Source organism: Colias philodice, chromosome 21, assembly GCF_061535455.1.
Source record: "Colias philodice isolate Cphi_HAF_F1 chromosome 21, ilColPhil1 Martin Lab GWU primary, whole genome shotgun sequence".
Lineage (NCBI taxonomy): Eukaryota > Metazoa > Arthropoda > Insecta > Lepidoptera > Pieridae > Colias > Colias philodice.
This window is the reverse complement of record NC_143106.1, coordinates 7,238,045-7,310,133: the sequence shown is the minus strand read 5'-3', so window position 1 is coordinate 7,310,133 and position 72,089 is coordinate 7,238,045. Positions and strand designations below refer to the sequence as shown.

Sequence of the window (72,089 nt, the reverse complement as noted above, 5' to 3'; positions counted from 1 at the left end):
TTGTGATCAAATTCTTTTCAATCTGGGATGAAGAACTAGAATTAGGTAAGTACCCAACTTAAGAAACAAAAAGATTTCTGCAGAACTCATAATTCTCTCTATCTAGAATCTGGATGAGCATTGAGCATCTATATTTTTATATAATCTGGATAATTATAGATGGCAGGATTGTGAAAAGCGATCAGTATGAAGTCTATGAGTAAATAAAAAGTAAATCATCTCAACCGTGATTTTTCCTCAGTACAGAGCACGCTTAACAATAGCATTAACTTAAACTGACCATCCGTTCAAAACTTGTTATTGGCAGAATCCGTCCTCACTGGGATCGGGAGGTGCCATTTGAAAAAAGAAGAAGAAGAAGAAGACAGAAAAAAATATAATACATGCGTACCAATAACAAGATCTTTTATTTCCTGTGCAGTTACACATGACCGATCTTCTCGTATAACACAGGCTGTTGGTCTTTCTCCATCTTCTGGATGAGCAATACCAACCACACAAACGTCTTTAACACCTTCATGAGTACGTATTACTTCCTCTATTTGTCCAGGAAATACCTATATACAAATTATTTCAGTAATTTTATATTATTTTATGTTATGCTCCATGTAAAATTTCCTATATTTCTGAACAAGTTCAATTTTTATAATTCAATGGGGATCATTAAATATCTATTTCTTATATTTTGGCAATGTTGGACCTAAAACTTACTTAACCTATTTTGTGTAAAATGTAACTTACTGAACAACCTTTCCATTTAATGATTGTTTTGATTCTATTGCCGAAATAATAAAAGCCATTTTCATCTCTGTAGTACAGATCACCTGTTTTGAAATACCCATCTTTAGAAAAAACTTTCTGGGTTTCTTCGGGATCATTGTAATATTCCTGTAATTACACATCTGCTATTAATTATATTTCTGGTAATAAATATCTATTTTTTTGATTTAACTATGAAAATTATCATCATATGAGACTTGTGTCTCAGCAGTGAGAACGTATAAGGGCTGATGATGATGAATTTAACTATGGACAATAAGTTACAGTAATATTTTTTGGTATTGTAGGTATTATTTTGATGATTTTGACAGCGATATAATTAAAATAGCTTCATAAGACCTTGAGGCATGGTCCTTTAATCCACATTTCTCCAAGTACGTTGGGTTCCGTTACTTCATTCCCCGATTCGGGATCTACTAGCTAAAAACAAAGGAATGAATCATATTAAAAAAAGTAAAAAAAAGTCAACACTCGATGCTATTCAATATCAAAATATTTCAAAATCATACTTTATGACTAAAACATGGCAGTAAGGTTTTTCCACAGCTACCAAGTGGGCACCCCTCAGTATAGTTAAAGATATGTCCAACGGTTTCTGTTTGCCCTACATTTTCAAATAGTCCTGAATCTTCTCTCATACAATTCTAAAAAGATAATAAAAATTGTATAGTGTTTGTTAGTAATTAGTGTCTCATCTTTTGACAATCATCATGAGTAATACAAATAAATTTCCAATGCAGTTTATAGTTTATAATTATTATTCAACTTTTGAATGATATAAGCGGGTGAAGATTTTTCAAAAAAAAAAAAATATATAATTGAAAAAAAATCTATTCCCTTTTTTTCTAATCAAAGTTTAATGTGATCGGTAAAAAAAATAGGATTTATTTATATTTAGAATTAGTCCTAAAGATACCTTTACTTCCAAAAACAATTTATCACTAATTTTTTCCCCAACTCCTGCGATTACGCCGAAACAAGTGAGGTCAACTTGGTCCTTCCTTTTGATTACCTCTGCCAATATGTGGGGATTTAGATGAGTAGATATCGGCTGAAATTAAAATAATTATTTAGTTCATATTTTAATGCATCGACATCAACATCTTTACTAAATTTATATTTGGATTCACAAATTGCTAGGAGTTCGAAAATTTCATGAAAAATACGTGATAAAAATATAGTTAATCTTTAATAAAGAAACAATATAAAAGATAGACATACCTTATATTTATTGATCATGTTAATAGTAACATCTATATCATCGGGAATTGAACTTTGAAGTTTGCACTGTCCCAGAAGAGGTAATGAAATTAATGCAACGTAGTTTCCTATTCCATTTACTGGTGATAATTGTAACGAATTTGTTCCCCTTCTAAAAGAAAAGCATATTAATATAAATTACATATAGTTCATAAAAAATATGTATATTGTTAGATGTATTTTGGTATTTATAAAAGAGCGGTCCGCCTCGGCTTCGCCCGTGGTAAGTTAACGTTTTCTCTCTATAAGAACCATTCTCGTAGGAATATCATAAAAAAAAAATTAACGAAAATCGGTCCAGCCGATCTCGAGTTTCAACGTCTTAACGATAAACTGCTTTATGAACCGTTGGTAAATGGTAAAGTCATGTTATGACGATTAAAAAGTGCTTTTAAAAGACGTCTATTTGAAAAAAGAAATGTTGGAATTTGAGTTTAAAAATAAATAAAACGTTATCCTCCCTTTTACTCACATGATGTCCATTATATCAAAATATTTGCTAATATCATGTATAAATTTCGTATATATTGGCGTTTGTGTGAAAGTAACAGCCTTTGCTTTACCAGTGCTTCCACTTGTACATATAAGAAATTGGCAAGTGTTGTCTGGATCGATTTCTGCAATCCTATAAATTCAGGAACCAAAATGGAAAAAATAAAGAAGATAAATATTAAATAAGGTTTATCCGATTATGAAAAAATAGCAGTTGCAGTTTTAAGAGATATCAGGTTTTGTAATCTTGCTTTGCGAAAGTGATAAAAATTCTTACTTAAACTTTTCTTCTGCTTCATCGTCGTCATATTTTTTAATGAATTCTGACCATGCTTTGTATCCATGTCCAAATGCAACAATTTTTGTGTTCAATTTCAAGTCTTCTTTCACTTTCTTATACGTGTCAAAGAATTTCCTTTCACAAAACGCTATTTTTGGTTTCGTTATAGCGAAAAGATCTTTAATCTCATCTGTAAATATAAAATAAGCCCGATATAAATACTGAACTTTGAATCAAATTCACATACCTTCACACATATCACTTGCTAAAAAAATAGAGTTGTCCTAATAATGTACTTACGATATTTATAATATGGAGACACACCAACACTAATCATACCATTCAAAATGGCGCTATAGATGGGTATACTCATATCCAAATGATTCCATCCGCCAACTGCTACCACGTCACCAACCTTTAGACCAAAGTTACGAAGGCATTTGGCCAATTTAATAGAACGGCTTAGAACCGAGCCAAATGTCTCTGCTTCTCCTGTTCCTCCATCAATCTACAATATATTATAATGTTTTGGAAACAGAAATAATGTAATTGGTATTATTGAAGGAAGGAAGGAAGTTTATTTAATAGTGGAAGTGAGTGAAAACGTAGAACATTTCATTTAAATATCCGTATTTAGTAACTAGCAGACTTCGTTATTGTAGATAATAATTAATAATTCAATATTAAAAATTTGTACTGTTGAAGCTTATGAGTCTCGGGTCGGATCTAGTGAATAACTTTGTATAATTATGATCACATTAATATATATAAAGACTAAAGTGTACGGCGAGACTTTTCGCTTGCCGTTTATGTTATAATGGTTAGGGAGCCAGGTGCAAATTTGGTTAACTATTTCCTCTCAAGAGATAATTCGTCAGACGCATGAGAGTATAGTATTATAAAGCCTCGTGAACGTCAGCTGGCGCTCGGTTGGGGGGGTGAGCGGTTGTAGCCTTGTAGAAAAAAATACATTCATTCATTCATTTCCTCTCAGCTAAAAATTTGTCAAATTGTAGCTAACCCAATATCTCAACGAAAAAAAATAGTCAGCTGGTTACAACATGGTGTATTATACGTCAGCTGGTGTCTCGAACATGAAAGTTAAATTTAAAGAAAAATGTATTTTCCGTTATTTCCTCTCAAACAAAAATTTACCTGATGATAGCTTATATGTAACTGTGGATAAATATATATGTCAGCTGGCTGTATCTTGGTGGAAAAACCGTCAGCTGATACGGGAGGCTACAACCGCTCTTCCCCCCAACCGAGCTCCAGCTGACGTTCACGAGGCTTCATAATACTATACTTTGATGCATTTTACTAATTACCGCTTGAGAGGAACTTGGTCATAAAATCTGCTGCTGGCTCCCGGACCATAAGTCTTCTTCGTGGTAGGGAACAGAACGCAAGAGTACTTGAATGTGTGAGTTTCTGCGTTCCCACCAGATTCGCGTGGAAACGGCACCGTTCACCACTGTTGCTAGTGCCCACAGCACGAACCAACCTTCTTGCGAAAGCACCAATAGTACCAGCCATCCGCATCATAAATGAAGCGCACGAAAGAGCGGACTTATTTTATTGTCCTATGAGTGAATTCGCAAGGGTGATATTGCAGTTAATCTGTTATTGTTGAAAGTTCTTTAAATTTTTCTATGTCTATGTTAAGTTATATATGTAATTTTTAATTTAGTATTTAAGTTAGTTAAGTTTATTTTGTAAAATAAAATTGTATTTGTGTCGCATTGGGCATTGTCCTGTAATGACATGTGATGTGAATTTAAATAAATAAATAAATAAAATATAATAAAATAAAATAAAATAAATATCTCATATAACAATAATCCTATTCTTATTAAAGAAAACCCTAAATTTACACGAATTAAAATTGGTAAGTTGATCTATAAAATGTACTAACCTGACAAAGCAAATCAGAATGTTGTTGCATCTTTTTCATCAAAACATGGCCGAGGTGAAAATCTGGTCTTAGAGCGTTTTCAAACATTTTGAAATTGAAGAACCTTCGTTTGAAGAACTATAATTATTAAACTCAATATAAACGTGTCTATGAAATTAACTGACACTTGAATAATGAGTATAACTAATTGGGTTCAATATAAGAGTAATTTAGATAAAATAAACAGTAAAGTGAACAATTAAGAAAGTTTATTACGTTCTTAGTTCTTAGTATTTAGTTCTTTAAATAATTTATAGATTTTGGTTGGAATTAACTATTAAGATATAGATAAGAAAATGTTTTAAGAATTATGAACTCACTCTGCGGGTTTTCTTGCTTTATTACAGTTTTCCGTTATCCTGCAAAGGTATCTATTCATTGAAAGATAAGTTTTTAACTGACTTCAAAAAAAGGAGGAGGTTATCAATTCGGCTGGTATATATATTTTTTTATGTATGTACACCGATTACGACGAATGGTTTCGAATTGGTCCCATAAAAATTTGATTCGGTTCGGTCTTTTTTGTCTGATCTCGATGACTTAATTGAAAATCTAGCAAGTAACTTTGATTCACTTCCCAGTTATCGATTGAGCTGAAATTTCGTATACCTACATAATATGTAAATTGGATAGCGATGAAAAATTATCATAACATAGAGCTGATTTGATGATGAAATCGAGAGGTGGCCATAGGAACTCAGTAATTAATTGACTCAACTTTATCGAGTTTGGGCTCGTTTGATTCGCGTTGAAAAATACACTAAAAAGTACTACTTATTATTTAGTTGTGCTATTTACTAAATAGGTTTGAAGTCAGTGCCAGCACTAAGCAATTATATAGTATCAAACCCGTGTAAACCGGGCATTATGAAATCAAAACTACTACTACATAAGTTTTACATTGGTTTGGCACCGACATCAAACCTATTTAGTAAATAGCACAACTAAATAATAAGTAGTAATTAATAATATCAAATCTTTTTTTATTGAAGTGAACTTCTTTATCGGGGTTGGAAAAAAATTTAGTGTAACATTTTTTCGTTACGCGTGACATTTTTCCATTACGCGCCATCTTTTTCTTATCCCTACCACGCGTGATTCGACGTATTTCTGTAAAGTTGCATATATTAAATTATTTTTTGAAAAATAAGGTCATAAAGAAGTTTCACATCTTACGTGTGTAGTTGTGTACTAGTACACGCACACATTTTTTTTTACTATTCCGTTTTTGAAGTCGGTTTTTTGTAACGTAGTTATTTTTATTTATTGCTTTTACATTTGAAACGTTTTTACATAAATGTTTAATGTACATTCGTTTAAAATTACGGAATCACACAGTTCTATCATTTAAACAAAGCACACATTATTAACACAATATACAGATACATACAGTAAGGAAACTTCATACAAAACGTTCGAAATGGCTCACGCACACAAGCAAGCGCGTTTGCGAGAATCAAGGCGAGAATCATAAGGGTATTGAGGGGGATCGATAGTAGCGGGTGACACATCCACAGATTTTGAATGACAAAGATACATAGTATAGAAAAAAGTTTGTATGTGTTGGTAATATTTTCGATGTGTGTAAAAAGTGATGTCAATGATACACTTCACGTTAAATAAGTATCGATTGTTTCAGTTTGTAGCCTAACTATATTTTTGGCTTCGGTATCTATTGTCCCAAGTATTCTTTAAAAAAATATTCAATCAACAGTTTTGACTTTCCTACGATTTTATTATATGTATAGACATTAAAATAACCATTACATAAATATGCCTTTATTAGAAAAAAAAATTACAAATTATTTACTGAAAAATACTTTCGTCTACTACGACTAATTCGGAATTCTTTATTGTTAAATTTTATAGTGTTAAATATTCTCAATCTTATGAACAGTTTTTTTAAGTAAACTATTGGGAAACATGGACAGGGTAGGTAATATAAAACTGATTATGTTTAATTCGTTGTAAATTAATTCAGCCACTTTACAGTTTATGTGTTCTCTCTTAAAGCAGCAACGAAAAATGTTATCCATTTTCTGAACAAAATAATCTGTTGGTATAATTGGTATAGTTGAATTCAAGCAGCCGAATACTGCGCAATTAGTACGTGGCATTTTTAGAATGATCGCCGAAATCAACTTATCTACAAGCACGTGTTCAAATCAAACTGAAATAATATATTTCACCAAAATGTTAAAACATAAATACATAAAAGATAGATATTATAATTATTGTATTTTTATCGATACGTGACGTCACCACTTTGTCAAGCACTAAGCCTGTCAAACTATTTTCTTTTTCATATTTAAACAAAAAGGTGGAGGTTCTATGCTCGTAAAATAATAATTTTAATTTATTTTTGCATATTTTGTGTTGTTTAATTTAATTTAATTTATCGTTTTAAAAATAATTTAGTAGGTATACCTACATACAAGTATTGTAAATTCTGGTTTAAAATAATTATTGAATATATGTATAATACAAATATCAAGCATTATAAATAATTTAGGTACATTAAATAGCCTTCGGCGTCCATAACAAGACAAGATTTCGAAATATAGCACTGATAAAAACGTATTTACCTTTACAAGGTGTATTAATTCGGATTGTTTCTTCTTGTAAATTCATATTTAGGCTACACCATTTTTGTATTTTAACGGGTTTTAATCTAAAAATTACCACAAAATCAACTGTGAAAAAAAAAGCAAACAGAAATATACAGGCTGAATTGATAACCTCCTCCTTTATTTTTGAAGTCGGTTAAATATCAAAAAGGTAACAGCCCTATAGCTATAACAGTGCTAACGTCATAATTTCATCGCAGGGGCTTAGTTTCCTAACTGTATGTACGTATATATCTGTCAACTGTGTTATTTAGTAATTAAATTAAAATAAAACACAATATCGTAAAGACGAAAAATGCTTTTATTTAAAAAGTAGGCGTGACTACCACGTGCTATAATATTTATCTTATTAAACTTATGTTAGCAGAAGCATAGAATATTATACTCTAACGCGAAGAGAAGCGACACTTGAGCATGTGTAATCGTAAAATCGCTTGCGGCTATGTGTGCGTGTCTGAAGAGCCGCGGGGACTTAGCGCGGCGCGCAGGGCGTGGAGCGCGCACACCACAAATCAGATACAAAGAAGAGATGCTGTAGGTAATGTTGCCTTGATGCCATCAGTGTTGTCCTGACGTCACAGATTCTAGTTCAAGCTATTCAAGCGATTCTTCTCTATTCTTGTGTAAATACTAAAGTAAGTATTTTGTATTTACACAATTTAATTATTTTAAAACTATTGAAGTTATTTTGTAGAATTTTCCTTACATTTGAAACTGGAGAGTGACAACAGTATAAGTAATTATGACGCCAGCTATCTGTAAATTTATTTAAAATAAATTCAATTTTACAATAAAAATATAAAAATAGAACACACCCACACGCTTCGCGTTGTTCGGCGTGCAATATTATAATTATGAAGTAGATACAAGCTGTGCATCCCGGTTTTGCCTGTGGTACTCTGTCGAAGATTGGTCGTACCAACTCAGAAACCTTCGTGGGCTCATGCACAAAACTTTGCAGAAGACTACACACATGACTAAAACGTTACCATTATGTATACATACAGACAAACATTTATCTTGAATGAATGAATGAATGAAGAATGAATGAATGAATGAAAAATAATATACATAAATATTTATTTATATAATATATATAGAGGGATAGTACCTACCGTAGTTATCAAAGACCTCGTCAAGGTGAATAGCCCAAGCGGTGCAAATTCTTCCTTTACTAATAGTAGACTTCTCATAAACATCCACACAGTTACAGGCATTGGTTTTCCTGTTTCCTTCCCTTGATATGCCAGTTGACTGAGAAGATTCTTCGTGATTTCCACCTGTAATATGTATAGTTATGCATAGCACAAACTTTTTAAAAAGAGTATTAACTAATAACTGTATTAATACTCTTTTTAAAACGCTTTTATTAGCTGCTCGTGTAAGCTTGTGTGTCCTGATCCTTTAGACTCGATTTTATCTTTTTAACGGACGTATTTAATTTAAAACTTGTATTCTACATCTTCATGAACGATTGGTGACAATACAATAATTTCAGGAGTTTATCTTTAAAGCGTGTTTTTACTTATATTAAACTATATTTATTACTAGCTGTGCCCGCGACTTCGTCCAAGTGGAATAGTGACTGCATAGTAGCACAGTATTACAATATATTTCCTACAGTACGGCGACGAATGTACTTGTGCAGAGAAACGGAGGGGAACTGGCAGGGTGTCGGGCGTCGCGGGCCTCGTACCGCAAACACGCTTAGTTTGCGGTAACTAGCGATAAAGGACGACGCAGTCGTATTTCTTGTGTAATAATTTTATTATGCTTACATATTCTATAATGGCGCTCACAAACTGTTCTGTGTATGGATGTAAATCTACATCGAAATTCCGGAAGGAAACAATATTTCAGATAGATTGTATTTGTATCTGTAGAATTTAAATCAAAGCTATGTACATTGTACATGTTGTCCTCATTCTTTTCTTATCCGATTGTTCATCCGAATGGGAATGCATTACTTAGTTAAATTTTATAATAGGCAATTAGGAACATCCAAAAATGAAAGTGTCACGTTAATATTTAGCAGTGCAATATATGTAATGATATATTTATGAACAAATAATTAGATCAGATTTAATAATCCCAATCATTTTGAATGTAAGTACATATGAATAAATGGTTACATCATAATAGTAATAATCACAATTGTTTTATTTCCCATTTGTTGCATCACTAGCATATTTTCACGTGGCAGCGTAAGTAGGTACCTACACTGGCGGCGGCATCACGCGACATCAAAGGCGTTGCCTTACTGTCGGAAATACATAATACTGTGATAGTTGTTACTACTTAACACACAATTATTGAGTAAACACGTACTACCATAAACAATTAAACTATAAGCACTAACCGATTATTTTACAGTTAAGAAATAAAATAAACTAAATAAAAAATAACACAAAATAACTGATAGTAAAATTTATTACAAAAACGAGCTAAAAAAAAGCTAAAAAAACGGTACAAAATTTCCAGGGTATGGCTACCCTGCTCCTACCTACTTTCACAGACTTTCAACTTTTCACTTTCACCCCTAGTAAATGGCAGAACCGATTTTGATGTAAACCATGTCTAGTTGTACCTATACGTACACGTCATATCCTTTGATGCTCCATTTCGATTATTTATCCCCACTATCACCCCTAAGGTGCCCTATATGTAATAAACGGATGAACCGATTTTGATAAAACATGACTAATTGTAATTCACATATTGTCATGCCCTTTCATTTGATATGCCGCTCGAGTATATTATTTGACCACATTCGATTATTCATTCCCACTTTTACCGCTATATAATCAAATAAATGGATAAACCGAGTTGGATAAAATTACGCCTAATTATACTTCACACGTCATGCCCTTTCATTTGATATGTCACTCGGGTATATTCAAGGGTATATTTGACGAAATTCAATTTTTTATTCCCACTTTTATATCTATATGGCAGTCGGATTGTATAATCCGCCGTATTACATTACGGCTAGCTGTTTTCAAAAACAGGGCCGTTTTGTAATGCGGCGGTTCAACGATGAGCCGTATTGTCATTGCGATACGTTCTTTAATAAAGCGGCCCACGTTTAGCCGCATTGTACTACTACTTAAATTTTAGGGTGAGTCGCAGGCAAATTATATATTATAATCTCGCCGTTTACAAAAGCTCGGCATTTTGTAATATGTCGAGAATTTACTTTTTCCAAAATTCTACAAAAAAACGGTCGCGAGACGACGGAGACGGACGGACTCCTATTTTTGTGTAGTTAAAAAAAAACACGAACCTAACCTAACCCACAACCTTATCCAAACCAAAAACTTCTGATTACGAATTTAGATACAGACACAGACATAGATACAGATACAGACACAGACACAGACATAGACATAGACATAGAGAAAAATAAAATACCTACGACATAATTTAAAGGACATTTTATGTAAAAATTTTCCGTAGAAGTAACCATAATGCAAACATCTAAAATATTAAGGTCTTTTGAACCCCTCCCCCCCTAATACACCCTCAGCTTACCCCCCCCCACCCGTGGGGACTTTCGTTATGATCATCTGGACATGTCAAGGAATAACTTACGTAATGAAGTTATTCATGTATTTTTATCGTTCACTGTACAATAGAATGCCTTAGCTAGTTCGTCGTGATTAGTTAAATGGTCATAACTTTTTTATTTATGAACCGATTGACATGAAATAAACAATAAATGTTAAATGAAACTTACCACATTATATTATTAGTGAAAACCGCATCTAAATCGGATAAGCCGTTTCTGAGATTAACGTGCACAAACATACAGACAAACAGACAAAAAAAATTTTAACTACAGTTTTGGGTTCGGGAACGTAACGTATTTAATAATAACACCTGCTATTTTTTTACATATTTTCACTGTACAGACATCACATTTCTACAATTTTATTATGTGTTTTGTTGATGATTTATTTTCTATTACTTCCTTTCCTTCGAATACTACTACATAAAATTTTTAACTATTGATTAGATTACTCCATAACCTATTTATATTACATACTAACATAAATATAAAGGTATGTACTATTAAAATCGAGTATAATTGCTATAATGGAACAAATACCTCTTCATTAGTCAGATGGCAGGGTTCAATGAAGTAATATATTCTGCTCAATTGAAACAGTACTACTTGTATGTGGCCAGTCATTTCCAAATTGCTGATCAAGTCCTTCTCATCTGTGAATATAAATATACTCTTATTACTGAATGCTTATAATCCAAGAGCCCACGACGGCCAGACTTTACTTTTTTCGGAACGTTGAAAGTTTCTCTGTATCTGTCTCCTATACAGATAAGAACGACCAGCGACTATCAAGTTTGGGTTGTGGTTACTTTGGCAGGAAACAGGTAGTAAAGGTATATAAAATAGTACCTAACTTTCATTATAGTTTAAAAGCTAAATCCATACTATAATATTATAAATGCGAAAGTAACTCTGTCTGTCTGTCTGTTACTCAATCACGCCTAAACTACTGAACCAATTTTCATGAAATTTGGTATGGAGATATTTTGATACCCGAGAAAGGACATAGGCTACTTTTTATCCCGGGAAAATGACGCAATCCCGGATATCCCACGGGAACGGGAACTATGCGGGTTTTTCTTTGACTGCGCGGGCGAAGCCGCAGGCGGAAACCTAGTATGTATATAAAATAAAGTCGTGTTAGTAACACCTCTAACTAAAGATCGGTTAAATATGTATTATAATGGTTAGTTGGATTCGTCACTGGGATTAAAATAATAACTGAACAAACAAATAACGAAATTTGGTAGAATCCATACTAATATTATAAATGCGAAAGTAACTCTGTCTGTCTGTCTGTTACTCAATCACGCCTAAACTACTAAACCAATTTTCATGAAATTTGGTATGGAGATATTTTGATACCCGAGAAAGGACATAGGCTACTTTTTATCCCGGGAAAATGACGCAATCCCGGAAATCCCACGGTAACTATGTGGGTTTTTCTTTGACTGCGCGGGCGAAGCCGCGGGCGGAAACATAGTATAATATAATTACGTTAAAATATAGGTAATATGTATATCTTTATAAATTTATATGTATAGCATTAGCATGCTCTCTATTGCCCTTTATGCAGTTACAGGTATTCATTTAATCACAGTTATAAAATAAATACTGTATCTCAACATCATCATTAACTGAACCAAAATAATAAAAATTATTCGTCGAATAATGTATAAAACTACCATTTTAAAATATATGAAATTGCCCGAATGAAATGTATTCTAATTGCCCGCATTTGACAGTTTACGTGACATTTTAATATTATCGTGTAATACTTTATTGGATGGATAAGTTTTATCCAAGCATTGAAAAATCGGCCCTTAATGAATATTATGATAGATCCTGAATAACCAAGCTTTGCTCGGTATTTTTGACATTGCATTAAACATGATCCAGACAACTTCTTAAAAGGACTATTTACTTACTGTTATACCAGACCAGGCTAATTATTTTGAATAGCAAGATAATCAGTGACGTCACCATTGTAGAAAACATCAAGAAGCTCAGACTGCCATAGTCTTTGTTGAATTGTTTAATACAAACACACAAATCGATATAACATCGATGAAATGTACGAACTGTTGTGTCAAATTTTTGGGTGGACATTGGAAGATTGGATTCTGGAAAATTTTAAGAGTTCATATTAATTAAATGTAGGTATGTATTAGTTACACAAGTAGAAGATTGGCTGAACGGATTTTAATGATTTTATTTCATCTTCGTATTTTTTAATGTCAATTAATGTTAAAAAAATTAACAGAAATTTAATATTTATAAATACCAATAATCAATTTTTTCAATACCTATGACAAATAAATATAAGACATACCATTCACGATTTCCCTTAGCTTTCCGTTGAGAGTAGCAAAAGTAGATGGTATAACGAAGCAAGTTAAAGTGAAGTGTGCTGAGAGCAAAAAGTTCACTAGATAGTGTAAAAATAAAAATGTAAACAGGTATGCTACCAGACCTGGAAATAAATATATATAATAATTTACTAGCGGTCCGCACCGGCTTCGCCCGTGGTACCTACATGTTTAAACTATCCTATCTCTCAAGTTGGATCGAACTGCACATGGTGTGCGAATTTTATTATAATGGGTTAAGTGGTTTAGGAGTCCATTGAGGACAAACATTGTGACACGAGATTTATATATATTAAGATTTCGATACAACAACTACAACGGATTTCTCAATAAAATTCTTCAGCTACTAAAATATATGCCGTCAGTGTACTTTGGAAATTAGAAAGAAAGAAAGAAAGAAAGAAACATTTATTTATCAAGGACAGCACCACACACACACACACATAAAACATAAAGAACCGTAAAAGATAAATAAGAAAGCACCACGACAAGAAAATAGCAACAATAACAATAAAATTAATAACATAAAAAAAGCACGTAGAGAAAATAAAATTGACAATCAGTATTTTTTATTAAGGTGTGTCATACGATCCTGACAAAAAGGAGACAGCTCAGCATATGCTGCAACGTTCAGGAACATTGCCAGCGCTGTTTTTCAGTGCCCCCCTTTATTATGAAGGCTTCGAGTTGGGACGAAAGGAGTAACTTAGGTTTACATATATACATAAATACACAAAAAAATAAAATAAATGAGATATAATAACTTATAGATAGGAACGACGATACAACGCGACTAACGACGAATATAAATACATAATAAATACATAAATAATAAATATTTCAGGACAATTTTCACGTAAATTTAATTTAATTTACCACTAAAACTGGATTTGGTGAGCTAATAATATACTTTTAGATTTAAAAGTATATAGTGTTCGTAGATTCCGTAACGGTGGTGGCAAGTTGTTCCAGCATTTAGTGGCGTTATATTTAAAGCTACCCTTAAAACAAGCGGAATGGTGTTTGGGTACGAGGAGTTTATGTGCAGCATCCCTGGTGTTGTATTTGGTGTTTTGTTCACTCCTCCAGATAAGTTTTTCGAACAGATAGTGAGGCGATTCTGTTTTGACAACACCTAAGAGAAGGGATGCAAAGTGCAATTGCCTGCGGTGCTCCATGTTTAGACATCACGCATTATTAAGATAGGGCGTGATGTGATCCCTCGGTGGGACATTCCAGCAGAACCGTGCACATGCGTTCTGCACTCGCTGGATTACACGTTAATTAGTTAATTTGGCATTATCTCATTTTTATGATATCCCGAAATGAGTTATAAGATAACGCCACAAACGTGAACGCGAACTTCTGTAGCGAGTGGTCGGCGTCAACTGCTCGAGCAGTCGGTTTCTGACTAGTCGAGTCATTGATTTTCAGGGAGGGGGGAGCCGTCGACGGCTCTAGCGCAGTCAACGGCTCAAGCAGTCGGTGTATGCCTCACGACCGCTCGCGAGCCGTCGACGGCACGGTGGAATTTCGTCATGCAGTTGACGGCTTGAAGCGGTCGCGAAGGCTCGAGCAGTCATGTGTATAGTTCACCGCGCTGTCGCGGCTTCAAACCGTCGGTCTCAACTGCTTGAAGCGATCCGTGTACGGCCGCCCAGAGCTTTTTATTTTAAACTAGCTTTCCACCCGCGGCTTCGCCCGCTTTGACTAAAACCTTATAAATTATATACCAAAACCTTCCTCGAGAAATACTATATCTACTAAATAAAAACCGCATCAGAATCCGTTACGTAGTTTTAAAGATTTAAGCATACATAGGGACATAGGGACAGAGAAAGCGACTTTGTTTTATACTATGTAGTGATGGAATTGTAAAGATTGAATTATCGTAAAATATTTGGTTACTAACTTTCATGCTTTCCATCCTTTATATAGTAGAAGCAACCGATTCCTGTTAGATATACACATGTAAAAAATAATATGAGCATTATTTTTATTTTTTTCTTCTCTTCGGATAACGAAATCTTTTCTGGATCATTGGTCAAATCGTGATTCAAGATCACTAATTTTATTTTCTGAAAACATAAGAAAAAGCATAAATTAAAAGTAAACACATGATAACACATTAAGCCGAGCACGTGTGTCAGAAGTGAAACTTTTTTGGCAAGATTCAAAGATACCAAAATCGTAATTCGTAGCCTTGCTCCATGGCATGACGGTATTGCCATGACGCGACCTTGAAACTTTACTCTCACCGCGCCTAAGAAGTTTCACTTCAAAATAGGTTTGATCGGAACTCTCGACGCGAGTTCGACTGGTCCGGTTTATTACCTGAAGCATATTGAGATATTTACTCATCATTTTCATCCATTTCAAAGAGAAATACGATCCAATTGTATTATTGATTGTTATAAGTAAAAAATCTAGTACCCATAGAATAAAATCTATAGATGTGCCGGATTTCATAGGACTTGGTGTATAAAACAAGTGGATAATGAAACCAATAACAGCGATAATATCTAAAAAACAAATTTCATTATGTTAATTTAGACATACTTGACAAGGTTTTAATATAATTGAGATTTAATATATTTAAGATGAACATCATCATCTAATCTTAATGAATTAAATAGTTTTAAAATGCACACAATTAGGCCGAGGCTATACAAATCTTTTTGTAATATTTTTTTGTTGGCAGTACAATAAAGTATTTAAATAACTAAATAAATAAATAAATAATCGGTAAGTAGCGTATGCTTATCCACGCGAATCTATCTTTGTATCAAATTTCATAAAGATCCGATCAACTGCTTGCAAATAGTAACAAACACCTATCCTTAACTTTCACATTCATGCCGGCTGTACACACTCGCCGAGACACACCGAGACAGGCCGAGAACGAGTATGTACATGGTGCATTCGTCTTGTCTCGCACTCTCGTGTCTCGCCTCGGCTGTCTCGGTCGCTGGTCGGTTTTTTGCGCCCGAGTCAAAGGGTCTCGTTGAGTCTCGCGAGGAAAACGAGAGCGAGCATGTACACACTCGTTCAGTTAGTTGCTCGCTGACGTTATTTATGAACGCACGTGTTTCACTATGTGGTCTAATGAACGAGAATTACAGTTTTTGGAGTGCTATCAAACAGAACCTTTTTTATGGAACTTATTTTTTATGGATTTATTTTAAACTAGCTTTCCGCCCGCGGCTTCGCCCGCGTTTTCAAAGAAAAACCCGTTCCCGTAGGTTTCCGGGATAAAACTATCCTATGTCCTTCCAAATTTCATGCAAATTGGTTCAGTAGTTAAGACAGACAGTGATCGAGTAACAGACAGACAGACAGAGTTACTTTCGCATTTATAATATTAGTATGGATTGGCCAGAAGGTTCTGCCACCAACTCAGCCAATTGATTTTCCATTTTACTTCCTAAACAAAGAAGCGTTTCTATTGATTCCTTAAAAATACAATAAAATACATTAACTATTCAGGAAGTTTTTATATTTATTTCCCTGTTTCTACTGCGGTGCATAGTAATCATCCACCATCTTCTTTTTCTCCATGGTTTGAGAATTTTTTTTTTATAAGTAGTAAATGTTTAAAAAATTATAATAGCTCACGGCACAAAGACAAATAGCAGCAGCTATTTCTACGTCCATTCTCGTGTAAGTCTTCAGTTCAAATGTTAGAACGAGTGTGTACAGGCATGCTCTCGACGAGAGTCTTTTCGGCCGAGGCTCTCGACGAGAGGCTCTCGACGAGTGTGTACAGCCGCGGTTAGAATAAGTTTGATAGAATGGGATACCAAAGACCACAAACTCATACATATTATTCAATTAAGACTTCTTCTAGAAGCACTTTTGAAGCGTCATAACTCATAACAACTGTTCGGAACAACTTACTTAGAACAGTTATAATTATATAGCCATGGTAAGCATAACGCTTGTGTATTTCAGCACGGTATCCACTTTGTACCTTCGAAAATGTGACAGGGGCAACGCAAAATATACGGGACCACCATAATATTTTCTTTAAAGCACCAGTTACCACAAAACTGGTGTCTTTTATTTGGTTTTCATTTGTATTTATATTGTTAAACTGCATCATTTCGTCAGTTTAAAAGTGTTCTTTTGCTTTTAACTGAAATAAGGAATTTTATTTATTAGTTTTTGCACAGCACCTCAATTCAATATTACATATATACTTTAAAGAAGCGTCTAGATTAACAAGGACTTATTACTTACAAGAGATCTTTTAGGTTACCTGAAAAAAAGAAAACAGCTAAGCGGCGGCAGCGATTTAAGATCAACGTACTAAATAAGTATAAAAACTCAAATAAATCTCAAATGCATAATTAACTAGGCCAAAATATAAAAATACAATATCACTAATACAACCTTATTGTCCTCTTAACGAAAATAATCAGTTCAAATATTAACTACTAATTGCCAATCCAAAAATTGACCGCGCTCTAAGTAGCTTAACCCTAGTTTGTTTCACAATCGGTACCTGCTTTACTGCAGTGCCACAGATAATGTAATACTAGGTATGCGGTATACTGAAGGATTTTTAAAACTCGAATTTGTAATTTAAAATAATATGCTTCGGATATCTGATGTATTATTACGAAAATGATAAATGTACTATGATAAACCAAAAGTACCCTCAGTTCTATATAATTATAGGTTTTTATCTGTTTTATGAAAGCCTTCTGTGTTTTAATACAGGAATTTTTAATTGCTACTTTGTGAATTTCAAGGTTCTATTTCCATTTATGTTTGATGGTTATACATAATTATATACTAATACAGTTGTAATAATAAACAAACAGTTTTGTTATACTTTTAATTGTGTTTTAATGATTTTTTCCCTTCTGCCCCATACAAAAGAATTATTTAAATAAATACGACAGATAGTAAGAGTTCTATTATTATAACATACGTAGTATATTATTATTAGTCTGTGTTATAACTATGCGAAGGTCAAAGGAGGAATGAACATTCTTGATAGTGCCTATGAATAACCGTTTAAAATATTATTTCTTTATTTCGGCAGAATATTTTCAGAAAAAAATTAGTTTAAGTTATTTGACTTACTAGTAACAATCTTTCTAAAACTGTTTTAGGCGCCTTGAGAGTAAAATTTCAAGGTCGCGTCATGGTAATACCGTCACGCCATGTAGTAAGGCGACGATTTTGGTATCTTTGAATCTTGCCAAAGTAGTTTCACCTGATACGTGTGCTCGGCAGACACGCTCCTTTTTTTGTTTGATCAAAGGACTTGTTAAAAAAACCTCAACAATACGAAATATTCTACGGGACTCATACAACTATACAAAGAATCTCTACTTTAAATAATGCATGTCTTATCATATTTTGTAATCTCCATTAGGAAGTAATAATCGGTATTAAATCGAACCGAAGCAAACGCATGATTAGGTACTTTAATGTGTTTATAATAAGAAAACTTAGACATTACAATTTATTATTTAACTTCAGGGTCTGTAAAAGAGCACAAATATTCAATTCAGGTAATTATTCAATAATTCACATCTATTATATGCTATAACCACAGACTAATAATAATATACTCTACTAGCAATGCCCTGCGGTTTCACCCGCATAGATAGCGATATCGTTACAGTGAAAAGTCTACTATAGGTCGGACTATAGGTTTAATTTTTAATCACATGAAAATCACCTAAACTTTACCCCGTCCCGCACTACGGCCTTTTTTTTTTGTTTTAGTGGGGAAATCTTTCATAGATACCCACGGCCTCCGGGGGAGGGGCCGTGGGTTATGTCGGATTCCTACCGACCAAAACCCCACTGTGTTCCGTCAAGACGCATATTGGTAGAATTCCCCGCACTACGGCCTGCTCGAACAGTATACCTACTATTTTCTGTAGATTTTGAATGGAATATCCAATTCTTTTCATTTAAAAAGTATTTTGCTGGTATTGAAACAGTCTATAATAAAACATCATTTAATGGGATAAGGATTAATATATGTGTATGGATAACATGGTTTGATTACTGTCGGCACTTCTATTTACTTTGAAAACGTAAAAAAGTTGTTGTAGTAACATAACTACTGAAGATGGACATATGGTATCGCGGACTTTCTTGTAGATATTGATCCATTCTATAATACCGTAGAACATTTTTTTGTTCTATCTTCAATAGATTCCGCAGCGCACGCGATGACAGAAGTTTTATTGAGGATTTTTTTACACCTTGGGTTACATTATTGCATTTTTGGTAAGGATCTCTAATTTTTTTGAAAATGCAATATAGCCTATGTTGCTCAGTAAAGATGCAGCTTTCTAATGGTGAAAGAATTTTTGAAATCGGTCCAGTAGTTTATGCGTGAAAACCATACATACATACATACATACATACTTACAAACTTTTCCTCTTTATAATATTAGTATAGATAACTTTGAGTTGGGAATAGAAAGTAAAAATCGGTAGAAGTAAACGAGCTTCGTTTATAAATATACTAGCGACCCGCCCCGGCTTCGCACGGGTGCAATGCTGATACTAAATACACTACAGAAAAACTGTGAGTGTTGTATATAAAAACATAGCGGCCCGCTCCGGCTTCGCAAGGGTATAAAATATATAGCCGGGCGGCCGCCGGCCGGCCGGTGCCGCCGCAAACGCTACGTCCCGCAATTTTTAAATCTGTAATATCTTCGAAAATATTCACTTAAATCATACGGTGTAAAGGGCCATATAGATCTATATTAAATGAACAATGTATTCAAGGTATTTAATTGGTTAAGGATTAATGCTGTATTGGTTAAAAATTAAAATCGCTTCGAAAATTAGCCATTATTTGTCGTAAAAAGTAAATGACAAAAAAAAGTTATTGTGGGTTATCCATAAGAGATAGACATATACCATCGCGGACTTTTCTGTAGACCTTTTCAATGTGTATAATACTTAGTACATTATTTTGATAAAACTCGTAGGGTTCAGCCTGCGTTTGCAATGTAAGCGGAAATAATGTAATTTTTTACGACATCACATTAGAAACCTCAAAAATAACAGTACTTCTCCACTATTTCATGGATGTTATTATACATATAAACCTTCCTCTTGAATCACTCTATCTATTAAAAAAACCGCATCAAAATCCGTTGCGTAGTTTCAAAGATTTAAGCGTACAAAGGGACATAGGGACAGAGAAAGCGACTTTGTTTTATACTATGTAGTGATATACGAAGTTACGTAGCCCGTAGGTATAAACTACGAGTTTTATACTATTAAAGAAATATTCCTGCGAAATGTTTATTCATGACCAAAATGTATTGCATTTACTTATTTACGAAGCTAGAGTTTAGTATGAATATAGAGTCACAGTCGAGAGATTCTGATAAAGTCACTGCCTTCAACACGTTTTGAATAAAATTTACTTACCTACTTTATTTCTCACTAGAGGTCCGCCCCGGCTTCGCCCGTGGTACATATTTCGCAATAAAAGGTAGCCTATGTCTTTTCTCGGGTATCAAAATATCTCCATACCAAATTTCATGCAAATTGGTTCAGTAGTTTAGGCGTGATTGAGTAACAGACAGACAGACAGAGTTACTTTTGCATTTATAATATTAGTATGGATTTAATAGGCAGATAAGCTAAACAGAATATATCCAAAAGATAACCTTTCCCTTTATGCCCCAGCTCAAAGGTCTCATTTAATAAGAAAAACAGAACATATCCAGAAGATAACCTTTCCCTTTATGCCCCAGATAAAAGACATGCAGCCCAAAAGTTGTGTAGTACGAGGCACTCTGGCCCTAGTTCTACGGATGATGAAACCACTAGCATTGGCTCCTATATCCATCACTACTGAGCGGGATGGATACCGTATACGTGTCTCCCGCTTTTACGCCGTTTTAGGATGGCTTTTTTATACACTTCTCAGTAAGTCGTAGTAAAGTAAAGTAAAGTCGTATTGATTAATTGGTTAAACTAATGTTATAGATGCTTTTAACAATTCAACGTTATACAAACATGTACGTGTTGTTAGACCTATATTTTTATCCTTATTCAATTTGGGCAGACCTAGACCCTGATTATCCTGAACTGTTTTATTGGTAGTAACGTTGCGATGGAAATCGTTTTGAACTAATAAATAAATAAAAATGGCCTATCTATTTAAATGATTCTTTTAAATCATTTAAATAGATAGGTCATTGTCGTAATTAATAGATACGTTTGATGAACTTTACTTTTTTTCAGATATTTTAATTGTATTAGGCATCATACTCCATGAGATTTGGGAAGATGAGTCGATCCCTATAACAACCGTCACCAAAAAGTCTTCTGTTATTGGTTATGTGTGGATTATAAATTTCATTGCATTGTCGATTTATATAGGCTATGGATATTATACTAATCTTAAGAGAATCAAAATCATGATTCAGCAAATTATAATTATTGATAAGGTAAGTAAGCTATCCTATCGACTTCAAGAATAGAAGAAGGATCTCAATTTGACTGTATTTTTTTTGAAAGGCTTTTGACAGAGAGAACAGATTAAAAACGCCGTAAAAACCAGTTCCATCCGCACCATCTGGATGGTTGGCGCTCCACCACTGTCCGCTTCACCCGCAACTTCCTTCCGCGTACGGTGAAACTGTGGAACGATTTGCCACCTGCGGTGTTCCCGAACAACTACGACATTGGGGCCTTCAAGAAAAGAGCTTATTTGTCCATAAAAGGCCGGCAAAGCACCTGTAACACTTCCAGTGTTACAAGTGTTTATGGGCGGTGGTGACCACTTAACATCAGGTGGCCCACCTGCCCCTTTGCTTGCTCTGTCATAAAAAAAAAGAAAAAGATTTTTATGATTCTTTTTTATTTGAAAACTGGTGTTTTCAAATAAAAAAGAATTTGGTTAAGTTTGGACAGTCTTAAGACAGTTTTTTGTAAAATATTTTTTTGGAAAATGCTCCGGATTAGGATCTGGTTTTAATATCGTAATATTTTCTTCACACGTATGTTAGTATACTTGTATGTTTGTATGAAATAAATCCTTAAGAGTCGATTTGACCCACTTTAAATGGACAGATTGAATTCAAACTTTGTAACAATAAATCTTTTCTATCCTTCTATTCTTTTTTTTCTATTCTTTATAAATTTATATTTATAAAGCATTTGAATGCCATAAAACAATAAATATCAATTACAATAAATCTTATTTTAATTTTTTGAACCTATGTTTATTAATACTTTTAATTCAGATAAAGTTAACCATTCGCAAAAAGAAAAATGATGACGAGAAAAAATTTATAGCTGCGGCTGTATTATTGTTCCTATTGCGTATATGTATTGATATTCATGCGACAAATTCTAGTTTCCAAATTCATGGATTATACAGTGAGTACTATTTTCATATTTCTGTTATTATAAATGTTTTGTGTTTCATTTTCAAAGGATGTGATGGAACATGTATATGTAGGTTTTTTAAAGAAAAAGAAAAACATAGTCGATTCGTCTGTATATAATAATAATTATGTTGTGTTTTCATTATTGATTATAGCCCTGTAAAAGTTTATTGTAGTTCTTACAATAAAAATATGTATATAGGTAAGTATAGTATAACATGGAGCTGGTAGAACGAATAATCATTATTGGCCGATAGTCCGTCGATAGAAACATAATATTATGCAACGAAAATGCTCCATACTTACATATTTCGTTCGTCTGTAATAGTTTTAAGTTGTGAAGGCAAATAGAAAGAAAGAATTTATTTGAATCCACAAACACAATTAACACAGAATACAATAATTAAAATTAAAACAACACAACATGAAACAACACAATACAAGAATAATAAACGTAAGAGTAAAATAAAAGTGGAGCCAAGTCAGGTAGCCACTCAGCATAAGTTGCAACATAGTTGCAACGCTGATTTTCAGTGGCCCCTCTCTGAAGCGATTGGAGCGGCAGTACGTTCTAAATCAAATAATAAAAAGTAAAAAAACTAAAACCCAACTACGACAAAAAACGACGCTGAAAAAGTATAAAACAAGATTTTCAGAATTCCACTATGTAGAGATAAATTTTCATGTTTGGAAAGGCGTAGTCACACGTTGTCAAAGTGCTACGGTAGATATATAGGAACGTGTGACTACGCCTTTCCAAACATGAAAATTTATCTCTACATAGTGGAATTCTGAAAATCTTGTTTTATACTTTTTCAGCGTCGTTTTTTGTCGTAGTTGGGTTTTAGTTTTTTTACTTTTTATTATTTGTACTATTTTGGTGTTAAAGTGTATTTGTGGCGCAAAATATTAACAAAAGTTAAATTGATGAACTAATAAAGAAGCTATGAACGAAAAGATGTGAATTATATTATGCAATCAGCCCATGAATACAAGTAAAGTCACAAGCAAATGCTAGTAATATATATATATATTCAAAATGTGCAAGTAAAAAGCTTTCAAATGATACCAAACACGGCATATTTATCTTAACTTTATTTTTTTACTCTGTATGTTTTGTCCGCTAGAGGGCGCCACATTAAATTTTGTGAAACCCCATATAGCCTATAACCAGCGGACAATTAAGACGCTTCTAATGATATGTCATTTGTCGAATTCTGATAAGTAGTTTAGAAGTTACGAGGGAACAGATGAACATACATACATACATATATACATACATACATACATACATACATACATAGCCTGTCAAAATCATAACCCTCCTTTTGCTTTGCCGTAGTCGGGTAATAAATGAATTTTTTTTTATTAAAGTACCGTTTCTCTTGATCCATTATATAACTGCACTAACCACCATCGTGAAGGCGTTTTATCACGGCTGTGCAATGTTTTTTTCAAAAATTATTCATTTCACCCACCATCTCCATCTTGCCCGTCCGTCCTCTTGTATATCTTCTCTTCACTATACATACTTATTAAAATTCTCTTGTCACAATGTTAGTTATTCCTTTCTGCCATTCTTCTTCATTGTGATAGCAATTCTCCTCCGAAACAGCTGCACAGCAACAGCACAACGATTGGCATGAAATTTTGTATGCCTATTCGATAGGTCTGAGAATCGGCCAACATCTATTATTTATACCCCTAATTGATAAGAGTAAGGCAGGATAACGTTTGCCAGGACAGCTAGTTTATACATTCCTCGATAATTAATGGGCTATCTAACACTGAAAGAATGTTTCAAATCGGACCAGTAGTTCCTGAGATTAGCACGTTAAAACAAACAAACAAACTCTTCAGCTTTATAATATTGGTATAGATTAGTAATTAGTATTTAGTCTATTAGTATAGCTGATATTGTATTATTAGGTACATCATTCTACTCGTACTCATGTCTCAACTTCTTTTATATTGGAATTTGTCTATTACATATTCAAATGTTTGCGTTGTACGTTGAGTTGCTGCCAATCTTACAATGTGTGCAGGATGATCTAGAAGCCCTCCCTAACATGAAGCCTAATGGTAAAGTATAAACACATTATTTTATTCCTTTCATATAAGGGTTGCCTGGTAGAGATCGCTATCTAGCGATAAAGCGGTCTTTTCCTAATTTTAAATGTATTTTTTGCTTTCATGTTATAATGTGAATCCAATAAAGTTGATTTAGTTTAGAACTTTTGTCATTCCAAATGAAGATTTTCAATTAGTTAAGATTTATTTAGTTGCCATGTTCATATTATGAAGATTCTTTAACACTTAAAAGATCCTAGTCTTTTAAGTGTTCTTTTTAATAATTTGCGGTGTTATTAATTTCTCTAATCAGTTGTTATTATTATTATTTGTTTTCTTCTTTATTTGAAAAAAAAAAGCTTGCAATAAGGTTGTACCTACATCTAAATTATTAATATTTTTTATAGCTTCATCACCTATAATATACAGCGGGGCAGTGAAGAGAAAAATTGTAATAATCGAAGACAGATTTAATTCATTCAGCAATATTTATTGGAAAATCAACGAGTCGAATGAGGTCCCTGTCATCTTAATGTATGCATGTATTGTGTTTAGACTGACTAATTGTATATTTGTCTCCACTGAGGACATTTATTTCAGTGGTGAGTATTTAACAAGCTTATATTGGTTTCACCTTATGTTTGTATGACTCTTTTAGACTCGATTTTGTCCCACTTTCGACGGACAGATTTGATTCAAACTTTGTACATTTGTATCCCAGGCCCGCCAGACCTCACCTATTTTCTGACGGATGAAATGTGGACGATTTTGCTTACTCACTCACTACCTGTGGGCCATTTTGCTTAACATTTGGCTCTGGGATCTTACTCTATCAAGGATCGATGACAATACAATAATTTTTTGAGTTTATCTTCTTTAAACATGTATTTTTAACTATCTTTTATAATATAGGTATTAATCATAACAAAAAAATTTTAGTATATATTTTTTTAAGTTTTAGACCAAGGGAAAAAAATACCAAAAAAAAGACGTGTGGCACTCGGGGACTGCCGCGGTAAAGCTATTGCATAGCATGCCTTCAAGCCACACCTCCGAGCCCGTCGGAGTGGGGAGCGTGAGGTTTTTTCGTTACGTAATTTCTCGATTCGGTCCCCGCGCTCAAGGCCCGCGATAGAAGCTATGCAATAGCTTAAAAAAAATTAGATTTGAAATAAACAAAATTATCCTTTCAGGTAAACGTTTTCCGAGTGGTGTCTCGACGTTATTCCATTTTTTGACCTTCTTGTACTATATATTGTCCATGATGTTAATCATCGAACCATTTGTAAGAATTGATAAAAAGGTAACAAACACAACATATTAAACAAACTTAGAAAATAAGTAGGGAGTAAAAACTTAACAGGCACAAATTTTGCGGCACAAGTCGGCCATTAATTTCAAATATGTACATGTTTTAAATCCTGACTTTCATACCTAACAAAGCAAGAAGTATGTAATAATAAAAAAGACGGGTTGCACTCCGGGAGTGCCGGCAGAAGTGAAAACTTGATTAAGTATTAACATTCAGCATGTTTGATATTTTGGAATGGTATCCGTCCTAAAAAAAAAAAAAATCCGTCTTACGCTTTTTCGATCAGGCCACGTGTCCTGACGCGAGTTTAAGATTTTATACACAACGCCGCTAAAGAAGTTTTCACTTCAAAAATCTTTATTGATATGATAATGGTACATACCAGTACATACAGTGTTGTTTATGCCTGTACGTACCTCAATAAGGTTTGCGTCGAAAATCTACTCGATTTCGTTTTTTTAGATTAGTTATTTATTGCGTAGTTTAATTTTAATTTTAATTTTTATTTAATTTTTCTGTGATTTTATGTATTGATTATTATTATTTGTGACATGTCAATTTTATATTTTATGATTGTGAGCTTAATTTTATATGTGTATTAGTGATTTTTGTGTATTGTATGTAAAATGAGTCTCTGTTACTCTTAAATAAAGAATTTATTATTATTATTATGTTTCTCTTCTCCATAATACTCGGGTACCACCAGAAGGACAGTACCCGGATCTTTGGAAGGCTTACGTGGGGACACGGATCCAACACGCAGAGGCCCTTTCGAGACTTTTAATGTGTTGTGGGACACCAGCCGCAGCCTGCCCATGACTGCACTATAGAGATACAACCCTAGGCAGTCCGCGGCCGATGTAGGACTATTGCAGGGTATGGAAATTTAATAATTGGGCTATGGATTGGGATGCTAAATGGACTGGTACTGGGGACTATGGGAAACTATGGCACCTGCCTTTCTACTAAAAGAAAGTAAAAATATGTTGGCAGGTGGTGACTCGCCCTCTCACTGTATGGGCCCCCGAAATAAGTCGCTGCAATAGTGCGACAAGGGGGCAACATATTGCGAGCAGCTAAGGGTGGAGAGGCGTCCCTGGACTTTAAACTACGATCACGCGCTCCCTGAGGGTCCAGCATCACGTGCCCACTCGCCACTTACGCTTCGCATCCACCCTTCGAGCTAAAAGCTCTCGCGACTCCACTCTGGCCGGCCGGTTAAGGCAAGCCAGAGGTGGGGGTCCTGTCCTCGTCAGGCTTCACTCCGACCGGCCGGTGAAGGCGAGCCGGAGATGAAGACAGGGGCCTCCCCCGGGAGCACTCGGTTCCCGCGGGGTCGCTACTCCCCGACACCCCGCCACAAGGTGTCCTGCGGGTTGACTGATTGCACGGGTGGAATATCTATTGTCACGTAGACAATAGATATTCCAACCGCGGGCGATGGGGTCGTCACATCCCTACGCCCTTATTATTATTATTATTATTAAATAATTTACGTTATTTTAGATAGTGGAGATAAATCTGATCCTAGGAGAGCTTATGACTGACGAAACTCTGAATTTAGAGCATTACCCGGAATTAGATATACTCCATATGGAACTATGCGAATACGATTTTACATTTCAACCGATGGGGTTGATTACTATGCACAGATCCTTAATTGCTCAGGTTTGGTATCAAAACGAAAATTTTGGAATTAGTAATTTTTTGCGTATTAAAATATACATAGATATGAGTTCACAACCTCAATATTTTCAAAATAGCATCAAAAGTATAATAAATAATTAAAACTACTCTTAAATCACTTCATTACGAATACAAACAAACAAAAACACTTTATTGTGCACCAAAATTGTTTAACTAAGAAGTAAAGAAAAAATAAATAAATAAAACAAAAGTTGAGCACAACAGGCGGTCTTATCGCTAAGATAGTATCATTATAAAGAAATAATTTTATTTTCAGACACTGGCCGTAGTGTTGACTTATCTCATTATTATAATACAGTTTTAATTATTATTATTGAAGAAGTATCTTAAAGTGCTATACTTCGTCATGGACGAGCAAAATAAAGAAAAAAAAGTTAATGAAAAATAAAAACTATTTTGCATTTGTTAAGTTTTCGGGATGAGAAAATCATCATTCATAATGAATTTTGGTCAATACTAATTCGTGTTTTAATCTAATTAAGATGATGTGTATTATTAATGTATTGCTTTGTTTGAATATGCTTAAAACGATATTTAAAAACAATAAAAAAATATATGAAAAATTGTTTTTTATTTCATGAAATACATATAATATATAGATTTAGTCAGAAGCGAGAGCACTAAAACTATCGTTAAAGTATTCGTTTCGTAATTCCAGAGCATTTGTATGGGAATTTGAAAAGCGGCTCTACTGTTCGGAAAAAAAAGACCTATAATTATTAATATTAAATTATGAGATCATGCTCTTGATGACGATACGACGATGAATACTTTGAGTTTAACGATAGTTTTCATGCTTGAGCTTCAGGTCAATGATCATAGAGCTAATATTCTCGTTACAAATTGCCACTATATAGTTATATTAGTTCAAGCTCCCACTGCTTGATTCTGTAGGTATCTGTATTTAACATGCAATCAATTTTAAATGGGAACTTAATTTAGGAGCTGTTATTTAAACATAGAAGAAGTTATTATGATGTCTTAAAATGGTGTAAGTTTCTGTATCGTCAATTGTTTAATTAATGCAATTAACACATAGACAATTATTACAAACAATCAAATTTTAACTACGAGTATGTTAGGGCAGAGGGTGTGAGTATTTTTGTGATTTTTTGTTTTTTTTTTTGTGGTAATTAAATTTATTACCTCTAAATTCTATAAAAATAATTATTTAATGGACAGAATGTTTTCTCCAACTTATTATACCCTAATATCATAAAGAAGTGTTAAAGTTTTTCTCCAGAAGAAAACTTCATTATTCCTGAGTGAAATAACCTATATTTTTGTGCTTTGTTTTAATGTTTAAAATAATAACAATTTTACATTATAAGTTCTAATAAAACCATTTTCTGTTATCGCTTAAAAGCAAATTCATCTTGAATTAAACACCATACTATATTTTAATTCTAGTCATTAAAGTACCCTGACTGTTACGGGACTATAAATATGCATACACTCGTATATTATGTAGACAATTAGATAAGAAATCACAAACCAATGTACAAAGCATTAAGCTTATCTGACTATAATAATCAGTTCCATTAAGGCTTCAAGAAATCAGATTATATCGAATAGGCACTGTATTAGTTGCATACTCAAGTAGCCGTGATCCAGCGTTGAAAGACGGTAAGACCCAGTTTTGGATACGGTTTTTCCTTAATATTTCCTTAACAATCTTTTACCGTTTACTTGTATTCAACAGCTATACCAAGCAAGACGATTTTAGGTACAATTCGATAATGAAAGAGAACAGTTTTGTGGTAAACAGGGCGATGGGGCATGGGCTATGGTTAGCCAGGATGGTTGGGATGGCTCCGGTCAAACTTATACAGATACGGGATGGATATCGAGTTGAAATACGTCGAGATTTGGCCATCTATGGCTATGTAGTCATAACTGCTTTGAGTAAGTATTAGTTTGACTAATCTATATATATATAACAATGAAACCCGTTTTCCTTGGTCACGGCATCATGCGTGAACGGGTGGACCGATTTCGATAATTCTTTTTTTATTATATTCCTTGAAGTACGAGGATGGTTCTTATGGAGAGAAAACGTAAATACACGGGCGAAGCCGGGGCGGACCGCTAGTTATGAATATAAAAAATTGATAAAAGATGATCATGATGAAGTCTGTTAGGAAATACAGAGCATGGGTTGATTTTAAAGAAATGGCTGCTTACAATTCTAATTTATATCTAATATTTACCTCGTATGTTCAGAATAGAATAGAAAAGAATAAATGATAAAAATATAGAATAGAGTATAGAGTAAGCGTAAAGTGGAATTTCTTAGTTCAAGAGCCTGTTTAAGTAGGTCTTTTGTAAAGATAGGGGAACGGGAATAAAAAGTCATATGATATAATGAGGGTAGTTTGGTTGATATCGATTAAGTACTTAAGGTAGTAGTAGTAAGTATGTAAACATACATTAGGACGGGGCATTCTATAAAGCAAACTTTCTTAGCATATTTGCTTAGTGTGATTGATGTCAACTTTTTCAAAATATGATTATTTTATACTCTACTTATAGTATTTTTATTTATAGTATACTTCTACTTATTAAAAATATGGTATTATTTTACAAAATATCGTTTGCTACTTCGATACAATATTACCCCCTTACCTCCATTTTCACATAAATAAAATAAAAAGAGCATTTAACTATTCCTTGTTCCAGACATAATCGGCATTCTTGGTTATTTTGTGGAATATTACTTCTGTCAAGAGCAATACATTAAATTGGCAACATTTATTTCGATTTCTATCAGCATCTTGGAATTTATACCAGTTACATTGAGCAATTCTTTTTCTGCTTACTTTGCAATACGACAGATGGAGTTGTTGAGTAAATACTTTAATATATTAAAGGTATGGTTTTTATAAGTTTTTATCCTAGGCCCTACATGCCCATAAAGTTATATTATGTCTATTCAATATTATCGAAAAGGAAGCAATTTTTATTGTAAGTATTATTGAAGCTAATATATTTTATTATTGGAAATAGTTTAAAAATCGAATGATTAACAGATTTATCTGTTCTTTTCCTTTTTTACCTTTTCTAACATGATTAAGATAATAAAAGTATGAGATAATAACATGTATCAGATAATAATATTATGTAAGTACATAAATTTATCCAGATCTATAAAAACTTATGGAAAATATACTTTTAAAAGTTTACTAATACAATTTTATTCTTAAATAGACAACAAAATCAGTAATGTCGAAGGAAGAATGTGCAACTTATACAAATAAAATACATACCAGAGAGAAGAATAAAATTATTGTGACGGTTCTGTTCTTATTTACACATTTTTATCTTCTAATTGTAAATTTTTATACAGAACTGAAGGACGAAAGACATGAAGGTATCTCATTTATGTTTATTCAATACATTACAGTGCATTTACATCAAACGAGCGAATGCTCATTCTAACACTATGTAAAATTATTTAAGTGTAAACAGGCGTAGGGGAGCGTTCGTTGTTCATGTTCTTAGTGCGTTGGTAAAGATTCTATGCAATGTTCTAATACTGGACAACATTGAATACGAGTTTTCGTCTATGGTTTAAAGTCTAAAGTTTCGATCATTATACACAGTAAAAGACGTCATCATAATATAAATTTATATTTTTAACATACAAAAACGTTCATGTCAACGTTTTTGTCAACTTTTTATAATACTAATAAATATGACATTGATAAAATCCGTTTATGATTTTCTACACGTGGATACCTACTTATATTTTTTTCTTTCATAAGTTAGAACATTCTACTTCGTTACCTACGTATATCGATTTTGATCCTGTTTTGGTCGAATCACTAGTAAACATAAAAGACAAAGCCATAATATTTGAATTATTTTAAACTATATTTGTTATATTTTAGATATTGCAGTATGGACTTATGGAGTTTTTTATTTTCAATACATATTTAATTCATTCCTAGAGGCTGTATTTGCTTTAACTTGCTCCGAAATTCACTCTGCCTTTGTCATATTGACGGATAAATTTTCAGAAGTTATCAAAGGTATTTTTTTTTCTTAAATTTTACATTATTATGTATAGTTTTGATTTTAATTAATCTTCATTTGATAGTCTCAGATAACATTTTTTATTTTATTATACTTAAAAAGACATCGCAAAAATACGCATGTACAATTATTATTAGTACATAATTAACATCAATTAATTTACAATAATATATTTCAATGTTTATTTTTTAGATGAAAATTGGTCATACAAGTCGTCACAAGGTTCCCTATTAGTTCGTAAGACACACCGCGCCTATATTACATTATGCCATTGTATTATGGAAGTCAATAAGGGATATGGTTATTTGACCTTTTTAATATTCTCTTCTATCGTGACGTCGATGATCATCACCTTCTTTAACATCAGCCTTATATGGAATAATGGTGAATATTGATGACATAATATTCAATTATTTATGTGGAAATTGAAGTGAATATAGCATACGAATTTAGTTAAAAAAAAACGGAGAATTAAATTTGATGAACGAAGGATGGATGTTTGTTACTCTTTTACGATAAAACTACTGGACGGATTTGGATGAAACTTTACTGTTAATCTATCCTAATATTATACAGCCGAAGAGTTTGTTTGTTTGTTTGAACGCGCTAATCTCAGGAACTACTGGTCCGATTTGAAAAATATGATAGCCCATTATTCGAGGAAGGCTATAGGCTATATATCATCACGCTAAGACCAACAGGAGCGGAGAAATGCGGGTCACATGGAGCGCAGCTATATATCACATACATGGGTTGATCCAAAAGTAATGATAATCAATATTAAACATGGTCATTACAGTTAAAATTATTATGTATTCCTCTAGATAGTCTTCTAGTTAGAAGACTATCTAGAGGAATACATATCTAGTTAGATAATATACATCGATATTTTTTTCTTAAACTTAAAAAAAAAAACTTTGACTTCATCCACAAAAACCCCTCTACTGCGGCCATCACTTCGCTGTCGTCTTAAAATTTCTTGCCTCGAAGGTGTTTCTTGTGCCGAGGAGAGAGATAGAAATAACTAGGAGCTAGATCTAACAAACAGGGTGGGTGTTCAAGCATTTGGAATGACGATTTTTGAATGGCAGCCATTGCAACTGACGCTTTGTGATCTGGTGCGTTGTCTGGGTGAAACAGCATTCAAGCCCGCATTTTGCCATGTCTCTTTTCCTTACTAACCTACCGCAATCTTTTAATTTGGTATGTGTAGTAAGAGCCCAATATAGTGGCTACCTTCTTTATTTTAAGAACCCACCATAATTATTCCTTCAGCGTCCCAAAAAACTACCGCTTTAATCTACCCCACTAATTTTCACTTTGAATTTCTTCATCGTCACTTTGGAAGCTCGCATCCAGGCCATTAATTGTTTCTTGGTTTCAGCATAAACATGGTTAACCCGGGTAACGTCCATGATCACAAATCGTGACCAAAAATTATCCTGATCTCATAAAAAATTTGGAAATTCACCCTCTAAATGTCGAATCGTTGTTTCTTCTTTTCGTCGGGAAACATTCTGGCACCCACGGTTCACATTCAAATTAATGTAAATACTTGGAAACGTGGCCTGTTGATATGATTTTTTTGTGATAACTTAGTGAGTACATGAGCAAGCAAAAAATATTTATTTTATATTTTTATGTGCACAGGAAATACCCAATTATCATTACTTTTGGATCAACCTAGTATATGTACTTGATTTTACCCATGGGTGAAATCGCACAGAAGGCTGCGTTTATGGGTATAAAACCAATAGCATCGCTTCAAACGCTAAATGAAGCGATATGATTGATTCTTATCTTCTTACACATCCCTCGCTAAACACCCTCGCACATCTCTGGTAGAAACCATTTTATTTCTTAGTACTGAAAAGTATCTTCGGCTTAAACGAAAGTTTTGTTTCTGCGTGTGTATTATTTATTATAATTTAAAAAATAACCTGTATAGTGTTATACCTACTTTAATATTTTCTCAGACGAACGGATGTTCACAAACACTTTGAAAGTAGCAATTCAAATTCAATGGGCTATCTTTCATTGGTTTAGAATATACATTTTTATCGAACCTTGTCAACGAATCAATGAAGAGGTGAGTGTAATATAAGTTATTTTGTATATTTTACTATTTACTTTTTTACAATTTATTAATAGAACTAGATTTCCGCCCGCGGGTTCGCCCGCGTTTTCAAAAGAAAACCCGCATAGTTCCCGTTCCCGTGGGATTTCCGAGATAAAACCTATCCTATGTGTTAATCCAAGTTACCCTCTATATGTGTGCTAAATTTCATTGTAATCGGTTCAGTAGTTTTTACGTGAAAGAGTAACAAACATCCATACATCCATACATCCATACAAACTTTCGCCTTTATAATAGTATTAAGATATTAGATGAACAAAACCTTATTTAAAAAAAGCAAAACTCCTTTAAATTTAAACGACCCCGATATTGTAGCACACAATTTTGAGTGTGTTAAAAAATATATTAAATCTGTTTAATTACGTAGGTATGTTAACACAATATTATAATGAGCTTATTTGCTTAATTGGTTTATGGTAATGTACTTTTCATTTTTAGACGGTAACTCTGAAGAATCTTCTTTGTCAGTTAGCGTATAAATCCATGAAGATAGGAGAAGAAATGCCACTAGACATGAACATATTTATGAAAAGCCTTCTGTTGGTGAAGCAAAGCTTTTCACCATTGGGAATCTTTACCTTGTCTAGATCTATTATGATCACGGTAAATATTAATAAAATAATTTTTAAGCTCTAAGGTATTTGTATTTGTTTCTTAATAAAGATTTGTATAACTGTATGGCTTCCTATCTCCTAAATTAATGCACTAATTTGAATATGCACATTTTTATTGATGTCTCTACATCTATAAAATTTCAAATATAGGTTGTATCTTAATTTTCATTAGTATTTTCTGAAGCTTATAATTTATATATATTATATAAAACTCAAAGGTATATCTGATATATACCTAGTGATCTATCAACGCACAGCCCAAACCACTGGACGTATCGGGCTGAAATTTGGCATGCAGGTAGATGTTAGGACGTAGGCATCCGCTAAGAAAGGATTTCCCGAAATTCTTGCGGGAACGGGGAAAAAACGGGGATGCACGTACAAATTCGTGGGCGGAAGCTAGTTTGACATATAATTAATTTACTCACATCTTTTCTTTACAGATTACAGGCATTGTCATCACGTATACCATAACAGTTATTCAATTCCAAAAGTAAGAATTTATCTTCAATTTTTTTGTTCGTTGAATTAGTTCCAACATTAATTTATGAATTGATATGTTTCAGAACTATCTAGAAATTAATTATAATGTGGTCTATTCGAGGAAGATTCCAAACAATCACAGTAAATCAATATCCCATCAAAAACATCCTGTAAAAAACCCAAGTCTCGCAGCTCAGTCTTTCTACCGTCAAAAGTTGTGAGATCCATGTAATACCAAGTCGGTTAATCTATTTAGTGTCTACTTGAAGGACCTTCTGTCTTAAGTTATTACATAAGTTATTATCATGCCAATATTAAAAATAATTAACGTTTTAAACAAATAGATCGACTTGGACATCGCTTGATTTGATTATTAGTATGTATCACACTACACAGCACGACGGGCCAGCGACCAACAGGAACGAGAGTTTCAATCGCGTGAGGCGCGAGAGACTAAAGAATCTAATATAATATTGTAATATTCATTTTGTTTTCATGCGATGTCCAAGTCGATCTATTTGTTTAAAACGTTAATTATTTTTAATATTGGCATGATAATAACTTATGTAATAACTTAAGACAGAAGGTCCTTCAAGTAGACACTAAATAGATTAACCGACTTGGTATTACATGGATCTCACAACTTTTGACGGTAGAAAGACTGAGCTGCGAGACTTGGGTTTTTTACAGGATGTTTTTGATGGGATCTCACTTCTTTTTGTAGAGCCTTTCTTTTTGATACCACCACCAACCACCAACTGCATAAATAACTTTGTAATCCCATATATTTATATGGGATTACAAAGTTATTGATGCAGTTGGTGTATTTGGAAAACTGGACCGAAATTACAAAATATTTAAGTTTTCCCATGATTAAGACACTAAACTCTATATGTATTCCAAATATGAAGCTTCTAAGTCTGCTAGAAGTGCCTTGGACTTTTGATGATCGGTGAGTCAGTGAGTGACAAAATTTAGAAACTTTAACAAGTTGTCATTCTTAAACTACTGGTTCAAATTGACTGAAATTTTAAATATTCCGTGTTTATACAATGCCGGATTAGTTACTGAAGATTCAGGTTTCTTGCTTTATCTACAACCGAATTATAGGGGGTCGAAAAAGGCCCGAATTGCTTCGAGAAAAGGATGGTACGGCCGTGCCGCTTTTTTTTTGCTCGACTTGGCGGGGGCACTGCCGTGCCCCCAGATTACAGCTTAAGAGATGCACGTTTTTATGATTCTTCTGATTGTCTGTGTTAAAAATTCACGACTGAACCAAAGCACGGATTGGTATAGAACTTGGAATGAAAATAATTGACGATCCAGATTAAAATTGTACAAAAAAAAATCAACTCCTAGAAGGTTAAAAGGGGATGAAAATTACCCTAACTTTGAATGTGGGTAAAATCGTGTACTACGCGATTTTACCCACATAGTGATATATTATGTGCTAGTCATATATTAATTATGTATTGGTGTTCGATTTAAGGCTAGTATTCAAATGGTTTATGATTAGAAATTTGTTATTTTTTCAGCACTCGTGTTAAAAATTTAAATTTAAAAGAAGAAGAGCTTACGAGATAACTTAATTTTTTTTTAAGTTATCTCGTAAGCTCTTTTTCAGTTTCTTTAAGTTTATATACCTAATTAAAAAAAACCTCGAATTATGTAGTGAAAATACATGGAATATCTATTAAATATAAATTTAACTATTATATAGTACTTTTAATGTGTGGTTTGAAAACGTATATTATTTGTAATTTGTGTGTATTAAACTATTTCATTGGAATCGTATTTTTAATGCAATTTCCTTTTGGAATAAAATAAGTTAATTACAATGAATAAGTAAGTACATTGAAAGTAATTTATATTTTCAAGGTTATTATAATACAGATAGAAATAATCTATACTAATATTATAAAGATGAAGAGTTTGTTTGTTTGTTTGAACGCGCTAATCTCGGGAACTACGGGTCCGATTTGAAAAATTATTTTGGTGTTAGATAGCCCATTTATCGAGAAAGGTTAAAGGCTATTTATCACCACGCTACGACCAACAGGAGTGGAGCCACGGTGGTGAAACCGCGCGGAGCAGCTAGTAGTAGATATAACAGGATTTTATGTATTATTTTAGATGTTTAATATCCTTCCACTTATAATGGGCATCATTAATTCATTGTTATATATCTTTTATTTTATAAGAAATAAAGGAAGCCACGTGTATATTATATATGTTACGGCTAAAGGTAGGTGAGAACATAAACTTAAGATTAGCCGGCTAAACTTAGGTTTATTTTCGACGAGGTGTTAATGTTAGTTTGTTCTATCTTTAGCCGGCTAAACTTAAGTGTAACCGCAGGCCCGTGGCTAAAAATGTCGGGGTGGGTAGATTTGGTTACTTTAATACATGTAAGGAACAGGGCGAGTGTTTTCTGGCACTTCGCCGGCTGCTGCCGCAGCACGCTCGCTGCGCTCGCTCGGCTCGTGCGGGTCTTAAGAGTTCTAACCTAACCTAACCTAGCCACCAGCTTTCTGCCCTGAGTCGGGGTGGGTAGATTTGGTTACTATAATACATGTAAGGAACAGGGCGAGTGTTTTCTGGCACTGTGCGGGCCCCTCAAGCCCTCCACCGGCCCGGCGCTAACCAAATCTACCCACCCGGACATTTTTAGCCACGGGCCTGCGGTTACACTTAAGTTTAGCCGGCTAAAGATAGAACAAACTAACATTAACACCTCGTCGAAAATAAACCTAAGTTTAGCCGGCTAATCTTAAGTTTATGTTCTCACCTACCTTTAGCCGTGACATATACATACAAATCTACGGTACAAACATAATTATACCAGTTTTCTTTTCAGTAATAGTTCCAACACTCAGTCTAATACTATTATCTGGGGGCACGGCAGTGCCCCCGCCAAGTCGAGCAAAAAAAAGCGGCACGGCCGTACCATCCTTTTCTCGAAGCAATTCGGGCCTTTTTCGACCCCCTATAATTCGGTTGTGGATAAAGCAAGAAACCTGAATCTTCAGTAACTAATCCGGCATTGTATAAACACGGAATATTTAAAATTTCAGTCAATTTGAACCAGTAGTTTAAGAATGACAACTTGTTAAAGTTTCTAAATTTTGTCACTCACTGACTCACCGATCATCAAAAGTCCAAGGCACTTCTAGCAGACTTAGAAGCTTCATATTTGGAATACATATAGAGTTTAGTGTCTTAATCATGGGAAAACTTAAATATTTTGTAATTTCGGTCCAGTTTTCCAAATACACCAACTGCATCAATAATAAATAACTTTGTAATCCCATATATTTATATGGGATTACAAAGTTATTTATGCAGTTGAATGTTGTTCAGTTTCACGGGCTAAACACACCCTTACCCACCCTATACCCCCTCCCTTGCCTCATATGGTAGGTACCTATCTACACCTATTAAATTTATAACCACCACCAACCACCAACTGCATAAATAACTTTGTAATCCCATATATTTATATGGGATTACAAAGTTATTAAAGTACCACCAGGTTATAAATACCTACCATACCATACCATACCATACCATACCATATAAGTACCTACCATATGAGGCAAGGGAGGGGGTATAGGGTGGGTAAGGGTGTGTTTAGCCCATGAAACTGAACAACATTATTACTTGTAAAATGGTCGACGTAATGAAAAACACATGATTGGACATGTCTTGAAGTACGAAAATCTAATAAAACAATATATTATAATTTAAATCTGTTATATATAAATTGTTGGCGCGACTAGCCTCCTTACAAACAGACTGGCCTCTATTTTACTTTACGACTGAGTAGATGGTATCAAAAAGAAAGGCTCTACAAAAAGAAGTGAGATCCCATCAAAAACATCCTGTAAAAAACCCAAGTCTCGCAGCTCAGTCTTTCTACCGTCAAAAGTTGTGAGATCCATGTAATACCAAGTCGGTTAATCTATTTAGTGTCTACTTGAAGGACCTTCTGTCTTAAGTTATTACATAAGTTATTATCATGCCAATATTAAAAATATTTAACGTTTTAAACAAATAGATCGTCTTGGACATCGCATGAAAACAAAATGAATATTACAATATTATATTAGATTCTTTTAGTCTCTCGCGCCTCACGCGATTGAAACTCTCGTTCCTGTTGGTCGCTGGCCCGTCGTGCTGTGTAGTGTGATACATACTAATAATCAAATCAAGCGATGTCCAAGTCGATCTATTTGTTTAAAACGTTAAATATTTTTAATATTGGCATGATAATAACTTATGTAATAACTTAAGACAGAAGGTCCTTCAAGTAGACACTAAATAGATTAACCGACTTGGTATTACCACATGTATTACATGGATCTCACAACTTTTGACGGTAGAAAGACTGAGCTGCGAGACTTGGGTTTTTTACAGGATGTTTTTGATGGGATATTATTATACACTTTTTTTCCAATCTCCAATATTTTTTATACATTGAATATTATTACAAAACAAGCAATAAAAACGTCATCTTTTCATTCTTAATTATTATTAAAGTTTAAGTTAATCAAATGTCAACTAAAAATATGTAATTAATAAAAAATAATTTAACACAATATTAAACTATAAAATTGTTCTACTATATAAATATTATATAGCAGTGTTTGCTTCAATTAATTTTTTGTTCTTTAAACTGTTAACGCTTGCTTTCCGATGGCTCGTGTCTCTCGCTCTAATCGTGTCTATGATTCCCAAGAATGGCGCCTCAACGAAAAGATACAGAACCACTGCTATAATGAAAGCCATGAAGACCATGCCGAGGGTTAAATTAAACTGAAACAAAGGAATAAATTATTAGAATAAAATATACATAATCTTACGTTGCATTTACATCAAATGAACGAGATAGAGCAAGAGCATTCTTTTGTGATCTTTTAGTAAAATTTTCTCTAACATACTAAGAACAACGAAAGAATGCTCTACGCCTGTTTACACTCAAAGAATTTGAAATTGACATTTTTGTTCAGTATTCTATGTCTATTATACTAAAAAAAGACGTGTGAAACTCGGGGACTGCGGTAAAGCTATTGCATAGCATGCCTTCAAGCCACACCTCCGTGTCCGTCGGAGTGGGGAGCGTGAGGTTTTTTCGTTACGGAATTTCAGGATTCGGTCCCTGCGCTCAAGGCCCGCGAAAGAAGCTATGCAATAGCTTAAAAATAACTTTTCCAAACGGAATCTGTAAACGGAAATTATACAATTTGCTTGCAACAATTCATAATTACTTGAGAATTATTACTACAGATTTACTAACCAAATGTAGGACGTTGACTCGTATCATGATACTGGAACCAGTCATCATCCTGACTGAGGTCACGTGGCTGAGGTAAGCGCAATAGGAAATTCTACATATAACCGTCCAAATGCGTGCCTCCAAGAATCCGCGAATAGTGCCTGAAAACATAAAAAATGTGTGCGTGTACTAGTGTACACACGTAAGAAGTGAAACTTCTTTATGACCTTATTTTTCAAAAAATAATTTACTATATTATGCAACTTTACAGAAATACGAAATTGTCGAATCACGCGTGGTAGGGATAAGAAAAATTATAGTGTTTCTTTATTTTTTCGGTTGTAAATAAAAAATGTTATAACGATTAAAACTGCATGTATAAGAAGTCTAATTGAATAAATAAATGTTTGAGTTTTCTCCAATGTTCACTCACTACTATGTTAATAATAATTGGCAATGGCAAGTTTTCCTTCAAATCAAATTAAATCAAAGTACATTTCTACGTACTTCATGTTGATCCTGAGAAAACTTAAACATTTATTGGTTTATCATATTGCCGGTCACTCATTCCCATGATCTCCATAAAAGAAGAATGACATTTGCAAAACCTAAAGACTTTAGTTCTATCCATACTAAAAACTTACCTTCAAATTTGAACACCATACCAAATATTAAAACTGCGACGCACATCCCAAATACAGGCTTCAGTAGTAAAGAGAACATGACTCGTATGTATATAGAGAGTCGTGGACCGTCTCTGTATGCAGCCATGCCTGCTATAGCAAGGGCGAATCCTACTGGCACTATTGCGTAGTACATGGACAGGTACTTCTGAAAATTAATTCATTTGAAGTCTTTCGAAGTCTGTGCCACAGGGATAAAGAAGATTTAGGGATTTTGTATATTATTTACTAGCTATCCGCCCGCGGCTTCGCCCGCGTTGTCTTAAACCTAATAAATTAGATGCTAAAACCTTTCTCGAGAACCACTCAAAAACAGCATCAAAATAGTAAGGTTACGTAGTTTTAAAGATTTAAGCATACATAGGGACATGGGGATATAGATTATAGATATGGAGAAAGCAATTTTGTTTTATACTATGGTTGTATGTAACCGAATGCTTTAGACTCGATTTTGACCCAGTTTAAACATACAAATTGAATCCAAATATTGTAACACTTATCAAGGATCGGTGACAATACAATAATTTCATGAGTTTAATTGTGTTTTTTGAGCTTTGTTAATTATTATTATTTCTTAGAATTTATGATAAACTATATTCCACCCGCGGCTTCGTCCACGTTTTCTAAGAAAAACCTATGAATGAATGAATGAATGAATGAAATATTCTTTATTGTACACCATATAGGACAATTTAAAACACATAATAACTTATATCAATGTACAGAGGGCGGCCTTATCGCTGACAGCGATCTCTGCCAGGCAACCCAATCGACTAGGACAAATGCTGAGTATGGTGGACAGTGGTGCATAATAAATTAAAAATAGTTTGGAAAATCCAAAAGTGCACGCCTCATAATTTTTTTTTAATAATTATTTATTAATTATTATTTTTGTTTATTTAATAACAATTAAACCACATCGAATCAGACCCTGAAAAATGAAAGGGTTCTATTCCTGAGCATACTCAAGCGTAAGAGAAAAAAAAAGACTCGATTAGTAAAGTATTTCGGTCGCTATCGTGTTAAGAGCGCATATTCAATTTAACGCAAGTCAAAATCTCCGCGATCTATTACGATAGATCGCGGCTTGCGCTATCCTTTTACTATGAACAGCATAGGTCCACAGGAGAGCGCCGAGCAACATGTCCTCTCTCTGGAAAGGCTCGCAGCCGACTGATTTTAATCGGGTCGCGCGCAGTGTTTTATAGTACTTTAAAAAAATTTGTAGAAAAATAATAGAGGTACCTTAGTTGATTTTTTAAATTTTATCTCATAAGTAAGACATTCTTTTATTGAAATATGTATAAATTATATTCAATAAAGTCAAATATCTTGGTGAAAATTTAATCATTTTGTCGACTATAATTTCTAAAAAATTCACATTGTTCGGATTTTAATTTCGTACGTTAGGAGTCCAAAATAAAAAAATCTTTTAACTAACTATTTTAATAAGGATCTTTGCAGTTAGTTAAAAATAATTGTGTGTTAGATCTGTCAGCAATTTCAGATATTTTTAGCTTCGAAATTGACACTAAAAGTGAAATCAAGTAATCATCGGCTCAGTTATCTTGATGGTATTCACAAATACTGTATTAATTGAAAAAAACTCTTAACTAACTACAAAGACAATAAAATTTCCTAAAATTATTAGTAATTCCTATGTTTGTAAGATAAGTGGTTGATGGACAATTTGGATTGAAAAATCACATATTTGAGCCAAACAGCGCACGGACCGCGTACACGGCCTTAACAAGAAAATCCTCCGCACATACAGACACACGGACGTCCAAGACAGAACTTTTTTAAACTGTTTTTTAACTAGTTTAAATAACAATAAAAACCGGCCAAGTGCGAGTCGGGCTCGCGCACAAAGGGTTCCGTAGCAGCAAATATAATAAATTACAGTTAAATCAACCTATCTCAAAAACTATAAGAGATACTTTGATCAAACCAAAAATCGTTGAAAGAGTTAATTAGCATGCATCACCTCTATTTTTTTTAGAATTTTATACCCCGTAGTTATAAAAATAGAGGGGGGGGGACATACTTTTTACGACTTTGAGAGCTGATATCTCAAAAACCGTTCACTTTAAGAAAAATGTTTTTTAGAAAACTTTATATCATTTTAAAAGACCTTTCCATTGATACCCCACACGGGTATGTACATCGAAAAAAAAATTTCATCCCTCAGTTACATGTATGGGGGGCCCCACCCCCAATTCTTTTTTTTACTATTTAGTGTCATATTTTTGTAGCGGTTCATACAACACATATTCCCATCAAATTTCATCACTGTAGTACTTATAGTTTCCGAGTAAATCGGCTGTGACAGACGGACAGACGGACAGACGGACAGACGGACATGACGAAACTATAAGGGTTCCGTTTTTGCCATTTTGGCTACGGAACCCTAAAAATGACATCAAAAATATCATGAACGTTAAAAATAGTGTTTTTTCTTAATATGTGTGTGTATGTATTATCTTACAAGTGCAATGTATGATACATAAAGACATTTTAAGTTTGAAAAATCAGATGTTTTGCGCGAAGTGACAGTAGTACCCACCTCAACGCTTCGCTTATGAGGCGTGCAATAAAAGATTTAATATAATAATATGTACTACAAATATAAACATTCCTCGTGGCTTATACATATATTAAAAACATTTATATATACTAATAAATACATATAATATGTAAACAGATATCGTGGATAAATAAAATAAATACATAATAATATACAAGTACATACATATTATAATAAATACACTGTACATACATACGTATACATATGAGCACGTAAGTAGCAAAACTAACAGCGAGCTTGAGACAGTGTTAAATAATGTGTTTTAACTTTATTTTTGAAAATGAAAATCGATTCAGCACGTCTTATCTCTTCGGGTAACGAAGAGATAAGACCTATCCTATGTGTTAATCCAAGTTACCCTCTATAGTATTCTTTATTTCATTGTAATCGGTTCAGTTGTTTTTGCGTGAAAGAGTAACAAACACACACACACGCTTCCTCACAAACTTTTGCATTTATAATATGTATTAGTAGGATTGTTATATAAATCTTACTTCGCATATTGAAATCTTTTTGGTTAGTTACTTACCCTATACTTTTTAACATCAAAGCTGCTATTTTGCTTGTTGTAAATAATTAATCCAAGTGCAAGTCCGATTACAAAGCAAGCCATATTTGTGTGTGTGGGTGTATACACGTTCACAAATGTTGGGTCAGTGGCAAAGATGTTTCTAATCGTTCTGAAATCAATTAAAATATGTCGTGGAAAATGAACGAAAAAAAATATAAGAAGAACATATTAGGTAGAGCGTTGATATAAATATAACATTAATATAGATTATACATACTTATATTTACATTTTTTTTATTAGAAATTAACATTAGAAAGGAAAAATAAACCATCTTATATTCAATTCAAATATTTTATGTTAATTTATTATGCATGTACATGCACAGGAAAGTTCGTTTTGTATCAAAACTACTTAGGTGTTCAAATCATACTAATCAAAAGTTTCACTAACTTTACTTTTTAAATTGATAACTTACTCCAATGTTACAACTAACGATCCATTCAGATCTTGGAAGTACGTATGGAAAGCTGGTGCTACAACGCCAATCACCAACAAGACGACCAGAAAAATCCTTCTTATACGTCCTTTAAATAACACACAGAGGATCAAACCAACTATGTGCAATTGAAAATCTGCTGCCACATACCTGAAAAATATTGTTGGTGTTTTTACTTGATATTTTTATTAAGTATAGTGAATGTGCCTTTCTACTGATTTTTGAAATCGGCTTTTTAATTTTTCAAACTCAATTCTCAAACTTTTGTCGGAGGAAATATAGAGAAACAGTGTGGCTACCAAGCCACACTCAGTTTATTATTTGTTATGCGATAAACCTTTATTTAAATATATTATTTGAAGACTTATAAATATAATGTTATAAATAATAAAATAAGGTCTGTATGTTACTTGATAAGTAGACTTTACGAAAGATTAGTTGGTAGTCGATAAAAATAGATAATATTGAACATAATTGAAGGTAAGAAGAAAGAAAGAAAGTACATAAATATTACAAACCATGCGTGAAGCATGCACTGGCTATTTTTATAATAATTTCTTATACAAAATAGGTGGATCCACCATGATTGGCGGCAGTCAGTCACGACATCATTTACTATTGTCTGAAATAAAACATCGTGTTAGTCAATTAAGAATTGCTCAGTGGTGAGGACCTCGGAGTAGACGAGGGTTCGAAACCAGGCGGGCGTGCGGGAAATAAATAGATTTTTCAATTAATTGCGCATTATATAACATCACCACTACTAAAACAGTGAAGGAAAACATCGTGAAGAAACCGCCATGATAAATGATCAAAAATACAACAACATGTGACATTTGCCAACACACTTGGCCAACGTGGTGGATAACGGCCTGAACCCTTATGAGAGGCCCGTATCCCAGCAGGGTGAACTTAATGGGCTGATGATGATGATTAGTCAATAACAAGTTATAACCACAAGTTTCTGAGAGTTTTGATCACAATATACAAAACTTTCACATTACCTTCCAAAAGGGTCCCGATCCAGCATATCTGAGCCATGTAGATGTAATAGCTAAGACAATTGCATATGGTGGCGTCAATCTACAAAAGGAAATAAATAACAATGAACACAAAAAAATACTAAAATACAGTTTCCAATCGGGGTTTCGAGAAGAGACGAGCGTGGAAACGTTTTTTTTTATAGTATAGGAGGCAACTGAACAAACAGTAAAGTTTTTTAAATTATCTGCATATTATCCATCACTTATACTAATTGTGAAAGAAAACATCCTTAGGGAGCCGGTATGTCATGCAGTTGATGATGAAGATTTATCAAATTAGTTTATATCAAAGAAAAGGAAATAAGAAGCAAATATCATCTCAAACCTAATTTGACAGTTACTATTCGTATTTATTTTAAAAATATTTACCTCAACCATCGTATACCAATACGCTTCGGTATTTCAAGCCAGTCAATTGTTTTGGTCTCCGCCGTAATTTGCAGATTGTATGACAGTAATAATCCCGAAATTAAGAAAAATATTTGAACAATTATCGTGCCGTTGTATCCAAATTGATATCCCACATAGTCAAATGTCTGTGAACATGGAGATTTTATTAAATAATTTTTTATACACATCTAAGTAAACAAGAAAGTGTGTTTTTTTTGTTTGTCTTTTTTTAAGGTAGTAACTAGTAACGGAGCTATTTTATAGAACACACGGAGTTATCGATCTACAAACATTTACTTAAAAACAAAAATACGCTACGTATTGAGAATCTTTCGTCGTTATGGGAATGTTAGCAAAAAAAAAATACTTCCAAATAAACTCCTTGCCACTTTATTACTTACCGATTCCAGAAAGTGCGTATTCTGACAAAGTTGTACCAACGGTAGAATTGAATGACCAAGAATAACCAAACATATCGTAAGCGCTCTGTGAAATAAACAGAATTAAATACGTTCAAATATTAATTTACACAAAGTAAAGGGAAGGTCTACAAGGTCTTACAGGTCTTCGAAGAGTGAATCGGTACCTACTAGGGAAGCGCGTACCATCTTAGACCGCATCTTAGCTTTCCATCAGGCGAGATCATGGTCAAGCGCTTCCCTATCTAGAAAAAAAAAAGACGGGTTGCAATCCGGGAGTGCCGGCAGAAGTGTAAACTTGATTATTAACGTTCAGCAAGTTTGATATTTTTGAATGGTATCCGTCTTATAAGGGGAATATAAGGAATATAAGGGCTAAAAAAAAAAGTCCGTCTTACGCTTTTTCGATCAGGCCACGTGTCCTGACGCGAGTTTAAGATTTTATACTCAACGCCGCTAAAGAAGTTTTCACTTCAAAAACCTGATCTGTCATGAGAACAGAGAAGTAGCTTAAATTATTTGGAAATAACAAGGAAAATGAAAATTGAACAAATTATTTGGAACAAGACAATACAAACAAGCCGCCGAGTCATACAATACAGAATATAATTAAAAAAAAGATCGTGTGTGCCGAGCTCACGTGTCAGAAATGGAACTTCTTTGGCAAGATTCAAAGACGTGACCTTAAAATTTTACTCTCAACGCGCCTAAAGAAGTTTTACTTCAAAAATTAAGAAATGAAACATAAAACTCAGTCGCAAACGAACTGAAACATTCATCATCCCTATTAAAGTTGGTTGAAAAGAGTAAACAACGTTATAAAACTTACTTCAGTCCATCCAGGCTTCTCAGTCGGTTCTGCCGAGGATCAGATCGGTCACGGATGTTGACAAGTTTCAACAAATTTTTTTGTATTGAAAAATTAATAAGATATTTATTCGCTGTAAAAAAATTGTTTTCAAGTAGTATTCTAGAAACACAGTTAATGATACTTCGAAATGCATGCATGGAATGATATTATATTAATTGAGATATTAAATGTATTGAAAATGTAGTAAGAGAAAGTCTTAAAGAAAGTAAACAAGTTAGGTATCTTCTCTTCTTAAAGTGCCTTCTCCTTTGGGAGGTTGGCGATCATTAGGGCTATTTCAATTTTGGAAACCGCTGTTCTGAACAATGATTTAGTGCTCTTCCCAAACCACTGACGAAGATTTCTGAGCCATGATATCCGTCTGCGGCCAGGTCTCCTTCTACCTGCCACTTTGCCCTGCATGATTAGTTGAAGGAGTTCATACTTCTTGCTGTTACGCATCACATGACCGAAATATTCGAGTTTTCTTTTCTTGATTGTTGTCAGTACCTCTGTTGTCTTTTGCATTCTAGCTAGCACGGTGGTATTTCGTACACGTTCTGTCCAAGATATTTTAAGCATCCTTCTATACACCCACATCTCAAACGCTTCCAGTTTTTTGGACATAGTCTCTGTCAGCGTCCAAGCTTCCATACCATAAAGGAGTACAGAAAAGACATAGCATCGTGCAATACGTGTCCGAAGCTTAATGTTAAGGCGTCTGTCGCATAGAACTCGTTTTAACTTAGTGAAGGCACTTCGTGCTTGCTCAATCCTACAACGAATTTCAAGGCTATGGTCACCTCTATCATCAACCATTGTGCCTAAATATCGAAATTTGGAAACACGTTCAAGAACTAGACTATTGAGATATAAAGGTTGTGTGTAAAGCTCTGGTGTTCGGCTAATTGTCATATACTTAGTCTTTTTTGCATTTATGTTAATACCATAGTCAGCACTCACGGAAGCTACTGAATTGACCAGATCTTGTAGGCCACTGACTGACTCCGCGATTAGTATCGTATCGTCTGCATATCTCATGTTGTTGAGCAGTTTCCCATTAAGTGTGATGCCATGCGGGTTGTTGTCTAAAGCCTCTGAGAATATAGAATCGGCATATAAGTTAAACAACAAGGGAGATAAAATGCAACCTTGACGTACACCCCGCTGAATCTCTATGTGTGAAGATAATTTTCCATTTATTCTTACGTTTGCACATTGGTTCCAGTACAGATTTCTTATAAAACGGCAATCCTTATAGTCTAGACCAATTCTCTCGAGCACCTCCATTAGCTTAACGTGCTGTACCTTATCAAAGGCCTTTTCGTAATCGATAAAACAAACAAATACATCCTTGTTCATATCCCGAAGTTAGGTATAACAGGTACATATTGACATACACAATTATTTTTTTTAAATAATTTAATGTCAGGTAGGTCAGTATGATATTGACGTAAATGATAAATAAAATAAATATTTCAGGACAACTTCACACACCGCACGATCTGATCCCATACTAAGCTTTTCGCTTGTGTTATGGAAACCGGTACCTGATAAACATACATATACATAATTTTAAATAAATACTTATATAGATAATTAACACCCAGGCACAGAGCAAAAATCTATTTTCATCACACAACTATTTTCACCGGGTGGGAATCGAACCCAGCAGGGCCACTACCAACCAAGCCAACCGGTTAGTCGATAATTTGTTAACTCGGATCAGCTAATTAATTAAAGTAATAACACTTCAGTCATCCATAATAATTTACCTTGCTTCTTTATACACCTCACACATACAAGATCATAGAAGCTTGCTATGAAGTTGATCATTATAATCATTAAAATCAGTAACAAAACTGTTATATCTGCACCGTCTACATTAATTTCTTCGTTGGAATTTGTGCATTTAATGTTATCTAATACTTTGGTTTTAAGCTTGTATTCATTCCATAATGACTCGTTAAGGCATCCCTCAAGGCTCTCCTTTGTGCCCACTGCTTTATCTTTTATATAACTGTGACATGACTGCGTTAAACATACCCCATAATATGGTTTTGTATGGTTGAAATGGCTCTCACTGTGTTGTGAATATTCCTGTAATAAAATTATTCATAATTAGTATTTAATTATTCATAAGTTTGTCATAAAAAGATTATAATGACATTATGTTATACTTATTGTAAACTAGCTTTCCACCCGCAGCTTCGCCCGCGCTGTCAAAGAAAAACCCGCATAATTACCGTTACCGTGGGATTTCCTGAATAAAACCTATCCTATGTCCCGGGGTAAAAAGTAGCCTATGTCCTATCTCGGGTATCAAAATATCTCTATACCAAATTTCATGCAAATTGGTTCAGTAGTTAAGGCGTGATTGAGTAACAGACAGACAGACAGAGTTACTTTCGCATTTATAATATTAGTATGGATAAGATATGCACCTAAAATATCACGGAAATGAAACATGCTAAAATTATGATTCACCTCCAAGATTATAACAATATTGTTATGATGATCTTGGAGGTCATATGATCATAACGTCATGTTCTTTTATAATATTTATTAATAAGTATATTTTGACAAAAATATCATATTATTACGATTTGTCTGAGTATCATCGTGTCTTGTTAATGTTTTATGAATTGAAGTTGCAAATTTTTCTTTATAAATAAAAGTACTTTGGAAAATTTCTACAATTGATAAAAAAAGTGAAGTCCCATGTCCCCATTACCCCACGGTAAGAGGCAGATGCATTATACATCTGTTTCACTGATCGATTTTCTTTAGGTACAAGTAGGTGATCAGCCTTCTGTGTCCAGCCTTCTGTTTACCAGATCAAGACATTTTTTTTCTTCGTCTCCACCGGGAATCGAACCCAGGACCCCTCGGTGTTACGCTCTCGCGTCAACCACTGTACCGAGGAGGCGGTCACAATTGATAAACCTTGTACAAAACGTTCACCCAAGCCAGGAGGACGATTGTATGCTCTGCTATGTATTAATACTTTTCTTAACATATTAGCCGCTAATCCGTTTTCATTAACTGCTAATACAAAGCTCGTGTTGCGCATGCTGACTCACTAGGCGGCTTTTGTGTACTCGCGTATTGTTACTATACGATGTTTTCTTTATTGGGCCCTCTACATAATGGGCAGCGTTGGCCCAACAAGTGATCGTCGATGTTTGCAGCCCTTACGGTAATTATGAAAAAACATCTACAATGACGGCCGATCATTTATATTTATGCCCTCTACATGATTGCCTCTACTTGCCCAACGCTGCCAATTGTGTAGGGGGCCCATATGATGTATTTATACTACGACGTACCTACATGGCGCGATTGTAATAACATTACTATTGCGCCTGCAAACTTTCAATATAGGCCAGTAGAAATCGACACTAAAAAACCCTAAATTCGCAAAGCACGATGTAGATTTGAATTTTTGGTATGTTGTTTGGATCAGTTAGGGTGATGTAAATCCCAATTTGCAACTTCGAAAAAGTTGTGCTCGCTGCGCACCACGTGATAAACTGCGAAAATTTTGGACTTTTTTCACTTTTTGCTCTAAAAGTCATAAACTATGCGTTTCCGACAAGTATGATTCAGTACATAAATTAAGGTTATTAAATTTGCAACAATTTAAGCCTAACCACAGCTCTCTAAACCTTATAACAACTAAGCTGTGGCCTTTCAAAGATAGTCAGTTTTTCCCGAAATTTTCAAATTTTTAGTTTTGCTCCCGTTTGAACCAAAATATTGGCAAAACCGCTCGTTCTATGAGAAGGTCATAAAATAAAGTTGTAGAAAATTTAATTTTGTTAATTACCTATCCTGCAAATGAAAAAGTATTATCCTTTTTATGATTTTATATGCCCTCAGTTTCAATTCTTTAAAAATCTATTTCTACCTTCTTTTTGTTTTTCAGATATTGTGAGTGAACTATTTGTCTCACAGACTTTGTTCTATGCTCTTATGAAAGAAAATTAAATGCACTACAACTTTATTATACGAACTTCTCATAGAACGAGCGGTTTTTGCCAATATTTTGCTTCAAACGGGAGCAAAACTAAAAATTTCAATATTTCCGGAAAAATGAACCATCTTCGAATGGCCACAGTTTAGTCTTTATAAGGTTTAGAGAGCTGCGGTTGGGCTTAAATTGTTGCAAATTTAATAACCTTAATTTATGTACTGAATCATACTTGTCGGAAACGCATAGTTTATGACTTTTAGAGCAAAAAGTGAAAAAAGTCCAAAATTTTCGCAGTTTATCACGTGGTGCGCAGCGAGCACAACTTTTTCGAAGTTGCAAATTGGGATTTACATCACCCTAACTGATCCAAACAACATACCAAAAATTCAAATCTACATCGTGCTTTGCGAATTTAATGTTAATTTCCACTGGCCTAATATATTGGAATAACAATTTAAAACGTATGAGGCGATAACGCTTTAAGTATTTAGAGGTACTTATTACAATCTTCGCGGAGACAACAAATAACATAGATAATTTTCTATTTGCGATCGTCACAAACAACACATACTTTAGTTCAATGACATTAATAAATTATTCGATTAATTTCAAGATGTACTTCATTTAATAAATACTAGCTTCACGGACTTCGCCGGCTTTGCCTAAATTCTAATAAATTATATACTAAAACCTTCCTCTTAAATCACTCTATCAAAAAAACCGCAGAGAAATCCATGGCGTTTAAAGATTTAAGCACACATAGGGATAAAGGGACAGAGAAAGCGACTTTGTTTTATACTATGGAGTGATATTTATCTTTACTTTAGAACCTTGGCATTGAACAATGGCCCAAAAATCTCACCAGGTAGGTATATAAGGTGTAAATCAGCTCTGCAACGAAAGCACAAACTCTCATTGCAGAATGCTGAGCGGCAATACTTTTAGCATAGTAGGTTGTTAGGATACGTAGTTTTGGTCGCAGAAGAATTCCAACCAATACCCGCGGCCCCATCAATAAAGCGGCTCGACGGAACACAGTGGGTTTTTAGTTGGTAAGAATCCGACTTAACCCACGGCTCCTTCCCTGGGAGCCGTGGGTAAGATTTCCCCACTTAAAAAAAGGATTAGTAGTTTGTAAGCACATCATTTATTGTTAATTGTAATAACCTACTTGCTAATAAAGAGTTAACTATTTTTTTATTATTACCTGAATCATACTTAAAAGGTTACTTGGTGCATCAGACACTAGAGCAAATTCCACAGCACAATAAACACCATCAGGTTCGTTTAAACATTTATCATAATCATCCAAACGAAATTTTGGCGGCATACGGTTGTATTCTGTTACTGAAAATTACTTAGAATATGTAAAATACAAACTGTAGTGTTATCAATGGATAATAAGATATTATTTCTTCTTACTGCAGGTTAGAGGACATTGTAGTGGATCAGAAAAATGTATGAATTAAGTTTAAGCACATAGAAAAACAGAATTCATTATGAGTATCATGTTTTCATACAGTTGTTATTTTTGTTTTGATGAAATTTTAAAGCATTGTTCGTTTTTAACGTTCTTTTTTAATATTTGATGATTTAATTGAATGATCGTTATAAAATAAAATAAAATAACATTTATTTGCAAAAAAATGGTACAGAGAGGTGTGAAGAGATAATAATTGTTTAACATGTTTAGCTTTGTATAAAGCATGCAAATACATATTATATGCGTAAAACAGATACTAAATATAAATCCCACTACAATAAATTGAAATATCATTTCTATTTTCTATATTCTATTCGTTTTTAAACTTTTACACTACACATGCATATTATTATACTAGCCGCTCCGCGCGGTTTCATCCCCGTGGCTCCTCTCCTGTTGGTCGTAGCGTGATGATTTATAGCCTATAGCCTTCCTCGATAAATGAGCTATCTAACACCGAAAGAATTTTTCAAATCGGACCAGTAGTTCTCGAGATTAGCGCGTTCAAACAAACAAACAAACAAACTCTTCAGCTTTATAATATTTGTATAGATATACGATGTAACAATAAATCATTTAAGGTCAAAAAAATATTTTTGACAATAAAAACAATAAATTATTAATGATCAGCCATTTCTCTAACTTATTTTTAAACACATTCAATGTTTGGTTTTGTATGCATTTAGGAACGCTGTAGTCTTAATTCGTTTATTTTTTATTTTCATGTATGTACAGTAATTATCAGAACAAGACATAATTCAAATAGGAAACGGGACAGATTTCAAATATAAAAAAAATATATCATAAATCGGTTAAACCGGTCTAAAATAAATATTAAAAACACAATCGAATTGATTACCTCCTCTTTTTAAGTCAGTAATGAAGTAATACCGTAAATAAACTTTACTAATTGAGAGCTTTCACGAGGCATTGAAAACATCGCTATAACATTCACAGAAGTTATTTATTTAAACCAAATTAAAAATACATTTTTATTATTAAACGAGAATATTTTTAAATATATATAAATTAATTAATGAAAACGCTTATACCGTTACAAATAGGAAAAGACTAAGCAAGCGCCGAAATGGCGAAATCATTAATTGTTATACAAAAGAGAGACATTCACAAATATATTTTAATTAATAAAAAAATACAGATTTTTAAAAGTACTTACAATTTAGTCTATATATAACGGCATAGCTGCTATGCAAAATTCCTATTAATATAAACACTATCTTCATGATTGCAGAAAACAGACTTCACGAAAGCTTTAAACTTATAACTTCTTACCGCTAGAAAGATCCGATATGAACTAAACAATTTTGTTATGAAACAATTATTTTTAATTTACACATATTTTTTTGTAGTATAAATCATTAATTGTTATTATTTATGTCAATAATGTTCATTATTTTCGGAGTATTTCATTGTTTTATGAAGGCCGGGCCGACGTCAACTGATTTGCAACATAATACCACAGTATTACCATCCTACAGTATGGCGACGAATGTACTTGTGCAGAGAAACGGAGGGGAACTGGCGGGGGGTCGGGCGACCCGGGCCGCTTAATGCAATCACGCTGAGTTTGCATTAACTATCGCGAAAGGACGACGCAGTCGTATTTTTTGTGTAATAATTTTATTATACATAGGTACTTACATATTCTATTATGACGCGCAAAAACTGTTCCGTTTACGGATGTAAATCTACATTGAAATCCCAGAAGGAAACAATATTTCAGAAAGATTGTATTAATTGTATCTGTTGAATTAAAATCAAAGCTATGTATATGTTGTCCTCATTATTTTCTAATGGGAACTATATTTTCTATCACCAAAATTTATATTTATCATCAAGTTGTATCACCTAATAAATAGATCTATCACCACGAAATATTTTCGTTCTCAGATAAACAAAAATTGTTCCCAGGTATGAATTATCAAATTAATGTTAATATATGTGTAAAATAAGAGATCAATAACCAATAAAATTATATTGCATTACATGAATATAAACTTCGTTCTTATAATAACAGTTTTGTTACTTAAATAATAGATAGCTCTATGCTCAGAATGGTAGATCTGTCACCAAATAAATCGATTATCGATCCCTGACTGCGACTCCTTTTTATTTGATATTTTGTCACCAATACAGTAGTAACATTTTATTTCGTTCAGATATTAAATTAATAGTATTCGTTACCAATTTAATACATCAATTTATAATTTTAATGAAAAAATGATCAAAGGGGCGGAGACAAATTGGCGCGCTTTAAAAATTGACCAATGATGACCAAATGATTATTCAGTGGTTATCATTTTTAAGAATAAATATTGATTATTTTAACTTTAATTAAGTGTTTTATCTACTATTCTGCTAGCCATAAGCCAGCTATTTTAAACCAGCGCTGATTGTTCAGTGGTAATTATTTTAAACAATAAATATTGATTATTTTTACTTTAATTGTTTTATTTCCTACTCTGCTAAAAAATTATTTAAATATAATTTATACTACCAGTGGAAATTTAGAACCTTGGGAGTCTAGTTAAGTAGCAGCTTAAGTAGCAGAATCTTTTGGTTGAAACGATGATGACAACCCTAATTTTTTATTTGAACTTAATGCAATTTTCTAGTAACATAATATGATTTATTGGTGATCTCTTTAAATTAGTTTGCTTAAATACTTATTAGGACACACCTATTATAATACATACAAAAACATTTATTTGGTACTAGACCTTATATCTCAGGATTTTAGGTGATTTATTGTGGAACTGATTTTGCATTGTTTGGTGACTACATTTTGGTGACAGATCTACTATTTTGAGGACAAACCCTATTATTTAAGAAACACAAAACTAATTAAATTGGTGATAGCTTAAATGATACCCTTTTCTAATCAGATTGTACATCCCAATGCGAATGCATTACTTAGTTAAATGGTATAATATACAATTAAGAACATCCAAAAATAAAGTGTCCACGTAAATAATATTTAGCAGTGCAATATCTGTAATTATATATTTATGAACAAATAATTACATCAGATTTAATAATCGCAATTATTTTGAATGTACATATGAATAAATGATTTCATCATAATATTAATAATCAAAATTGTTTTATTTCCCATTTGTTGCAACCCTAGCGTATTTTCGTGTGGCAGCGTAAGTACCTACGCTGGCGGCGGCATCACGCGACATCAAAGGCGATTCCTTACTGTAGGAAATAATATTGTAATACTGTGATAATACTTTGCATACTTTTATTTTTGTTATATACAGGGTAAGTTTTTGAGACGGGTCAGAAAGGAAAAATCTTTAGAGGAGTCAAGGAACACCCGGATGGAACGATATTTTCTATCGAGAAAATATCATGGAATCATGTTTCTAACTAACGGTACACTATTGAACTTTCTCGTCAAGAATTTTCATCACGACAACTTTATTAATATAAAATTTATGAAGGTTTAAAGGGTCGTAAATGTTAATCCCTAAGCTAGGATTAATCACTACCCAAATTTATTATCATCCAATAATCGTCGCTTGTTTAGTTTATTTATCGCTCACTAAAATTCATAGCGATCAAGTTATTAAAACAGTATCTCATCTTCAGTCGCTGAGTTTTTTTAGTGGCTTGTTTTATTATTCCCCTGTAGAAAACACTAGCTGTGCCCCGCGGTTTCACCCGCATTGCTCCGCTATTGTTGGTCTTAGGGTGATGATATTATATAGCCTTCCTCGATAATTTTAACCTAACACCGAAATGATTTTTCATATCTCACAATTAAATCCTGAGATTAGCGCGTTCAAACAAACAAACTCTTCAGCGTTAAAATATTAAGTATACCTACATAATATATAGTTGAATCCGTTTCTACCAGTGCTTCGCTATATGCATCCATAAAACGCATCCTCAGAAACAGCAAAACACAAAGGCCCGCGAATTTCCAAAGCCTCGACTAGGTTCTGTTCGTATAAGTAATGTTTTAAAATATCTCGACAAAAGTTAATCCATTTGAGTAAATTTTAAATGAGATAGATAATGTTTTTTCTAGTAATATGCATAAACGAAAGCTGAAATTAGTCCGACTCGTAACTAAAATTTTATAGGCTTTGTAAATTGCCTTAAAAACCTGCCTTCACTGACCCAAAAATGCACCCTGTATCCAGTTTGTTTACACTTGTTTATGTTAGTTTTAAACGTATACCTATTTCGAGAAAAAAACTATTGGCCGACCGTCTAGACGAGTTCGCCTAAGTCTCAACATAACTAGTAAGTTGTGTCTTTCCGTGGAAACTTTCCGCTCAAAATTTTCCACAAACTCATTCGACCTCCACGTTTATGCCAAACTTTACCACACGTAATTTATTCAAGGTAAGAGTAATAAATAATAAAAATATTTCTTTATGATGACGTTTTCAGGAGAATTTAGTTTTTGAGTCGCGAAGGCAGAGATTTTAACTTTCTTAAGATATTCTACACACGGTTTTCTTCGACATGGTTGAAAAAAAAAATCAAAATCTCCTTTAACCAAAATATTTTTTTTTAAATGTAATAAAACCAAAAAACCTTTTTTCTTTGAAAACTCTAAAATTTAGCGTTCTCACAGCAATATTATGTCAACACAAAATTTTCCTACAAAAATTAAGGCTTATTTGAATCCGTATTTAAATCATCGAGATATATTACTAGAGGGGTTATTCCAAACAAAAACATTGCGCGCGGCCGATGTGGTGGGGTACGTGTGGAACGAGCGAGGCGTGGCTTCAAGTTCAAAGATTAAGCAATGCGTGCAGATGCGACACATTGTGCAATCTGTTTACTCGGTACTATCTGGTGGTACTGATACTAGGGAATTAATAAAACGAGGATTTTATATTAAACTATGTATTTTAATTTCCTTTAAATAATATCAATTTATTAAGCTTTTGTCGTTTTGTGTAGTAATCAATAGTTTTATCAGTTTTTGCTTCATGATGTAATTTAAATGGATACGATGATTCAATGTTGATGGCGTTTACGTATAAGAAACTCACATTTTGAAAAATCTCACGCGAGATTCGAGGATGGGGGAGGGGTTGAATAAATTCTCACGACATCTCACCAGGGGGGGAGGGAGGTGCAGAAAATTTTAAAAAACACCTCACGTAATTTATGGACGCCCCCTTACTCGATCACAATTTTTGTAACTTTACTATAAACAGAACTACATTTAAAAATATACTTTATTTATTGAGTTATAAGGTTGCTTCCATTCTGTTTATTTACATTCTCAAAAACATCAATCGCTGCAGAGGTGGCTTGCGACAAAGGCGGCTTGTGTCAAAGGCCTCGGCGATATCATTTAAGAACATAATATTATGTACTTTAGGCAAACTTGTTATAAGATCTATTTTACTTTCTTATTAGTCCATTTGACAAGGATATTGGGTAAGATACCTATTGGAATAATTTTATTATTATGTATGTACTTATTAAATCCGCGAATAAAAAAAATTTTTAGTCGTGAATATAGAAATTGGGTCGCATTTTTTTAATCCGCGAATAGTAAAAACACGAATAAAGGAAGCGCGATTAAGGAACTTTTACTGTATTAGTTTCTGTGAATGTTGTGTTTATTTGTAATTGTTGTGCATAATAATTTATAAATCCTATTGGAACAACTATTGATTAGGCTTTTTTTAATAAATAAAAATAGGTAAATAAATAAATATTACTTAATATAACCTACCGTTTTACTTTGCGTAGTCGGGTAAAAGTATAAATATTTAGGTACTACACCACGGTAATCTTTCCTAGTAGATATTGTATATACATAGTTAAAAAAATCCAGTTACATTTTTTTAACAGACTCATCGATAGTGTCACGTCTGTGCTGTTAGTCTATGAAAAATGGCGCGAAACGCAGAACGCGTGGTGATTTTTCGCAAAATGATAACAATATTAGTAAAATGCATGACTTACTCATAATAAGGAAACTTACTGGTGAAAAGTCACTCCTCGGGCTTTGTTTGTATTATGGGAACTGTTAAAACAATATCTAAGCAAACACGAAGGCATTTTGAACAGAGCAATAACACGTGTTGACGCGGCAAGCGGGGGGCACAGTCCGACACAGACTAAAGAGACTTGTGATTCTTACCTCTAGCTCGTGTTAAAGAGAGTGTAGTAGCGATCGCCTCTCTAGTACGTAGTACATTCTATCTCTATGATTTAAATACGTCTATGTTCATACGTAACATCATATTAATATTAATGCAATTTGCGGTACCTACTTCAAAATAATGTTTAAATAGAGGACTTGGATTCCGATTTTTTCCAATAAATAGAAGTTTACTGTATGTAATATACGTGAATAAGTATAAAATCAATACTAATATTATAAAAGTAACTCTGTCTGTCTGTCTGTTACTCAATCACGCCTTAACTACTGAACCAATTTGCATGAAATTTGGTATAGAGATATTTTGATACCCGAGAAAGGACATAGGATAGGTTTTATCCCGGAAATCCTACGGGAACGGGTTTTTCTTTGAAAACGCGGGCGAAGCCGCGGGCGGAAAGCTAGTTAATAATAAGTAAATTATAAAATGGAACAACAATCTAAGGAAAATATACCTACATCAAGTTATCTCCTTCAGTAGCTACATTAGCTAATATTTTTAAGCTATTGCATAGCTCGCGGGCCTTGAGCGCGGGGACCAAATCGAGAAATTCCGTTACGAAAAAACTTCACGCTCCCCACTCCGACGGGCACGGAGGTGTGGCTTGAAGGCATAGCATCGCATTTATAATATTAAGTATGGATTAAGTAAGTAAATTATTCGAAAAGGAGACAATGAAAAACCTTTCGGCACAAACCCGTATATTTTAAAAACTTAATCTTTTAAAATAATATTACCATCTAATAAACGCCGTAATAGAAACATTGCTATTTTATTACAAGGAGATATTTTGGGTATAGTTGGCGTTGTGATGAACTTTCGCGGCCAGTGATGCAACTTAGAAATTTGAAAAGAACAATGTAAGCTAAAGTTATTATTGACACAAATCTCTAAACAATTTCGGAACACAGATATTTATTTGGTTTTGTATTTTTCATTTTGGTACCTAGTGACCTAGGTTTTGTTTCTCCTTTATTTATTTGAGAATTCTAATCAAAACGATGTAGGTATATTAACGAACCAAGATTTAATTGTAAAGGTCGCTGATCCGTATGCAACTGATGTCCACAAACCATAACTAGGCCATATCTAGGAGTATAGTTACACTTAATATATTCATATTAAATTAAGATATGTCTAAGATATGGCTGTATCGATTTTGATGAAATTAATTGAATACTTCAAAGTCTAGGTTGAATACTCTTAACCCACTTTATGAGTCACATGCACTTTATCTTACAATTTCGGAATGATGAAATGAAAAAAAAAAACTGCGTCAGGTTATAATAGTTCAGGATCCATCGCCCATTTTTGCAAGAGATTACTATCAAGCTAATTTTCCGTGAGTAGCTTTATTTTGATGAGACGACCAATAATTTCATGTACGAAACTCTCGATTGTGGTAGCTAACAGAGGTAACTAGGATAATTTTTTTTGATTTGATGGTTCTCAAATATTTATTATGCAGTTTGTAGGACAATATGTCTGTTGAATTACCTATATAAATATTAACTAAGTGAAAACAAAAAAATCAGCTGGTTAGTAATCATTTATCGACCTCGTATCGATACACATTGGAAAGAGGGGACTCTTTGATCAAACCATAGATTTTGTAGCACAAATATTTTTTCGAATAATTTAGATAATTATATTGAGATTGAACAAAAAAAAAATCAGTTTTAGTAATAAATATTTGAGAACCATCAAATCAAAAAATTGTATCCTTGTTAGCTACCACAATCGAGAGTTCGTATAGGAAATTATTGGGCGTCTCATCAAAATAAAGCTACTCACGGAATAGCTTTATTTTGATTACGCTTGATAGTAATCACTTGCAAAAATGGGCGATGGATCCTGAACCTCGTATCGATACACATTGGAAAGAGGGGACTCTTTGATCAAACCATAGATTTTGAAGCACAAAAATTATTTCGAATAATTTAGATAATTATCTTGAGATTGAACAAAAAAAAAATCAGTTTTAGTAAAAAATATTTGAGAACCATCAAATCAAAAAATTGTATCCTTGTTGGCTCTGTTAGCTACCACAATCGAGAGTTTCGTATAGGAAATTATTGGGCGTCTCATCAAAATAAAGCTACTCACGGAAAATTAGCTTGATAGTAATCACTTGCAAAAATGGGCGATGGATCCTGAACTATAAAATAAAACAAAACTTTTTTATTTTCTACGTTTATTATTTACACGGCCTTATCATGTAGACTTTTATTATATCATGTTCAACTACATAAATAAATATTTACAACTTACACAAAAAATACTAAACACTATTTTTCAATCGCTTCTCAATTCTTCGAGCAAACCATTTTGCAATCGAATGATATTCCATTAGGATTAGATGGTTCAATATTTAATCTTTGGACTTCTGAAGGAGATGGAATAACATCATCGTTAGAAGGTTTATCATAGTTGTTGTTCCTTGAAAGCGGGCGCGTTAAATGTTTAGGAGACACAGCTTCTTTCACCTTTGATAAGAATGCATTTTCAGCAATATTAGGCAATATAGATTTTTTACTGGACCTTCTTGAACTCGTTTCTATCGTTGGCCCAGAATTTCTACCTTGTGACGATTCACCTAATGTTTGGACATTATTTTCATCGCACGTAGATGTTTTAGGTAATGTTTTCGTATAGGTAATTTCACTGGGAGAAGTTTTTGGCTCCCTGCTTATTTGTTTTCTTGCTGATGCATTCGATTCCGGCAAAACCCACCTTGATTGATTTGGTCGGATATCTTTTTTTGGTAACTCTATGGGATTTCGAGAAGAAAACGATTCAATTTTCGGCAACGATTCCACTATTGGCGGTCTCTTTGTAGTAGTGAAAGAAATAGTTTCCTTGCTTTCTCTCGCTAACTTTAATCTTTCGTGTAAAGGAAGCGGCCGTTTTGAATCTACTTTTTGTCCGAGACGTAAATTGTCAGTTCCCTTGTTTGTCGTTATAGGTCTACTTGATGAAAGGCCATTTGAAGCACGGGAACTTGGAGATGAAAGTGAGGGATTTTGTTTTGAAGAAGACAGTCTTGACTTATCATTTTTATCTAATACAGATCTTAATGTAGATTTGTTTATGTTGTCTCTTGAATTAACAGATAATGATGTTTTTGGATTTGATTTTTTATTTTTTCTGTTTGGCTCAAGATATGCTGTGCGTTCGCGTTGTTGCAAGACGGACGATGGAGTTTTTGAACGACTCATTAAACTTTGGTGAAGTTTTTTTAGTCTATCATTTAAATCTGCTTGGAAATTACGTAATTTATCGTTAGCATTTTCATGCGCTTCATCGACTGTTTCAATAATATCAGTAGGATTTAAAACTGTATCTCTTAGCAGTGGAGAATATCTACTATTTCCTCCTTTAGCTTCTTTGAAAGTTTTACCTGAACTTTCTTGAACATTTGTTAGGACCTCTTCCGTAAATGATCTCAGATTATTATTCGTAATATCTGATCTCAAGCCTGATGGAAATTCACACTTATTATCGGAACCAACGCCGAGGAGGGGTAAGTTCAAAATGTTTGGAACATTATTTTCTAAATAAGATCGAATGTCATCAATGCCTGGAATTCCTAAACCATTCGTTTCAATTTCTGTAGATCTCATGTTTTTGTTTAATCCAAACGACCTTCGTGTTGAATGTGGTTTCATTGTTAAAGTAGCACCTAAAATATCACTACCTTTCCGAAATGCCTTTTGTAATTTGACAGGTTTTAAATCTAAAGAATTTGGAATAGGCAACTGCGTTTTATAAGATTTCATGTTAAATTTAGGTAATGGAAGTTGCTTAACACCATTTATTTCTTTTAAAGTTGGTTGATACTGAAATATGTCAAGATTTATATCTTCTAAAGAGTCCTCTACCACCGGATTTCTTAAATTATTTTTACTATTTGGAATATTATACGAATATTGATTTGATCTATAACTGGTATTTATAGGTTCACTTGCTGCTACATTCATTTCATTATTGTCTTTATACAACCGTTGTGGACTACTGTTTGTATCATCTTGTATGACACATTCAAGATTCGTCGAATCTCTTTGAAGATCAAGATTACTTTCTTCAACATTTGCGGGCGTTCTATAACGTTCATTAATATTCATTCCTGTGTCAACGTCTTGCTTCATATCGTGAGACATTTCATTAGATTTTTGAGTGCTTTCTACGTCATTATTCTTTAAAAGTATCTTGTCAGACATATGTTGTAAATCTTCCATGCTAAGATTATCTTTGAATGAGGCACTTGAACGGTCTTCTTTCAAATGTATATGTTTATCCATTATGCTATTAGGAGAATGTTTGTTGTCAATAGCGCTTCCTTTTTTATCAAGATTTAATACATTATCTAAGCTAGATCGTAAATTTTCATGCATCATGGTATTAGCTTGTCTAAAATCTTCCAATGTTTTTAACACGTTATCTTTTATGGATGATATACCATTGGAACGCTGTGTACCAGTGCCATCTTCTGATGCAGAGGAAACTTCTCTCACATAATTTTGCTGAGAAAGATAATTAGTTTCAGGTTTAACATTATTTTCCATATTTGACTCATTTGGTGATGTTAGCATGTTTATGCTGTTACGACTTTCACCAGTTAAGGCATCGTGTTCCCGGAGGGAGTTACCACCCAGTGACGGATTTTTATCAAGACATTCAGTTTGCGGCATAATATTATAATTATTGTGGTCGGGCACTATATGTTTTTGACTATCATAAGTTTGCTGTTTATCAAAATTGCTTTGAATAATATTCGATTCTTGTGGTGATGGTATATTATTTAAAATTTTGGTATGAATATTATTATTTTGATTCAATTTACTTCTTTCAGGTGAACAATCTCCTGTATCGGTATCATCAATATTTTCTATGTTTTGAATCTTGCTCAGAACATTATTGCTTGCATCAATGGCAGGTTCAAAAATAGGATTGTTCATTTTATAAGCAATTTCTTCAGGATGCGTAGTAGGTTTTCTCGCAATTGATACTTTTCGTGGAGGAATAAGTTCAACATCTCTCAAGTTCATAAGATTATCCAAATCTAAAGGCCTTCGTGCATTTAATAACTGTCTTATATTAAGTGCAGGTTGTCGTGTATTTATTGCAAAGGGATTCAGTCTATTAAATGGGAGGAAACGACCTCGATTTCCACTTGGAGAAAAAGGAAGCGCTTGAAGGGTCCTTCCAGGTAATCCTAATGTATTGGGTATATTTAAATTGTTATATAAGTTACTTGGCGCATAGTTTAAATCAAATGGTCCAGACAAAGAGTTAGTTAAGCTAGGCAATGAATTTCTGCCTAGAATATTAATATTACCATAATCGCCAGACGAAGGATAAACACATCTATTTTCTTGATTATGAGATGCTTCTGGTACGGTATCCATATCCATGCTTTCTCGTGCATCTGCTGGACTGACTATAGCGACTACATCATCAATCAACGCATCAGGGTCTAAGCTTTGTATTGCACTTCTTGCAGCATCTCGAGCGAGCGCTTCTTTATACTCTTCTTCAGTAGCTTCCCGTAAAGTTTCTAATACAGATGACGCAAGATCAACTTCTGGTTCAAGAAGTGGCTTTAATTCTCCATTTTTTTCAATTTGTCTGTAAATGTAAGAATTTAAATGTTATTGTTATATAATTATTAAATCTGAAACTATATATACTACGTTAAGTTTAAAATTGATACGTTACCTTGCAAAAGACTTTGTGGCGCTGAAAACTGGTGAAAAAATAGATGATGCTGTGTCTGAATCATCATTGCGTGAGTTACAAGGACAGGTCATGGTGTTAACATTTTCCGATGCACTAAGGTCCGTATCACCATGTCGTGATGTAGGGCATGGACAACAGTCTCCTGCTTTTCGGACATATCGGGATATTTCTTCTTCGTTTGTCACTGGTTCTGAGGATACCTTTAGGAGTAGAATAAAAATCTAAATTACAATTATTGATTTACGATTCCAGTATAGTTGATATCGTTAGCATATTGAAATTTAATAATTATTACTAGCTCGAAACCCAGGCTCCGCGCTAGTACATATTTTTTGTAAGATTTTCAAATGTTTAACAGTTATTATCCTAATCCAAGCAGAGACGAATGTTATAATTAATCATCTTATACGGCAGTAATGTAACTGAGAAATTGTGAAGGTCAAGGAATAGGTGACGCGATAAAAAGTATTAAAAATATTGTTTCCTATATTTGCAATATAATTTATTTGTTCATTTAATTTGTCCTATTTATAATCTGTATTATCATATTTTTGTAGTAGATCTGGTTTAATATAAAATATGATTTTAATAGACTCACATTTTGTAACTGTTTTAAAACCATTTTCATATATAAACTGTGACTTTAACTAAGGCCCAGATTCACAGTCGTGACTTTACTTTACCGCAAAAGAGTCTTCACAAAGTAAACTTTGTATGACCGAAGTTTACTTTCAACATATTTAATTTCAGAGACAATTGCTTGACTTTCCTAAGAAAAGTACGGCCTCAAAGTAAAGTACAGGGAAAGACGTGTGACTGTTAGATTATACGCATAATTTATGTTTTTGAGAACATATAATTGAATTAAGTTATATCTTATATATAAAATTCTCGTGTCACAATGTTAGTCTGCATACTCCTCCGAAACGGGTGGACCGAATCTCATGAAATTTTCTGTGCATATCGGGTAAGTCTGAGAATCGGCCAACATCTATTTTTCATATGTACCACGGGCGAAGCCGGGGCGGACCGCTAGTTTCCATATATAATAATAACATTATTATTTTATATCAAAAATTAATTGATTAGAAAAAAACACAATGTTACCTACATTGTGTTTTTTTTTACGTGGATTTGCAATACGTGGATTTGCAATAATAATTGTCAGTCAGGTAGCAGTTTCAAGTCCGTTATAACAAGCCAGGGTCGGGAAGATTGTAGTAGAAATATCAAAAACCGGTAGCCACAGCAAAATTCGTCAGAAAAGTATTATAATGTTATAAGACAAACGAAGCAATGCAACGATCAACAAATCAACAAAAAAATGTCACTCAAATCGACATGACGTTTCGAGCTATAACCCAACCATATTAAAATGCGTTTCTGTTCTAGGAAATTAGTTTAAAATGAAGGCCTACATGATTTATACGCATAGTCATGTAAAGTTTACTTTGAGACCAAAGTCATGATTATCGACTCCTTAGCCTTTACTAAGTAAAGTATAATTTTCGGAAAGTAAAGATGAGCTTGACACGACTAAGAAATATATTTTTCTGTGAAAGTAGATCTTTCCTTCAAAGTAAAGTTAAAGTGCGATCTGTGAATCTCGGCCTAAGTATAAAGAGTAAATAAAATAAATAAATTAACTAAGTTTAACTGAAAACTATAAAGTGTATAAATACTCACTAAAATCCATTGCCCTAAAAAGAGCAATAATCCCACACACTTCCACATTTCACAAGTCGGTTAGATCCGACATTAATTTAGAATTAAAATAATAATTTGAGATTTAACCTTTATTATATAGAAAAGATCTTATCATCTATCTTTTTACTGATTATAAAACATTGATATGACATCAATTATGTGATTTGAGAGGAATACGTGACTTTTCCGATTTAACTTTTAAGAGATAAGTATTGTATGATAACTATTACTATACGGTTATTTGCTTTTGCATGAATTTGCGTTAAGTGTAATTATTGATGGAGGCAGAGCGGGTCCGCGAGAGAAATCCTACCGCGGACCCAATTCGTCGTCGACGTCCTATTGGGCGTCGACGCCATGTTGCGGCCGCTTTACACGGTCGCAACTTGCCTCCTTGATAATGGGCGCCGGTGGGAACGGGGACATAATCCATCATCCGGTGCGGAGAGGCGGTGTGAGAAGTGTTCCATTCACGCCGCCCCCCAGGAAGGTAGAGCTTGTGGCCTCCCGCCACAGCTAGTCGCGTTGGGCCTAGAGATAGGCTGCCGCTGCAGGGTGAGTCCGACATAACCCAGGGCCCTTTCCCCGAGCGCCCTGGGTATGCCTAAATGCATTCTCCACTATAAAAAATAAAAAATTATTGATACTATAGCAGAAATTATCTATCATTCATAAGAATATTGGTTGAGCATCCACACACTTAAAATATTGTGGTCAATTTATTTCTTGTTTGGAATTAAGACTTCATAATTTGGTTAATAATAATCATTTACAGGTATCCTTTTCATAGAGTAATAGGGTAGAAAATTTCATATTCGAATTGTTATTAAATTTAACCTTCATAAGACTACATTATTTTAATCATAAGAACCCGATTAAATGTAGAACGCCCTTTATAAATGTCATGTACTTATACAGTATAATATTGTAATGTTTAATGCAGATTTGCCTTTCTATTTTTACAGGCAACTATTTTTACAAAGGAATTGATAATGTTGCTTTTTTTAAAGGATTGTTTCAAACACAGATGTATTGTGGATAATATTTAGAATATTTTTACTACACTTACATTGTAATTTATTTGCGTGATTTGTCATACTATCATTTTAACTACTTTAAGTTTTTTTGCGCCTTCATAATTTTACAGATATCAATAGAAAATAGACAATCCCATCAAAAACATCCTGTAAAAAACCCAAGTCTCGCAGCTCAGTCTTTCTACCGTCAAAAGTTGTGAGATCCATGTAATACCAAGTCGGTTAATCTATTTAGTGTCTACTTGAAGGACCTTCTGTCTTAAGTTATTACATAAGTTATTATCATGCCAATATTAAAAATATTTAACGTTTTAAACAAATAGATCGACTTGGACATCGCTTGATTTGATTATTAGTATGTATCACACTACACAGCACGACGGGCCAGCGACCAACAGGAACGAGAGTTTCAATCGCGTGAGGCGCGAGAGACTAAAGAATCTAATATAATATTGTAATATTCATTTTGTTTTCATGCGATGTCCAAGTCGATCTATTTGTTTAAAACGTTAAATATTTTTAATATTGGCATGATAATAACTTATGTAATAACTTAAGACAGAAGGTCCTTCAAGTAGACACTAAATAGATTAACCGACTTGGTATTACATAGATCTCACAACTTTTGACGGTAGAAAGACTGAGCTGCGAGACTTGGGTTTTTTACAGGATGTTTTTGATGGGATCTCACTTCTTTTTGTAGAGCCTTTCTTTTTGATACCATCTACTTCTAACGAATTTTGTTAAAGGTCTTATGATATTTTCTTATTTTTATATGTAGTCTTCCTCTTTTTCTTTTCCGGTACTACTTCTTGAGCTTCAGCCACAGTTTTTCTCAAAGCCCACTCCCTGTCTCTATGGGCTTTTCTCGGAGGCTTTGATGTCTCAATTTTTGACAAGTCTGGACGGTAAATACTTCTTAATCTGTTGTATTCACAAATTGATGATTCCTGCGCTTTAATACTTCCAAAGTCGACATTAATGAGATGTAAACCGCCCAGACTTGTAACTTTCGAAAGTGCCACGTAAGCTTGACCGGATGTGAACACTGCAGAACCTATATCCATCAGCGCATTACTTAGGCTTAGGCCCTGACTTTTATGTATAGTTATAGCATAGGCTATACATATGGGAAATTGTTCGCGATGAACATATTATTAAGCTCTATTAATAATTTCAAATTTAGTTTTGACCGGACCAAGCTCGTATGCATTAGGTTCATTATTAAATGTGATATATATTCTCTTAATTATTTTTGAATTTTCAGGATCAACCTTTATAACCACCACCAACCACCAACTGCATAAATAACTTTGTAATCCCATATATTTATATGGGATTACAAAGTTATTGATGCAGTTGGTGTATTTGGAAAACTGGACCGAAATTACAAAACATTTAAGTTTTCCCATGATTAAGACACTAAACTCTATATGTATTCCAAATATGAAGCTTCTAAGTCTGCTAGAAGTGCCTTGGACTTTTGATGATCGGTGAGTCAGTGAGTGACAAAATTTAGAAACTTTAACAAGTTGTCATTCTTAAACTACTGGTTCAAATTGACTGAAATTTTAAATATTCCGTGTTTATACAATGCCGGATTAGTTACTGAAGATTCAGGTTTCTTGCTTTATCCACAACCGAATTATAGGGGGTCGAAAAAGGCCCGAATTGCTTCGAGAAAAGGATGGTACGGCCGTGCCGCTTTTTTTTTGCTCGACTTGGCGGGGGCACTGCCGTGCCCCCAGATAGATTAACCGACTTGGTATTACATAGATCTCACAACTTTTGACGGTAGAAAGACTGAGCTGCGAGACTTGGGTTTTTTACAGGATGTTTTTGATGGGATCTCACTTCTTTTTGTAGAGCCTTTCTTTTTGATACCATCTACTTCTAACGAATTTTGTTAAAGGTCTTATGATATTTTCTTATTTTTATATGTAGTCTTCCTCTTTTTCTTTTCCGGTACTACTTCTTGAGCTTCAGCCACAGTTTTTCTCAAAGCCCACTCCCTGTCTCTATGGGCTTTTCTCGGAGGCTTTGATGTCTCAATTTTTGACAAGTCTGGACGGTAAATACTTCTTAATCTGTTGTATTCACAAATTGATGATTCCTGCGCTTTAATACTTCCAAAGTCGACATTAATGAGATGTAAACCGCCCAGACTTGTAACTTTCGAAAGTGCCACGTAAGCTTGACCGGATGTGAACACTGCAGAACCTATATCCATCAGCGCATTACTTAGGCTTAGGCCCTGACTTTTATGTATAGTTATAGCATAGGCTATACATATGGGAAATTGTTCGCGATGAACATATTATTAAGCTCTATTAATAATTTCAAATTTAGTTTTGACCGGACCAAGCTCGTATGCATTAGGTTCATTATTAAATGTGATATATATTCTCTTAATTATTTTTGAATTTTCAGGATCAACCTTTATAACCACCACCAACCACCAACTGCATAAATAACTTTGTAATCCCATATATTTATATGGGATTACAAAGTTATTGATGCAGTTGGTGTATTTGGAAAACTGGACCGAAATTACAAAACATTTAAGTTTTCCCATGATTAAGACACTAAACTCTATATGTATTCCAAATATGAAGCTTCTAAGTCTGCTAGAAGTGCCTTGGACTTTTGATGATCGGTGAGTCAGTGAGTGACAAAATTTAGAAACTTTAACAAGTTGTCATTCTTAAACTACTGGTTCAAATTGACTGAAATTTTAAATATTCCGTGTTTATACAATGCCGGATTAGTTACTGAAGATTCAGGTTTCTTGCTTTATCCACAACCGAATTATAGGGGGTCGAAAAAGGCCCGAATTGCTTCGAGAAAAGGATGGTACGGCCGTGCCGCTTTTTTTTTGCTCGACTTGGCGGGGGCACTGCCGTGCCCCCAGATACAAACTGAGCTATTCTCAATGTTGTTATTTTTAATTGCATTGCAAGATATGGCAATCTTTTATGGACCCTCTTTACAATTGGCGTTGGTCGAGTAGAGGCAATTAATCGTAATTGCCTCTACTCGACCAACGCCAATTGTAATATTATGTCTCAACTATCGAGTTGAGACATAATATTATGACATCTAGTACCTTCAATTTCCCGATGGCCCAGCACAGAGCAAGTAATATGTGGCCCAGTATAAAGAAACTAGAAATAGAGAGAACAATAATATGAAACACGGACCAATTTGAAAAATCATTTTACTGTTAGATAGTCCATTTATCGAAGAAGGCTATAGGCCTCTATCTTCACATTACGATCAATAGGAACGGAACAATGTAAAATATAAGTTTATAATAATAGTTGTAACTACGTATTTTTCGGAATTATTTAATACTAGCTGTGTCCGCGACTTCGTCCGCGTGTAATAGTGACTGCATAGTAGTTAGCTAGTACTTAACTTTTATTGAATAAACACGTACTATCATAAATAATTAAAAGAACTGATACTTAGTAAAATTTATTACTAAACTGAGCTAAAAAATAAAAAATAAATGCCTAATTAATTTTCTACGTAAAATTTATTTTAAATTACTTATGTCATATTATTTTTAGGCACCAGGGGGGAAGGGAAAAATTTATTTTCCTTCCTTCCTTGTATGGATGTTTTTGACAATATATCGTGATTCGTGCAACAACTAAGCGCCGAGACAAACGTCAAAACGCAAAGGAATAGAATCCGCTATCGATACTAATTGTCATAAGCGTATGATGTTTTGCTAAGGATTTGTTCACCCTACCAACGACGACGACGACCACGAACAAAATTTTCATCCAGTCGCAATTTAATAAAATTGTGCAAAACACAATTAAAAATAAATTATTAAAATTTCACCGAAATTAAATTTCGAGAGAATTAGTGCCTCACAGATCCTTATTCGTAAGGGTGTGATAATGTAGTTCCTGATGCGATAAAGTAGCTTTAACCTATAGAAGCAATTCGATATAGTAGCTTGGAAGTGTTTTTCAAACCTGAGACTCTCATCGAAAACGATCCCGAGATTTCGAGCTTCGACGACCCGCTCTACAGCTTGACCTTCAATGTTTAATATCGGATTGAATTCACTGACTTTTCCGACGGACCTCGGTGTTCCCAAAACCATGAATTTGGTCTTTGCTGGATTAAGAACAAGTGAGTTATTCTCCGACCATTTCGATATGCGCACCAGGTCTGAGTTCAGTTCAGCAATAGCGTCAGGAGTTCGAGACGGATGGAATGAGATATACAACTGTATATCATCCGCATAAAGATGGTATCGGCTATACAGGGTGGAAGGTTAAGACGGGGCATGAAGGGCAGGTACCTTAACCGTTGTAGCTACATGAAAACGTTCTTAGGAGACTATCCTTAAATTCTTGAGAAATTTTAATCTGCATTCACAGATTTTTGAAAAAATGTACGGTCAGCAAGGAAATCGGCAGTTTTCAAAAAAAATGTGTGCGTGTACTAGAGTACACACGTAAGAAGTGAAACTTCTTTATGTCCTTATTTTTCAAAAAATAATTTACTATAATATACAATATTAAAGAAATACATTAGTCACACGCTCGTCGCTACCTACTTAAATATTTACACCGGCCGCTGCTGCAACTCGCTCGCTTCGCTCGCTCGGCTCGTGCGGTAGTTC

General features: G+C 33.8%; 3 protein-coding genes across 5 annotated transcripts in view; all 3 read right to left on the bottom strand.

Moving 5' to 3' along the window:
- LOC149479034 (luciferin 4-monooxygenase-like) overlaps nt 1-4,881 on the bottom strand; it is a 5,321-nt gene extending 440 nt beyond the window's left edge. The window contains exons 1-10 of one of the 3 annotated variants that reach the window (XM_089708574.1): nt 4,728-4,881; nt 3,113-3,320; nt 2,810-3,002; nt 2,513-2,665; nt 2,002-2,152; nt 1,697-1,831; nt 1,290-1,424; nt 1,120-1,200; nt 742-888; nt 392-557 (exon numbers count right to left, since the gene is read on the bottom strand). In XM_089708574.1, the coding sequence (XP_089564700.1) occupies nt 392-557; nt 742-888; nt 1,120-1,200; nt 1,290-1,424; nt 1,697-1,831; nt 2,002-2,152; nt 2,513-2,665; nt 2,810-3,002; nt 3,113-3,320; nt 4,728-4,814 (1,456 nt within the window). In that variant the 5' untranslated portion in view covers nt 4,815-4,881. The remainder of the gene's footprint in view (nt 1-391; nt 558-741; nt 889-1,119; nt 1,201-1,289; nt 1,425-1,696; nt 1,832-2,001; nt 2,153-2,512; nt 2,666-2,809; nt 3,003-3,112; nt 3,321-4,727) is intronic. The other 2 variants (XM_089708575.1, XM_089708576.1) reach the window with 2 other exon arrangements.
- A 34,827-nt stretch (nt 4,882-39,708) lies between these two features.
- On the bottom strand, nt 39,709-54,035 carry LOC149479033 (nose resistant to fluoxetine protein 6-like). Its single transcript, XM_089708522.1, has 13 exons — nt 53,969-54,035; nt 52,516-52,655; nt 49,108-49,432; nt 47,312-47,423; nt 46,465-46,549; nt 46,043-46,209; nt 45,635-45,713; nt 45,149-45,252; nt 44,610-44,780; nt 44,152-44,302; nt 40,997-41,183; nt 40,374-40,513; nt 39,709-39,892 (listed from the first exon to the last, which is right to left on the bottom strand). The coding sequence occupies exons 1-13, from the start codon at nt 54,033-54,035 to the stop codon at nt 39,710-39,712; spliced, it is 1,911 nt and encodes a 636-aa protein (XP_089564648.1). The 3' UTR covers nt 39,709.
- A 7,232-nt stretch (nt 54,036-61,267) lies between these two features.
- Nucleotides 61,268-66,434, bottom strand: LOC149479032 (uncharacterized). The gene is made up of 3 exons (XM_089708438.1): nt 66,387-66,434; nt 64,680-64,900; nt 61,268-64,589 (listed from the first exon to the last, which is right to left on the bottom strand). The coding sequence occupies exons 1-3, from the start codon at nt 66,432-66,434 to the stop codon at nt 61,268-61,270; spliced, it is 3,591 nt and encodes a 1,196-aa protein (XP_089564564.1).
- Nucleotides 66,435-72,089: the final 5,655 nt, after the last annotated feature.

What these genes read in the sequence shown, in the direction of transcription:
- LOC149479032 (XM_089708438.1), bottom strand. Translation starts at nt 66,434, where the DNA reads ATGTGGAAGTGTGTGGGATTATTGCTCTTTTTAGGGCAATGGATTTTA. An exon ending in TTTTAGGGCAATGGATTTTA is followed by an intron (nt 64,901 to 66,386) that starts GTGAGTATTTAT and finishes CTACTCCTAAAG; the next exon opens with GTATCCTCAGAACCAGTGAC. An exon ending in GCCACAAAGTCTTTTGCAAG is followed by an intron (nt 64,590 to 64,679) that starts GTAACGTATCAA and finishes TTACATTTACAG; the next exon opens with ACAAATTGAAAAAAATGGAG.
- LOC149479033 (XM_089708522.1), bottom strand. Translation starts at nt 54,035, where the DNA reads ATGAAGATAGTGTTTATATTAATAGGAATTTTGCATAGCAGCTATGCC. An exon ending in CGTTATATATAGACTAAATT is followed by an intron (nt 52,656 to 53,968) that starts GTAAGTACTTTT and finishes AGTAATTTTCAG; the next exon opens with TAACAGAATACAACCGTATG. An exon ending in ATACGCACTTTCTGGAATCG is followed by an intron (nt 46,210 to 46,464) that starts GTAAGTAATAAA and finishes CCATGTTCACAG; the next exon opens with ACATTTGACTATGTGGGATA.